The sequence below is a fragment of the Convolutriloba macropyga genome, chromosome 1 (genome assembly GCF_964194025.1).
Source record: "Convolutriloba macropyga chromosome 1, txConMacr16.3, whole genome shotgun sequence".
In the NCBI taxonomy this organism is placed as follows: domain Eukaryota; kingdom Metazoa; phylum Xenacoelomorpha; order Acoela; family Convolutidae; genus Convolutriloba; species Convolutriloba macropyga.
The window spans coordinates 52,584,571-52,651,059 of record NC_134468.1 but is presented as its reverse complement, the minus strand read 5'-3'; the positions used below and the strand labels follow the sequence as shown (position 1 = coordinate 52,651,059).

Sequence of the window (66,489 nt, the reverse complement as noted above, 5' to 3'; positions counted from 1 at the left end):
ATTTTGTATTGTTCTTGTTGCAGTTAAATTTTGATGCAAATATGTTTTTGCAAATGCTTCAAAGAGACAAGGCTGATGCGGGTATCTGCAATTTAGTGTTTGATGTAAACAACAAAGAGAGGCCTCCATGGCGTTGCTGTTCCAACTCATCGGTGCCACGGTCTGAAGTAATATTTTTAGTTCAAGTCAGTATCATAGTTCTAATGGTCATCCTTTGCTTCACTATGCTCTTTCTTTTGTCAGAAAGTTGCGAAGAAAAATCAATTTGGATTGCATTGTTGTCAAGCCTAGTTGGTTAAATTTTACCAAATCCAAAACTATGAACAAAGTGATTCTAACAAATGACAGGATATTCATATCAATTGTTGGACCCAGCGGTTCCAGTAAAACTGGGCTGATGTTTCACATGCTGCAGGGAAACTGTTTTTATCCGCGTTTTGAGAAAATTTATTACTTTTACAAGGAGTTTCAAACTTTGTTCAGAGAAAAGCAGGGTAGTATGGCACGCATTGAATTCATCAAACACTCAGGATTGGAGATAACGAAGAATCTTTCAAACTGTCTTCTTATATTTGACGACTCATGCAAGGAATTTTTATTGACAAAGAATTTGTAAAAATAGCTACGTCTGGACGCCATGGTAAACTTCATGTTATATATGTGAAGCATAAATTGTTTCATCAAAGCAAATGGTCAAGAAAAAATGACTTGAATACAACACACAATATTTTATTCAAGTCTATGCGCGACATTCAACAAATTGAATACCTTGGCAAGCAGTTGAACTGACTCCAATTACTCAAAGACACATAAAAATTAGCAACAGCTGAGCCATATGAAAAATTTGATTAATGATCTCGATCCCAAAACCAGTCAGGCTTTAGGATTTGCATCACAAATTATTGGACTTGATCCTTCAATTTTTTACATTCCTGCACAAGAAGCAGTCATTACACAAATTACGAATGAAAAAGAAAAAATTGCTTATGCTCAAGCAGTGGGTAAAAGCAACAAACAAGAAGTCCATCGTTGAATCCAAACTAGTTAGACACAGCGAATTCATTTGGTTTCTGAGTGTTTGTGTGATGAACGTACTCTCTGGGGTTGTACCTGTAAACAAAAAAGAACTACAGAAATTGAAAAAACTCTGCGTCAACTTTCGAACAGAAAAGGAGGGAAAACTGAACGGTTAAAACTGATTCAATCTCCCTCAGTTACCAGTCTCAACTCATAGCAATACCCTGCATTGAATATCTAGAAAGAAATGCATACTGAAGATTTTGTGTTAATACCTAAGCAGATGTATGCAAGAGAACAACATCATGTTTCTCAATTACTCAGCAACAAAGTTATTAAAAACCCAGCCAAGCAGATATCGCTTCTACAATTAAACAAGTTAACAACAGCTCTCCCTACCTCGCAAAAGGATACAGAGCAACAAACTGACGCTTCAATGGATGATACAAGTACAATAAACGAGTCTATGGAAAAATCAGTTACGACAGACAACACATCAACTATCAGACAAGGAGTGTTCAATGATATTAGAATCTTGAAAGGAATAAAGTTTGAAAGAGCGAAAAAAATACTGGAGATAATAGTAGACTCAGATTCTGTGTCCTTGGACTCATCGAAGAGATTGCTTAATAATGGTACAAATACAGAGTTCTTGCTGCTACATTTCTTTACAATCTATAGGAAACCACTTGCAATCTATTTCTCGAACAATTCATTGTGTTAACGCATCTCGACTTTGGTCCGAATTTGACTTGTAACACATAAGCCAAAAAGTTCCTAAATTTTTCATCTGAAGAGCAACTGCAATTTTTGGAATATGAGTCAGACAAACAAGTTGCTTCAAAATCCCGCAGAAAAAGAGCAAAAGCTTCAGACAATGACAAGGGAGGCTTTGAAGAGGCAGAAGAAGAAATCAAACCAACCAGCCTCTAGGAAAATTACTTCCTATCAGGTTAAACAGTCAGACAAATTTTACACTAAAGGCAGTGCTGCATTTGGTAACATTGCTAATTTAAAAAAAGCTAGCGGTTTCACCACAGGCGAAATTGTTCGTTATCTTTAGTCGAAAGACCCGTACACAAAATACAAATTTTTCTCGACTGAAAGCTCTTGCATATAGTAGAAATAGAATCTGGTTTGTCGATTTTGCGTATACGGAAAAAGTTGCCCAACACAACAACGGTGTAAAATATTTGTTAGTGGCTGTGGATGTTTTATCACGTTACTTACAAGTTTAACCAATGAAGGCTTTATATGCTAAAGATGCTGTTGAAGCGTTCAAAAAATGATCAAGAAGAAACAACCAGAGAAAGTATGGACAGACAAGGGATCAGAGTTCAAAGGAGATTTCAAATAATTTTGTGAAAAGAAAGGAAATCATTTATTTAAGACAGAAAGCGAAACCAAGTCAGTATTTGCAAAGAGGAACATTCAATCGCTTAAAAACATCATTTACAAATCTTTGGAAGAAAAGTGGACTTGGATGTATATTAAAGATTTACCCCAGTTTGTAAATACTATAAGCAGTCGTGTTAACCGCGTAACCCAATTAGCACCTAATAAAGTTTTCAAATAAACATGAACCATTTTTAATTTCATTAGCAATCAACACAACAAAGTACAAACCAAAATACGAAAAAGGAAACCTTGCTCGGATTGCAAAGCACGACGAAAAATTCAGAAAAGTATATAAACAAAATTATACAGACGAAGTTTTTACGATATTCAAAATTGCTACCGTGAGTCCACCAACGTACAATCTTTTAGATGCAGACAACGTTATTATTGAAGGTAAATTTTATGAACCTGAATTAATCCAAGTAGCCGTGTTAGTTACTGCAGACGAATAAAATGAATCCCGCCAAAGAATTCACAATCGACTTAATATCTAACGCATCAATGGAAATTTTTGGTGAAAACACAATGGGCAAAATTCCGTATCCAGTTATCTCAACCACTTATTTTAGATGGAGAATGGAAAAGAACTTCATCTTCAATATCCTTCCCATCAAACATCAACAACGTCAATTCAAATGTTAGTCGTTTATAAAAACTCAGGAGCCGAACTCGACGCCTCAAGTGATCACAGTGGACACCTTAGAAAAATTCTCAAAGGCATTTACAGTAGCTTGGATCAACTAATGGATGAACTCAGGCAGATTGCTCAGTTTAAACAATTTGATTTTACTTTTGACAAAATTACTCATAAACTGGTTTTACAATTTGGAGCGAATGAGGGTTTTTCATTTGCAAACGAAGAAGTTCCAAGTATTGTCGGCTTCAAGGGTATAAAAGATAACTCGCATGATGGATATATCCATATTGGATACAAATTACACAAAACACTCAATAGACACCAAAGCGATTTTCCAGTTGACATAACCTGTGGCTCACAATTGATATTTGTCTACATAGACGTCATAGAATATCAGAATATTGGAGACGTAAGAACTCCTGTATTTAAAATCATTGAGTCCGAAAGATGTTTAAGAATTGGCAGCATAAACACTGTTACACCCATTCATCGCAAGTCATTTAAAATTCTGCAAACCCATACTTTCTAACAATATTCAGAACATTAAAGTGGAGTTGAGGAACGAAGCCGGAAAACTTATTCCATTAATGGTACAGGAAAAGTGATAGTAAGCTTAAAGTTTCAAAAAATCAAGTGAAATGGAAGCTTACTACAGCAGCCAAGCATAACAGTCAAATCCACATTTCTCTGGTCATTATCGCCAAAGATGTCTTTAAAGCCCTTGCTGCAGGCATTGGAAGAGTTGCTTTATCATCGGCAAGAAAAGTTATATGGCCCGCTGCCAAAGGAATTGGTCGAGAGCTTTTAGTGCAGGGGCACCTGAGTTGGTTGAAGTAGCAACGAAAGTAAAGTCGGCAAAGCAGGCGTTGAAAAGCACGGTTGCAAAAACTGCCCGCAAACAAATTGGTGGTTCTTTCCATTCACGCATAACACGGGGCCCGCAAGCTATTAAACGTCGAAGACATCACTATGTTAAACCTCAAAACTACAAAAAAACTTTTCACTAAGAAAATCATAGCTAGAAAACTACAACCATGAAGGAGTCGACTGGATTTTTTCTGTCAAGTCAGAAATACAAACTAATAAAGTAATACCTTCCGAAGCCACTCACAGCTCCTTGGTTTTATTTGAAAAACCACCTTTGCTAGTTACCATTGATCAATCATTCGAGCAAAAAACTGGACCACTTTATTCTCCCTCTGGATCATCGCTCAAATGTGAAGTTGTAGGCGATCTCAACAAATTCATAGATTTGCAGAAAATTTATGTGGAAGTAAAATGTCAAACACAAAATGCTGATGGAACTGATTTGCGATATACCGCCGGCGATGCAACCGCAACCGATGCCGCTTATTTTATCAACAATGTTCTTCATTCATTGTTCGCCAACTGCACTGTTTCTGCAAATGGAACAAAAATTTCCTCAGCTAATGGACACTATGCTCATAAAAAATTTATTGAAACAGAATTTTTGCATGAAACCGATGCAAAGAAAACCTGGTTAAAGTGTCATGGTTACGAGTATGAACCAAACCCCGCTGGTCTTGCTGCAGCCTCAAGGGGTGCCAGGTAGGTAGCTGTGAGAGAATCGGAGCAAACTACTTTATATGGAAAACTCGCTGCTGATTTCTTTTCCTGTGAAAAACATCTAGTAAGTGGTGTTACCTTGAGACTTTCCATCCGAAGATCGCATGATGATTTTGTTACCATTAGTGAGACAGCGGCAAAAAATGGCAAAGTTAAAATTGATGAAGCCAACCTGCTTGTTAGAGAGATGACAGTGTCAGACAACGTTGTTGGAGCCATTGAAAAAACACTTTTGAAAACTCCGGCAAGGTATCGCTACAATGAAGTAATAACAAAAACATTACTCGCAACAGTAGATCAACGCAGTTGGAAAGATAAAGATATTTTCACAAAAGAACCAATAAGGCGACTGATTGTTGCATTGTGCAGGAGCAATGCATTCATTGGAACTAACAATATCAATCCCTACCACTACCAAAAGTTTGATTTGTGTGAAAATACGGTCTGTTGAAACGGGTTCGCAAGAGCCGGCACAATAATGTTAACAAATGATAACAAGCGCCCAAACGCCTGTATTAAAATTCAATGAGTGCCCTAGCTTATGTTCAAAACGGTCATGGAATACCCCTAAGTGATTTTGCGCACCACTTTATAATGGATTTTGACTTAACTAGCACGCAAGAGGCGACACACTATTTTATTCATCCCGAACTAATAAACTCATTATTATCGGTCGAACTGAAATTTGATACTGATTTGCCAAACAACATTCAATTTTTTCCTGGGAGAGAAATCGTCTACTGTTTACATTGACTCTGCAAGAAACGTTTCCAAAAATCTTCTACCCATGAATGCTTACTAATGGAAGAAGACCAAATTTATATTCATGTTCAAAAGTGCAAATATCTCAAATTTAAACTTCGAGTTGTTTATGCGGCTGACAATTATCCCTTAAACTTGCCAGTTAACAGTTTTATAATTGTGAATGCATCGCGAGCTGATTCTATTGAATCACCATGGGTGATCCTTGCGAAACGCTACGCATACCCTGTACTATACTTTGCAGATCCGTTAGCACTACCTCTGAATGTCTATAAAGACATTTTCTCCCGCTTACAGCAATGTACTGATTTACATATGGTGATGGATATTATGGAGCAAAGAAGAGATATTCAATCTCCCCTGCAGTCAGCAGACTCGCAACTGTGTGGTTTATTTTGCATCTATGTTGCTCATTATTTTTACCGCAGTAAGGTTCGATTTGTACCTGATGTAAATGAATTGCAATTGCTAGCATTTTTAAAACCGAACGATCAAAATTGAATTAATTGTTCTATCACAGCATTATTTCATGAGAATTTGACACAGAACCTTTACGGAACTGAAAGTTTATTAAACAGTCTGAAGTCTCACGTACAAAACTTCTTAAGAGTATATTCATAATCTGATAGAGAGAAGAAGAATGTTCACCAAGCATTAGTTGGCAAAATCGTTTTACAGTCACATCGGGGATAGTAGAAGCACGTTTGTTAGAAGTGGTAGTAGAAATGGTTGAGAGTCTTTTCACAGGTTTAGGCAGAGGAAGTTCTTTTTTAGTTTTGTTGGTTGAAACATGATTATAATTTGACAAGTACTCAACAGCAACATGTAAGCGAGAAACAATAGCACCATGAACAAAAATATTTTTCTCAGTAGGCAAAATAAGTATTTTAAAACAAGTCACAAGGCAAAGTATCGTCGCAGGAGCATACGGTGAAAAAACAGTATCATCTTCCGAAATAAGATGCCAATGACTGGAACCAAACAAACAACCATCGATAACAGTCGAAGACGAATGATAACCGTATGCATAATTTTCTATTCCAGAATCTTGAGGTTTTGGTTCTGTGTCGCAAATAGTGTATTTGAATCGTTTTTGAATTTTTTGAAGTATTCAAAACTGTTTTTGTACATAGTCTCAACCATTGGAAGAGACTAAACTGAGTGAGTAAATAGTGAAACATAAACCAACAAATGTCGGAAGAATTGCTCTTGAACGACAGGCGAGGCCATTTAATTCATCTTTGGTTGTAGCCCAGATCAATTTTTCTCTATAGGTGCAAAAAACTTTGACCCCTCCGGGATTCAAACCACTGAACTCTCCATCCATGGCCACCCTACTACCCTCTGCGCTACGAGTCAGTTAAGTCTGCTATGCTGCAACCGATTTTATATTAGCAATTTTGGAGCACTAAAGATCATTCAAAAATGATGAACGAGAGCGTGAAAAAGTCATTTGAGAAGTCAAAGAATGCTCTAAAAGAAAAGCGCAAAATTTTTAAGCGAAAGATTTGCAAAAAAAAGACACACACGTTTACAATAATTGCTCTGCGTTTAAGAGCAATTAATTAACTTGGTTTGAGTTGATAACACGGCGTAAACAAAATTTCAAGGTCGTTCTAAGACGAAAATTCTTTACGTCGTTGTTATTTTAGTCGTTGTATGCTAGTAAACAAATTCTGCCTTGACATTAAGTAAACAAACCAAGGCTCTATGGTTTTTTACGAAGCTCCGCAAACAAATCAGAGCTGTCGCATTTTCCCGAAGTTCCACAATCTTTAACGGGAGGAAATCTTTGGGTTGTTTTCATTGCTTTTGAATAAATTTTGTCTAGACGTTAAGTCAACAAATCGGGGCTGTCGTAATTTACAGAAGTTCTCTACACGAATAAAGGCTGTCGCAATTTTGCGAAATTCTGCAAACATTGCTGTGATTGGTTGACGACTCGAAATAAAATCTATTTTTACTAAGATAAAGAAATATTTCAAATTTTTTGCTCGCATGTAGTCATGAATACACCTTGAATTTCTGCAGAACTTGAAAGACTTTTGTTTAATCATATTCTTCGACTCAGTTGCCAATTCCATTTGACAAAAATAAAAGATCTATTTGTTCATTCCATAGTTAAACTTAGCCCAGTTATAACAAAATGCGTGCAAAAGATTTGAAACATATCCGCCAACTGTGAAAAATGTGGAAAATCTGTTGTAAAGACCAATATGGCTCGCCACAGGAAGGCATTTTTGATGGGCACTCTTTACTGTAAGAAAAAGAATTGTAATTTTGCGACAAAAAATGCTGCAGAATTGTCATACCATATTGCGAAGGCTCACGGAGCAAAAGTTCGTAATACACTGAACAAGTGTGTTGTCTGTCAGAAACAGTTCCCAAGTTTCTACTCACTTCAACTGCATCGCAAAACGGCACATCAAGCCAGCGCAAAAATTGGGTCCTCAAGCACAAACCGTGTTCGTGAGATTATGGAGAAAGTTGATAACGAGAGCGAATCATTGAAGGAAGAACTGGCAGCGGGTTAGCATTTCCGTGACCATAAGCATGCATAGCATGGCAGACAGGAAGTTTTCAACTTTAGTTTTTTGAATTTGGACACCAAAGAGATCAACGAAAAACTCAATGAAGTTTTCGCAAACCTCAACTGTGCTGCAAAAATTAACAAAGTTTTTAGGGTTTCTGTTGCAAAATATAGAGAAAAACGGTTACCGATATTTTTATCCGCATAAAAATAACTTACTGCTGGACCGAGCTTTTCTGCTAAGCAATAGAAACGATTTATTAAACATCCAGAACAAAATTGAGAAACTTGACTTGATTGAAACATGTACACAGGAACGCCAAAACTCAAAATGGCGAATCAGAGTAATTACAAATGTTTTCTTTGCAGGGCTTCTTACCAATACATCTATGAGTTGCACTGATTCTCCTCTTCCAGAGCCATTATTAAGAAAGCCTGAAGTAAATTGTCTCCTTTCAGATGGAAACCATGAACCGTATAACGATAATTTGTGTTTGTCCCGTGCAATTGCTATTTGTTTATTGGGATTGGTAGATGTTGAACTGCCGGTAATTAAAATTTTTCACAATTTTGTTACTGCAAGTGGTTGCGACCCTGACAACTTCGCAGGTGTTTCCTTTGATCAAATTCCATTATTTGTAGAACTGATCAAACAAAACGTTTTCATCTATGATTTTGACATTGGAGATGGTGAAATTATTGGTGAACTTGTTCGACGCAGTGTTGAACATTTCAGGTCACTTCAACCGGCACTTGAAAACTTGCAAAGAACGAGTGGAAAATATCTATCCACGATGTGCTTATTCTTTGCGGGAAACACTATTTGAGAAGCTTGACATCTTCTCAATCGCTTATCCAGAAGATTATACCCTCTTCAGAAATTTTTTCGTCTTTGACTTCGAAGCAATATGTGTTCAATCAGTGGAAACCAATAACACGGCGACAACATCATGGATAGGTACTCGTGTACTTGTATCGGTATCAATCTCTTTAAGTTTGTTGGGCGAACCAGTTTTCTTATGCAAAAAGGAACCTAATCGTCTCATCATATGTTTTGTAGCTCAACTGGAAATGCTAGCAGCAAAAAACAAAGCGGACTTGAGACCCAAGTTCTTGGCGGTGGAATCAGAGATCAAAATTAGTTTGAGTGATGTTTCCTCCAGACTGCAAATTATTTCCGAATCTCAACCAAACATCAGTAGTGAAACAGAAGATTGTAATGCAACTTAAATTTTTTTACGAATCCAGCAAAAGCAACTCCTTGATCTCCAGCGTCATTTCAACAATTATGTTGACACTCTACCAGTTTTCGGATTCAACAGTGGAAAATGTTACCTACATTTAATCAAAGCGTATCTCATTCCCAATCTCTTTAACGACAGAGCTTTTCAACCTACGGTAATTAAAAAGGCAAGTCAGTTTATTTCTTTCAAATTCGGTGATATTCATTTTCTCGGTATTTTGAACTTTCTTGGCTGAGCAGCACTTTTTTACTGGATTCTTTTTTAAAAGCATATCAATCCGAGGAGACAAAAGGATATTTCCCATATGAATGGTTCGATTCGTCGACGAAACTTGACTGCAATCATTTTCCACCTTATCATTCCTTCTTCGGCAAATTGAATAATCTAAATCCTTTGAAGAAGGACTTCTGTAACTTCAGGAAAATGATGGGATCTGGAAAAGAAGAACTGGATGTTCTCCGGGAACTGGGTTTGAAAGAGAAATCTTTATCCGGAAAAGAGAATTATGATCTCCATGAAAAGTTGTGAAAGATGGAGAAAATGAAAACTTTTCGCGATTTCTTTCGCTGGTATAACAACAAAGATGTTGTACCAACTTTGCAAGCAATGAAGAAAATGATGAAATTCTATCGCGATAAAAAAATTTGATATGTTAAAGCTTCGGTCTATACTACCCAATTTAGCAAATATCTGTCTTCATAAATCGACTGATAGAAAGTTTTACCCTTTCATTGAAGCGGACAAAGAATTGCATGAGAAATTATGGGGTGAAACGACTGGTGGTCCATCAATAGTGTTTACGAGGAAAGGTGTTGTAGACAAAAAGTTCATACGGAGGTCAAACAATATCTGTAAAGCAATAGTTGGAATAGATGCTAGCCAATTGTATCTTTTCTCCATGTGCCAAGCGATGCCAACTAGAATCTACACTAGATGGGAGTTTTATAGCAATCTTCAAAATTTCAAAGCTCGTCAAAACAAAATCAGAAAGTTTGAGAACATGGTAATGTCTTTCTATCAAGCAACCAGACCCAAATGTACTATTGAGAGCTTCTATAGGACTGGAAAACAAAAAAAATTGATTCTTTTATAGTGGATGGCTTTTGTGGTCATTGTCAAACAGTTTTTGAAACCCTTGGATGCTACTACTACTTATGTCACTGCCGGGAAACTCAAACGAATTTTAGTGAGGATGAATTTGAGTTTGGTATGCGGAAACGTGAATCTGATAACTTACGAAAGCTTTACATGTAAAAGAAAGGATATAAAGTTATAGAGATAAGAGAGTGTGAATGGTGGATAATGTTCAGGAGAAAGCCATGTTGAAGAACAACGTAAAAAAATATTTTCCCTATAAGTTACCCTTGAACAGTAAAAAACTGTTTGCGAGGATAGAGGAAGATAATTTATTCGGATATGTACAATGTGATTTAGAAGTTCCTGAAGAGCTTCGTGAACGACTTGCAAACTTTCCTCCAATTTTCAAAAACTTTGATACTGAAAGAGAGAATATAGGAAAATTCATGCTGGAATATGCTGAAAAAGAACGCGTTATTGTTAAAATCACAACGAATGTTAATTTTGAGTTACAAATTAAACAATGGAATAGTCATAACACCTTTATTAAATTTTTATCTGAAGCTGGGTCTATGTTGTATCAAAATCCACAGATTCATTAAGTGTACCCCACAAAAATGTTTCAACGGTTTCGTACAATCTGTCGTTGATGCAAGACGAGAAGGTGATGAAAATACGAACTCTATTGTTGTTGCTGAAACTATGAAATTACTTGGAAACAGCTCGTATGGTTATCAGATTATGGATCGAAGTCGACAAACAGAAACTCTTTATCTTAACGATGAAAATACACATAAAGCTATTAATAACCTCCTTTTTAGAAGATTGAACAACGTTTTGACAGATTTATAAGAAATTGAGCTTGTGATAAGCACTGTTGAGCATCGTGAACCAATAATTGTTGGATTCTTTATCTTACAGTATGCAAAACTAAGAATGCTGGAGCTCTACTACAACTTCTTCGACAAGTTCTGTGATGTTCAGAAATTCAAGGAGCTTGAGATGGACACTGATTCTTTTTATCTGGCACTCGCTCATGATAATCTCTATGAATGATTTAAACCAGAAATCAAGCGTATTTGGAATGATATGAGAAGTAATGATTGTACAGGTTTTTTTCATGCTAATAGTGCAGGTAAATTTTTCCTCAAAATTGTTGCGATAATTATATAACACATGACAAGCGTCAGCCTGGATTATTCAAGCAGGAATTACGATGTACTGAAATGCTATGTTTATGTAGCAAAACATATTGCTGCTATAATTCAGTAACGAACAAAACTAAGTTCAGCAGCAAAGGACTGAACAAGAGTGTTCTGGAAGAAAACAGTGATGGATCTTTACAGAATTACAGACGAGTCCTGTACGATGCAGTGAATATAGCCTCAACTAACAGAGGATTCAGAATTATAAATCACCAAATTCTAAACTATGAGCAAACTAAAAAAGGACTCTCGTTTTTCTATCCAAAACGAATAGCGGATGCAGATGGAATTCATACGACACCTTTGATGATCTAAATTTTCTGATTTTTTTTCGTACATTTTATCCATTGGTATCAATTATACGCTTGTGAATATGTGATGTGATTGTAATAAATTTTTTTCAAGTTGATTAATCGACTGTTTAAAGTAATCATCCTTGAAGGGAAACCTGAACAAGATGATTAGTTAACCTAAACCGGATAAAGTTCAAGTTGAGCATGTAAAGTTTTCTGACCCATTTCGCAAGGTGTTGACCAGATCTGAGACAACCCTGATGAAATAATCAACCAACGCTTACTGTTCTGATATATAGAAGCACATGGAAATTCTTAAAGTTCCTTTTGTTCTAGCACTTCTGGTTGAATAATTTTCATGCCATGGCTATCAAAAAAAAATTTTTTAGTGTATCAATGTAGACATCCATATAAGGAGGCCAATAGAATGTTATTAGTTCATCAGAGGTCTATTTTGATCCATTTTTATTCCAGTTAACCCTAACTTAAATTGATTTTTTCATTTTTATCAGTTCATTGAGATAATCTTTTTCACCTGTACAGTCTCTGAAAATCAAAATTAGCAATAGTTTTCTGTGACGTCATTCGTGATAAATACGTGATTTATAAACTATAAATTACAATAATCATGAGTTTGATCGAAAAACGTTTTATAAAAATTCATTATTTAGAATAAGGTTATTCTCAACACAGGTTCTGTTCAGAATATTCGAAAGTGTGTTACCAGTGTAGAATTTTGTGTCTTGTATTTAGTCTGATTGTGCAATGTTTGCTATCAAACCTTGAAAGGTCAGCATCAAATGGATGACTCATCGTCATGAACGACTTGCAAACTTTCCTCCAATTTTCAAAAACTTTGATACTGAAAGAGAGAATATAGGAAAATTCATGCTGGAATATGCTGAAAAAGAACGCGTTATTGTTAAAATCACAACGAATGTAAATTTTGAGTTACAAATTAAACAATGGAATAGTCATAACACCATTATTAAATTTTTATTTGAAGCTGGGTCTATGTTGTATCAAAATCCACAGATTCATTAAGTGTACCCCACAAAAATGTTTCAACGGTTTCGTACAATCTGTCGTTGATGCAAGACGAGAAGTTGATGAAAAAACGAACTCTAGCGTTGTTGCTGAAACTATGAAACTACTTGGAAATAGCTCGTATGGTTATCAGATTATGGATCGAAGTCGACAAACAGAAACTCTTTATCTTAACGATGAAAATACACATAAAGCTATTAATAACCTCCTTTTTAGAAGATTGAACAACGTTTTGACAGATATATAAGAAATTGAGCTTGTGATAAGCACTGTTGAGCATCGTGAACCAATAGTTGTTGGATTCTTTATCTTACAGTATGCAAAACTAAGAATGCTGGAGCTCTACTACAACTTCTTCGACAAGTTCTGTGATGTTCAGAAATTCGAGGAGCTTGAGATGGACACTGATTCTTTTTATCTGGCACTCGCTCATGATAATCTCTATGAATGATTTAAACCAGAAATCAAGCGTATTTGGAATGATATGAGAAGTAATGACTGTACAGGTTTTCTCAACACAGGTGCTGTTCAGAATATTCGAAAGTGTGTTACCAGTGTAGAATTTTGTGTCTTGTATTTAGTCTGATTGTGCAATGTTTGCTATCAAACCTTGAAAGGTCAGCATCAAATTGATGACTCATCGTGAAAGAAAAAATATAACACAGCTTCATTATCCAATTTGCTATCTGTAAGCTTTTATATTAAGTGATAAAAAATTTATTGAGAAATCTTATACATAAGACCTGTTACCTATCTTAAACCGCTGATGTCTTATTTCAAATCTTAATAAGTGTAAAATCTAAAGCCTATCTTTATACATTACTGCCGAAAATCAAATCTTAATACATGTAAAATTTATTACCTATCTTTATACGTTGCTACCATAACTCTAATGTTAATACATGTAAAATCAATTACCTATCTTTATACTTTGATGCGATAACTCAATGATGATCAAAATGATTTGAAACCGCTATAGCATGTGGGTCTTCAACCCTTGGGCACCTCGGTCCCTCTATATACTACTAACTTTCTATGTTTGTCATATTTTGGTTGTCAGCTAAACGCCCTGTCGGCCAAAACGGCGGCCGGTAAAAAAACAATGCAGTATTTCTGTTGATGCAGATCTTATTATTGAAGTAAACAGATGAAATTTTGTAACATTTGAAATTTGAAGTAAACAGATGAAATTTGGATGAAATTTGGTAACTGTAAGCAGTCCGTAGGAAGTGAGAGAGCTTCTCGCAAAAGGACGGAAGCTGGGCGGTTTTGATTTTCCAGTCTTTCTGTCAAGAGCTCTGAACCCAGAAGAAATTTAGGTTGAGAAATCAATGCTACTCAAAAGGCGTGCCCTAATAGCCTGTGGAGTTACGAAACTATACATCCGTATGAAAAACCAACAGCTATACTCTAAGGGTCAAAAAGTAAAAGACCTGGTTTTAACGAGCGAAGCATAAAATGCTTTGAAACTGCCGCGTAATCAAAATTGACTACAAAATTCTCTTAGCTGCTTAGTTTTCATTACAAGAAGCCTCCTAAATTTAGATCGTCGAAGAAGGTTTGCTGTCGCTGCTGAAACCTCTGCATATGACATCATCGCTTTAACTGAAACTTGGTTGACAGCTGACATCAGCTATAGTGAACTTTTCCTGCAAAATTATCAGCTTTACAGAAGCGAAAGAAATGCAAATCTGAAGAGCAAACATGGAGGTCTAATGATTGGTGTGCGGAACAACATTACTTCTTTCCCAATTGATGTTACGAATCTAAACGACAAACTAACGTCTGCGTTTGCAGGTTCGCCTCTAACTGTTAATGATAAAAAGGTACTTTTTTTGTGCTTGTATAACCCACGTAACAGCAAATACCGAGTCACAATTGACGAATTCAACTCTTTCTTCTGCTTTCTAGATATAGATGACTGGAGAGAGATAAAAGTCATAGTAGTAAGAGATTTTAATCTTCCTTCTGTCAATTGGAAAACACTAGAGTCGGCCGACTTATATGAGAAACAGTTGGTCAATCTATTTGATTGCCAAAATTTTATTCCCGTTGTTTTCTTTCCCACTTATGGTAAAAACATACTTGATCAAATTTTTGTTAATGATGAAAGCATAGTCATCGACGTCAAATGCGACGACTCTTTGCTCAAAATTTTTAGTTTATCTGATCACATACCTATATTATTAGATCTTGACTTGAGTCCTGCTAAGAACGAGAAAACCGGATTGCACAAAATTTTGAGCTTCTGTAAATTCGATTACGATGGACTGAAGGAAAGTCTGAGACTCAACACTTTTAATCCTATTTGTTATAGCAACTGCAATCGGATGCTCAGCGAGTGGTATCATTGGTTATTCGAGGCGATCACAAAATTCACATCAAGACGGAGTAAGCATAGAACTAACTTGCCCCACTGGATCACGCCTGCGACATCACATCTAATAAAAAAGCTTAACACGCTTCAGAGAAAACAAAATGCACTAGCCAACAATGATTCGATGAGACTCAAGATAGAAACGTCGAGAAACAGTCTAGCAGAAGCAGTAGACCTAGACCCGAAAAGTTACGAATCAAAGCTTTTCAACTCACAAAATTCTCAAGCCATGTACAAGTATTTTAAGAGCTTAAGAAAAGGACCGTCAGTTCTGCCAAAGGTTAAATGGAACAAAGATGTAGCAAACTGTGATGCTGAAAAAGCCTCTTTTTTTAATAAATATTTCTGTTCAGTATTCACCGTCTCATCGGTCTTTAAAAAAAGTTTGAATGAAATCAAAATTTTGAACAACTTTACTGTGACGGAAGAAGCAATAGTCGAAATTCTTGGGTCATTAGACGTATCAAAATCATGTGGGCCTGATAATTTGCCTGCAGTTGTTCTCAAGAACTGCGCAAAAGAACTTACGAAGTCCATCTTTGAGTTACTCAGAAATTTTAGGCGCCTCGGAACCCATCCTAGTGCATGGAAAATAGGAGCAGTTAGCCCAATTTTTTAAAAAAAAATGATCGAAAGGAGATGTGGTAAATTATTGTTCTGTAACACTATTATAAATTGTCTCGAAAGTTCTAGAAAATTTTTTGTATGGCTCAATTGTCAATTTTTTCAAAAAACTCATAACTGATTCACAGTACGGTTTTCGTGAAAGAAGATCAGTTATCCTTCAAATGATTACCTACTTAGATAAGATATACAGTTTCTATTCTGAGAACAATCGAGAAAATAGCTCCTTTCTCTTTGACTTTTCCAAAGCTTTCGAACAAATGGATCATGGAATACTCTTACGTAAGATCAATTGCATTAGAATAGGTGGCAAGCTGTTCAAGATCTTGAAGAGTTACCTGAGCGACAGACTGCAATACGTGAAAATTGGAAATCTAAAATCGTAGCAATCGCCGGTCACTTCGTTTGTACCTCAGGGCTCAATAATTTGGCCCCTACTTTTTCTTATTTTCATTAAAGACTTACCTGAAACTGTCTTCAACTCCAAAGTCTTTCTTTTTGCTGACGATCTCAAATTATCATATAATGAAAATCTTGGAAACGCGCACGGAATCAAACAAGATCTAGATTCAATATTGCGTTGGAGTTACGAAAACAACATCAGCTTCAATTTATCAAAATGTCAGTATACAAATTTCAATATCAAGGTTTTGGGTCAATGGTCTCTGGAACAATCAAGAACTGTGGAGGACCTTGGAATCACTATGAACGACAGTCTCACTTGGAAGGAACATGTAGAATTGCGGACTCGTAAAGCCAATAAGTTCTTCCACCAAATTAAAAGAAACACATTAAATCGCCTGACGGTTACTGCAAAACTAAATCTTTATAAGAGTACGCTTATTCCAATCTTAATCTATGGATCTAAAGGTTATATGCCTTCAGAATCTGACATGCGACTCCTTGTAGAATCTCAAGAAAAAGTTTCGAAATGGATCCTACCGAACCTTAATTATTGCGAACGACTAAGATCCCTGAACTTATTACCTCTCAACTATTACATTGTGCTAACAGATCTTCTCTTGCTATCGAAATTGGTGAACAATTATTATGCGTTCAACATCAGCCAGCATATTAATATTGTGCAAAGACGGTCAAGTTTTCGGTTTTTGTTGCCTGAAATCAAAAAAGAAATTCAGCGGTCAAATTTTTTCTATCGAACCACCTACAGAGCAAATATCATTGATTCAAATGTTAAATTCTTTCAACCAGTCGGAATCAAATATCGAATCTTAAACTTAAAGTGGAAGTACTTCAATATTTATTTCAGCATCGAAAATTCGTGTTCCATAACATTTATCTGTCTCTGCGAAAAATGTCGGTCCTCAAATGAAATAAACTTAACAAACTTAAACTAGTACGACTCATCCATTTAAATATATAAATCTTGCGGGAGCAGTCCCTCACGTATGTGGAAGCCATAATAATAATAATAATTTTAGGATCTTAATTAAATAGAGAAGGTTTCGTTGACAATGTAATGAATATGATATGTCTTGATGGATCATGGTTTGGCCTTTAAGAACTGGATAGCCTTCAAATAGAGGGATTTTAGAGACAGGCGAAGATTATCATTGCAGTCTCTGAATGTACTATTTCGTTGGAGCCAGTTCACTACACAAAACCCTATTTTCCTGGGACTACAGAGCAAAGGCACCATATATTCAAAAGTCTTTCACCTTGCCCGGATTGTCGTTCAACCCCAAAGCCAAGAATCACCTTAAGGTACTGCAAAATTTGCTTGTGCGTGGTTGTCTTGAGAAGAGACGGAAACTTATTATCTGGCACGACGTTATAAGCAATTCGTTGTCTGCCCACAAGAGCAATAATTACGAGCCCTGTTCAATCGAGTTCTTGTGTCAGATTCTAAAAATCTTTAAAGACAATATCGCAGCTGTCCTGTACTGTAAAAGATTTGGTCTTCGAAACGTATACAAGCAGTTGTCTGAGACGGGAATTACCATTATTGACGTTCGAAAAAGACTCATATCCAAACGAAAACAGAAAAATCCAAAATACGTACAAAAGCTAGGTTTAGTGCATCCTCCAACAAGCCTAGAATCTCGTCTGGTAAAAACCATTTTATCACGACTCAGAAAACTTCAAACACCAGAAAAAATTTCCAAAAAACAACGAGCGCCCTGCACTAAATTCTCGAAGAAACAGCGAGACAAAATCAAGAAAGCAAACTCTCAATCAACCTCAGTGATTGAGAAAACAGACAAAAGACCCATCTAAGAGACATTTTAGCTTCTTTTCTAGCCTTGACGGTGGGGCTTAATTATCACGCTGGCGAGGTTGGGCAGAGAAGCAGGTATGTCTTTTGCCGAGTCAAGTAAATGCAACTCCTGACAAAAAGGAATTGCGGCTGATGAACATGTGTTTCATTGCGTGTCTTGCAATAAAACTATGCATCTTAATTAAAAATGCACAGGTTTGTCTAAAACTGCAATAGCTGCAATAAAAGAAATAGGAGCAAATATGTTACTGTTCTGCAATCAATGTGTAGCCACAAGTAGGAAAGAACTCGTCCTGAGTTCAATTTTAAAAGAAACAGCTTCACTAGATCTACGCAATGAGTATGCCGACTTGAAAAACGCGATCCAGGATATCAGAGAATCTGTTGAGAAGGTTGCAGAAAAAGCGACGACTGATAGTGGAGGACGGCAAGAAGAATTAACAGGTCTCACGAATTGTGTAAAAGATTTGAAAAAAAACCTTCGCTCAAGTTGCCGCGATGCCGACGTCAACAGTATCTTCAAACACTACAGATACAGCTGGAATTAGACTTCGTGGTGTCCCTGAGTTGTCTTCAGGTGACGCATTGCAGAGAGAGTTAGACGATTTGGAAGAGGTCCGCAAGGTCTTATTTCACTTGAATGTTAATTGCACAGTTACTGGGCTAAAGCGCTTCGGAAGGAGAGGTACATCAAAACCTGGGAACTGTCGAACGCTGATTGTAAACGTTTCAAATCAAGAAGATAAACGTATAATTCTTCTCTCTGCGAGAAAAATGACAGAATACGACAAACGAATCTTCCTGGACCGTGAGCTTACAAAGGAGGAACTTGCTGTTGAGAAGGCTGCCCTGAAAAAGTGTCGAGAAATGATCGAAGAAGGAGCAGAACCAAGAAATCTGCGAATTCGAAATGTAAAGCTCCAAAAAAAATTGGCGAAGATTGGGCAACTATACCAAACGAAACCCACTGACTAGACGGCTATGTCCCGACAACAGATCTGAAACTTCTAAACTTCAATGTCAGAAGTATTTTCAAGATTGATAGAAGAATGAGTCTGTCTAATGCTTTATGTTCACTTGACAATAATATTATTTGTTTGACTGAAACTTGGCTGACACATATTGTACCGACTAAAGCTCTCTTTATTCCTGATTTCACTGTTTTTCGATGTGACAGAGACGCAAGACCTGGAAACACTCGACACGGTGGGGTACTTAAGGTGTGAGAGAATCTGAAAACCTTAAAACTGGACTTCTACATGTTGAAAATTTTTCTGTTGATTGCCTTGTCTTTGAACTACAGATTGTAAGCGATGCCGGATACAAGCATTTTATCATTCTTTGCTGCTTGTACAACCCACCAAAAGACAGTCCATATCGTTGGCACGAATCGAGCTTCTGTAACCTCCTGCAACATCTAGTCAGCCTTCAGTGTACAAAAGATGCAGCTGGTGTTATACTTGTTGGCGACATAAACTTGAAGTTTGTAAACTGGCTTTCGTATCATTCTCATGATTTGTACGAAAATACTATTCTGGACAGATTGATTGAACTTAACTTCCAGCAGTTTGTCATCACCAGTAATGGCAAAAGTCTTGATGTTGTTCTATGTAACAATCCTGCACTAATTAATGATGTCGGTTTTGACTTTGCAACAACTGGGAAATACGAAATTGATAGAAAATTGCTTCCCGATCATATTGCTGTTTACTCAAACTTAAATCTGCAAATTGCTACTTACAAAAGACCAGTTCCGCCCAGACGAAATCTTGACTTTTCAATTTTTTCTCTCTCCAAAGTCGACTGGAATTGTCTGAATAGCGCCATAATGCTCGAACCATTTCAACAATTCTGCTTCAGCAATGTTGAAGTCCTGATTGAAACCTGGTACAAATGGCTCTAGGATATCTTTGAACGAAATGTACCACGTAAGACAAAACATCGTCGAAGTCTTCCACCATGGGCTTCCCCGTCTTCATCCCATCTGATCAAGTGCTGCGAAACCATGAGACGAAATCTGCGGAAACGAAGGTCATTAGCCAAGACTATAAAACTCAAAAAATTAGAGAAAACCTTAAAGCAGCAGCTCTCTGAAGAACAACGGGCGTTTGAAACGAAAGTCTTTTCTGGTAGGAAGTTTTCTGAAATCAAAAAGTACCTGAAAGCAATTATGAGGAATGACGGTTGGCCATCAAACATGAAGCGGGGGAACAACCTTGCAGAATGTCCTGAGGAAATGGCTGAGCTGTTAAATAAATATTTTCAGAGCGTTTTCTCTCCTGGAACACCACAAAATAATGTTAACTACCTGCAACCGCTTCAAATTGATTGTATCAGCACCGTAAAAGTTACAGAAGAGAAGATAAAACTAATTTTGGAGAGCTTGTGCGTTAGTAAATCAGCAGGCCCTGATGGTATTTCCCCGCAGGTTCTTAAAAATCTCAGCCCTTCTCTAACCTCGTCCATCTTCCTTTTGATCAAAACTTGTTGCAACAAGCGACTGTTTCCTGCTGTTTGGAAATGTGCAGATGTAACCGCAATTCATAAAAGTGGCAGTAAGAATAACGTTGAAAATTACCGCCCTATCAGCTTGCTGTGCGTTATTTCGAAAGTTTTTGAAAAGCTCATCTACGACGCCATTGACTTGCGAATAAGGAAGAAATTTCAACCCGAACAATTCGGTTTACCCCCCAAACGATCTGCCATCTCGCAAATGATTTCCTTTCTGTCGCAAGTTTACGACAACTTCTCCGTGGAAGAAAATGAAATTCATAGTGTTCTGTATCTGGACTTTTCAAAAGCCTTTGATCGAGTAAATCATTCGATGTTACTTCTCAGGTTGAGCAGCTTTGGAATTGGCGGTGGACTACTTGAGCTCATACAAAGCTACCTAACTGACAGATATCAACGTGTTAAAATCAATAACGTGGTTTCCCAAAAATTGAAAGTTACAAGCGGAGTTCCACAGGGATCTCGTTTGGGGCCCCTGTTTTTCCTAGCCTATGTGGATGGACTACTAGAACAGACTACGTCTCCAGCGTTTGCATATGCCGACGACATCAAGCTTGTGTATACAAACTTGAGGGACACACATCGGGATATCTGCTGTATTGCAAACTGGTGTATTGAAAGTGACATGAAATTAAATTCTGACAAAGTAACAGAACTGGAGATTTTTAAAGGCGAACACCAACTAGTAGTAAACGATCAGATTGTCCAGAAAGTACGGTCTCAGAAGGACCTTGGAATCATTGTAACGGAAAATCTCTCCTGGAACGACCACGCAGAGGAGAGGTGTAAGAAAGCTACTGGTGCATTCTTCCAAATTAAGAAAAATCTAAGCTTGAAAACCAGTCAGTTCTTAAAATTAAGTGCCTACTGCGGGTATGTCATGCCCATTCTCTCATATGGAAGTGAAGTCCTTCTTCTAAACAATGCTGCTACGAAAATGATTGAATCTGTACAAAGAAGAGCAACAGCGTGGATACTTTCCGACTCTAAAAGTAGCTACAAAAAGCAATTAGAGACTCTAAAGATTCTACCGGTATCCTTATAATTCGAGATGCATGATCTACTACTCCTCTCTTCCATTGTTACGGGAAAAGTAGATATCGACTGGCAGAAGTACATATCGTTCTCAGATTCGCGAACCAGGTTAAAATTCTCAAAATTAATGCAAATAAAAATCTCGGCGAAAGGCGGACTTTTGGTATAGGGCATCAACCCTTGCAAACCTGCTTAGTACCAGTATTGACTTATTTCACGACACAGAAACTCTGAAAACCCGACTATCAGACATCTACTGGGAATATTTTCTGGAATACTACAACGAACTGACTTCTTGCACTTAGCATATCAGATGTGGATGTCCTATTGGTACTTGTTCTGTACAGAAACGACTTAAAACTACTCAAACTGTGACTGATTGAATTGATATGGGTCTAAAGAACCCCTGAGTTTACTCTAAAGTCTATATTATTATTATTATTATTATTATTATTATTGTTAATGAGAGAAGTTCGCGTTTTCATCTGAAGGTTGCAATTCTACAAAAAAGCATATTTGCTTATTGATGTTTGAGTTGTGCGAGTTGTATGTTTAGTTAACAGAACAGCAGACTTTCTAAATTTCGGGGTTTACTCAGCCTTTAATTCAGGCTATTAGGGTGTTAGATGAGCACCCATATGGTTGGGTAGAAGATGCGGAGATATCTGCACACTGACTTATAACCATTTATACGCTCACTGTTGAATACCCCCATTTTTGTATAGAAATGTTGTGTGCGCCTTTTCAGGGTAATCGATGTGATGTTCTGATTCGACAATGATGGGACAGAATCTCTGATCATGAGAGTGAGTGAATTCCGTTGTTGTGGAGTACAACCAGCCATGGCGTCAATTATGTTGTGAGTACGGATTTTATACTTAAACGTTCGAGCCTTTTGATAAATTGTTCTCAAATTAGATGGATGCTTTCCCTGGTGTATATTTTGTGAAATTTACAATTTAAATGAAGCTCTATGATACGCCCATCAATATTGCATGAACTCGTGAATGAGGGGGGACTTCATCAGAAGACAATTTTCCAACGGCATAAATAGCATCTCTTAGGCTGCCGTTTGCGCAACCCAGTGCTATCTTTGTTGAGAATGTTGGCTAGAATAAGTAGAATCTCAACGGGTACCTTTCCACACCTAGTGTACACTTCTTGCTTTTGTGGGCGTTGATAGCTAGCTTTGATAAATATGTTAAGGACTGTTCTAGTGGTGTGACGGGTTGATGAAAAAGGGTTGTTGTGATTGCTTGACTTGCCTTGGAAGCTCGCCTCCGTTAACAATTGATAAGGTAACTTGTGGTGTTTAATATCAACTTAAATACGGGGCTGATCTACGTTGTCTTCCCACAACGTTTTTAATTGCTCTCGAATAAGAAGCAATTGTTCAAGTTGTACAATTTTACGCTCATCTTAAGATGTAAAGTAAAAGAAAGCCCCTCCCCTAAAAGAGTAGACGGTTAACTCGGGGTCAGCGAGTCAACTCCTATGTATATTTGTAAATCCTGACATTAGTAAAAAAAATATAAGCATCAGAAGCGAAAGATGGAGAGAAAGTGACAAGCGTCAGAACTGTAATCAAAATAGATATGATAATTAGCAATCAAAATATGTAGTGATTTTGAATCAGAATTAGAAAAAAATTATAGAAACGGTAGTGGTAGAGATCTGCTATCTGACCACCCCATAAATTTTTTTTTCCAGAATTGTGGTTTTCAACCTTTTTTGAAAAAAAAAAACAAAGACGAAACAGCCTACTTGGCCGAGTTTTCGTCCTGGTTTTCCCCCAAAATTGGCTAAAAATAATATTTCCGAAACGTTTTGCGTGGGCCATTCACATAGCACATCTCTACCACTACTGTCTTACTATTAATAACAAAAAAAGTATCACAAAGACTGTATAATTTTAACTAAACAAATCACTTGTTGACATAAACAACCGATGAAAAAAACTTATACAGAATAAAATTCCCCCTGATAAAGCAAGCGCTTTAATAAATCAAAAAATTTGTTAGTGTAATAAAAAACTTAACATATCTTTGACCTAGATAATGTACACTCAAATCTACCTTATCTAGGTCAAAATATGCTACTTATTTTTATATTCGTTTTAGAACACGACATTATTAATCGAAATTTTAAGTCAGAAACCATAGGTTATGCTGTAATAAATTAGCCCAATACTTATCTAATTAACTATTTAAAATGAGTAAACTGCGATCACTAATAGAACTAAACAATCTAGAAAAAGGAAAGAGAAATAGATTAGAAGATAAATTAAAACAACAAGAATATGGTAACATAGAAGAGTTAATTGATCCCTTAGCATGAACATTAAATTCACAAACTAGTGCACTAATTGGAAACAATGGAATGTAATGTGAAGACTCACAGTCAAACACTGATGCAACATAGGCACTAGCTTTTAAAGAATCTTGACAGATAAGCGGATAACCTGATGGTAATCTAACTATGATACCTTTTGAAAAATTAGAAGCTTTATTAAAAGTAAACTCTCACATGGCAATAGTCAATTGTGGATAATACCAACAAGAGATAATGGTGAAGGCAAAGTTAAAATTAATAGTGATGATGCTTAACTATTACCAAATGGATTAATAATAAATGATATTGAATGTATTCACACGAAAATTTAATTGTTTTTTATCTAGTAATAGTGTGAAACTGGATGATACAGAAGAAGATAACATAGCAGACTGCCTTAGAGCTATAAATTTTTTTGGAATACAGGAGATAGAAATAGCAATAGTCATGAACTATTAAACCCGACGGTTTTAGCATCAGAATTTGCTAACCCGAACGATTTAGTAAAAAAGATTGATTTACAAGAAACAAGAGCAGGATGCGATGGATTATGAGATGTTAAAGATATTTAAACAACTGTTATCAACAAATGATATTACTCAAGAGCAACTGGATAATTTTTGTTTTAATTATGGTAAATAATATAGTTTTTAGTATAATAATAATTATTTTTTTATAAGAAATGAAGCAACAACAATGTGTAACTTGATAACTTGGCAAAGTCAACAACAACAGGACTTAGCTTAAGAAGTTTTTAGCCAACAAATAACAAAACTTGAAAGAAAGAATAATACCATTATATAAAGATGCAAAATTGTCAACTGATTTAATTTATTAGTAATCTTAATTAAATATAATTAAATTTATAAGTGTCATAGATATATTTACCCAATATGCTTAGGCTAAACTTTTACTGAATAAATATGGATTATCTATAACTAATGGTCTGAAACACTTTTACTAGAAGGTAGAATACCAGAAAAATTATGGGTTGATAGAGGTAGGGATTTTTGTAATAAAACTTTTAAATCTTTACTTAAAGAAAGACAGAATTATACTCAACATTCACTGATCTAAAAGCAGTATCTATAGAGATATTTAATAGAAGATTTTTACACATAATTACTAAATTGTTATAAATGGTGATGGTCATTAGACAAATCTATTAAATGATGTAATAGTAACATATAATAACGTTCATAGTACCATAAAAATGACACCTGTTGATGCATCAAATAATCCTGAAAAAGTTTACTACCACCTAAAGTCTTGTAAATATAAGCCTAATCTGTAAGTTGGTGGTTGTGTAAGAAATGCTGATAAACGTTATATCTTTTCAAAAGGATATACATAAAGGATATACATTGAAGTTTTAAATTTGCAGCCACCAAACTATGAAATAGAAGAATTTAATGGAGAAATAATAGAAGATAAATTTTATGAACAAGAGTTACTAAAGCCTTAATTTAACTTTCAATCTATCAACAAAGTTTAAGAATCTCTATATAAAGGACAAGAAACGGATTCATTCAAAGTAAAATATTAACTTCAACACCAAATTCATTGATAATTTCTATGGCACATCAGTTGTTTATAGAAGATAATGAAAATATTGATATGGATAATAAACATTTTGTAAAGAATTTGCATATTCCTTCTAATATTAAAGAGAATGTGAATAAATGATGGTGATAGTAACTTATCAATATCTAATATGAATGTAGATATTTCAAATAACAACATTGGGATAAAGTTTCTAGTGATCTCTAAATGTAATCAATTAAAACAAAAATTTGATATTAATAAGTTTACTCAAAAGAAACTAATTTTTCCATTTAGAGGCTGTGCCTACTTCGCGATTGAGAGAATTAATACAAAATAGTCTAACACTTAGAAAGACATTACTTCAATTCATAATTGCTAAATTACTTGAGAGTAAATTACTAGACAACAAAGAACAAACAAGGCTAGAGATGCATTATCCACTTAATCAAGAAATAATAAAAGAAACTGGAAGTTATTTTACTAATGAAAATAAATGACTATGCAACCAACAGCACCAAGTAAAACGTCATTTTATCCGAACATATCTACATTAACAGAAAGATTGATCGATAGAACCGCAACAAAGTTGATCCATTATTCAAAACGAACAGCATTTGCAACAACAACTGGAACAGGATTTGCAACAGCAACTGTTTGTGATCATTATAAAAAACACTTAATACTAAAAATAAGAAAAAAGATTATAAAGTCTTGTCAGCTCTACATTCTAACTAGAGAGTTTAGTAAACTATATAATCAGGCAAAAAGCGATAATGAAAAAGATAATTTTGATTATAATTATTTAGTTAAAATTTATGATCGCTATAGAATGCACAAGAAAAACAAACTTTTAAAGTAAGGGAGTTTTTTTTAAATAAGAAGAGATAATATGATTTAGTGATATCAATAAATTCAGTAATATTAACTTAGTTTTAATATTACAATATAGTATAATGTTAGTGTTAAAGTTAATGCTAATCTTATTAATAATGTTAATACTAGTGCTAATGTTAATGCCAATGTGAATGTTATTATATACTTAATGTTAATGCTAATTTTAGTGTTATTGTTAATAATACTAATGTTAATGTTATTATATCGATTAGGTTTTCTTTGTGCCTAAATATAACCCTCTACCTTTTTGTTCAGCTCTTATACATCCCCTCTTGTGGTAAGCTAAATTAAATCAGGCGTTGAGGATACGACTCTCCCGAGATCCCTACCAGCTATTGATGTGCCAATGTTACTAGCTATTTTTGAAGCTCCAACGGGGATATTAGCTACTTTGTTTCCAAAGCTAAATGCGTCCTTATTTGATGTTGGTAGAGATGCAATTAAAAATTATTTGGAAGATTAAAGTTAACGATTTAGGTTTACAACATAGTATGAATTGTAAACAAATTATAGTTACTAGTAGTAAATATGATGACCCTAAATTCCTTCAAGTATTAGAAGAATTACGTAGCACACATCCCTATATTAAATTTAATACAAGGGATATAGTAAATTATATCAAGCCCTCAGATCAAGAAGAAAAGGAGTTTACATTTTGGACATTAAGTAGAATATATAACATTTCAGAAGATTTAGATGAATTGAATAATAAAGCTGAAATAAAGATGCAAGAAAGAGAATTAAATCAATCTGGATGGGCTATTCAAAGTGTAAGAAACGTATAAGGTTTATACATAAATGCTATCCTGTTGGAGGATCAAATGTTGAGTTACCATTTAATTCATACTAAATATACATAACAAAGATAATAACTGTTTAGTAAGGTGCTTGACAGCTTACTACATCATACTATACATAGTCCTCAAAGCGTTAGTAATTATAATAAACCTGAATATTTTAAAGAGATTAAATCAGGGGATTTTGAACCTATGATAATAACCAATTTAAGAAATTATAAGAAATGAATAAACACCTAATAAATATCAACGTGTTTAAAATGATATTAGAGAAACAAACCTATTAGTTATTCATAGTGATCCTAACGGTTGTATTATTTTTACGTATAAAGAAGTCTTATGTAGTAATGTAGGTTTTGCTTTACGTAAATCACATCATAAATGTTACCCTTGTTTAAAATGTTGTACTTCATTTAGAACTAAAGGTGCATTAAAAAACACCTAAATCTATGTAATGATGTTGGTGGAAGTATATTCCATCATGATGATTTTTTAAAGTTTGATAAGGATCATTATAAGAATAGAGTACCATTCAGACTTTGAATGTTTGATTGTGGGGAACAAACATATTCCCGTAGCTTTTGGATAATATATCAAAGTGAATAGAAGTATACATTAGGAGATGTTTGAAAGATGTTGTGGCGGTAACAGTGTCGTATTTGATTGGTTCGTTGATCGAGTTCATTTTTATAAAAATCTATTTAAAGCTATATTTAATAATCTCTTACTATTAGATGAAGAAACTGTTAAGGAACAACAATGCAACCATTGAACCTGCTTCGCAGATGAATGTTTTTATTGTAATGAAGAATTGAAAACACTGCTGTTATAGATTATAATAAGTTTACTGGTTTGTTTAGAGGCCACTGTCATAATTAATGTATGCGTGATAATTTTGTAACAATGTACTTCTATCACTGTTCTAAATATGACAATCACCTATTTATCAATAAACTAGCTAAAAGGGTTAGAATGAAAGTATTAGTAAAGATTGATGAGAATTATATTGGCATAGCTCTAGGTTTTACAAAGGTATTAGATATATTTAGGTTCTTTGATCCACTTCAAGTAAGACTTTAAATGATGCTGAATGTATAACATTAAATAAATTTAAATTAAAAAGAAGAGATATATTCCCATATAAATGGTTTGACGATTTTAATTAATTGAATGTTACTTGTCCCTACCTAGTAAAGAATGTTCTTATTCTAAACTAAAACAATGTGGAATTAGTGATATTGATTATCAACAGGCTATTGATGATTGGAAAGATATGAAATGTAAAACCTTCAGAGATTATCTAATGAAGTACTTAACGATTGATGTGCTACTTATGGTTGATTCGCTTGCAAATTTTAGAAGTATGCGTTTAGAGTCCTATGAGATAGACCCTTGTTATGCTACTCCTGGATTAACTTTGTTATGTGGATTGAAATCTGGTACTAAGTTAAAGTATTATAAAGAAGATATTGTCAATACTTATGATAATGTTGAAAGTGGTATAAGGTTAGGGTTGGCGTCTGTATTAGGTGATTGTCTGTTTTATGTAATAATAAATAAACTCTAGAGGGATATGAGAAGGACTAGAGAATTACCTTATGTATTTTGATTTCAATTCATTATATGAAGAAGCGATGATACAAGCACTATCTAATGGTGAGATTACAGAATGTAATTTTCTAATCTTTTCTAATTTTCTAAATCTACTGAAGATATTGGTTAAATATAAGTTATGTTGTTAAATATACTATAGAGCTATATGAGATAACAAAGAAGTCTCCATTCTTCCCTGATAAAGTTAGAGCTGAAATGACTCAATTTACTCTATATCAATTTCTACAAATGCGTAAGTATGAAGCATTTGAGAAATCAGTATAACAACATAAAAGTTTAAAATTATCTTATTGGTTGAGAGATGTTAGATTGGTACTTGGAACATGGATTCAGATTAGAAAACTTAACAATCAAAGAGAAGTATCAATATGAAAAGAGTTAATGGGTAAAGGGATATATATAGAGTTCAGTAAAGCAAAAGGAAAAGAAGAAAAGGCTAGAGATAAGTTTGGCGATGTGTTTTTAATTTAATGAATAATGCGTTCGATGGTAAAACAGTAGAAAATGTATATATAGAGAGAGGATGTAGAGATAGTCACTGATGATAATAGATATTGTAAAGTTAAAATATATGATCGCTATAGAATGCACAAGAAAAACAAACTTTTAAAGTCAGGGAGGTTTTTTAAATAAGAGATAATATGATTTATTGATATTAATAAATTCAGTAATAATAACTTAGTACATAAATGCTATCCTGTTGAAGGATCAAATGTTGAGTTACCATTTAAATCATACTAAATATACATAATAAAGATATTAAATGTTTACTATGGTGCTTGACAGCTTACTACATCTTACTATAAATAGTCCTCAAAGCGTTAGTAATTATCATAAACCTGAATATTTTAAAGGGATTAAATTAGGCGATTTTGAACCTATGATAATAACCAATTTAAGAAATTAACAGAAATGAATGAACACCTAAATATCAATGTTTAAAATGATATTAGAGAAACAAACCTCCTAATAGTTATTCATAGTGATCCTAACGGTTGTATTATTTTTACGTATAAAGAACTCTTATGTAGTAATGTAGGTTTTGCTTTACGTAAATAACATCATAAATGTTACCCTTGTTTAAAATATTGTACTTCATTTAGAACTGAAGGTGCATTAAAAAACACCTAAATCTATGTAATGATGTTGCTGGAAATATATCCCATCATGATGATTATTTAAAGTTTGTTAAGGATCAATATAAGAATAGAGTACCATTCAGTATGTATGTAGACTTTGAATGTATGATTGTGGAGAACAAACATATTCCGGTAGCTTTTGGGTTATATATCAAAGTGAATATAAGTATACATTAGGAGATGTTTGAAAGATGTTGTGGCGGTAACAGTGTCGTATTTGATTGGTTCGTTGATCGAATTGATTATTATAAAAATCTATTTAAAACTATATTTAATAATCTTTTACTATTAGATGAAGAAACTGTCAAGGAACAACAATGCAACCATTGAACCTGCGTCGCAGATGAATGTTTCTATTGTAATGAAGAAGTGAAAATACTGCTGTTATAGATTATAATAAGTTTACTGGTTTGTTTAGAGGCCACTGTCATGGTAAATGTATGCATGATTATGGTTTTGTAACAATGTACTTCTATCACTGTTCTAAATATGACAATCACCTATTTATCTTTAAACTAGCTAAAAGGGTTAGAATGGAAGTATTAGTAAAGACTGATGAGAATTGTATCGGCATAGCTCTAGGTTTTACAAAGGTATTAGATATATTTAGGTTCTTTGATCCACTTCAAGTAAGACTTTAAATGATGCTGAATGTATAACATTAAATAAATTTAAATTAAAAAGAAGAGATATATTCCCATGTAAATGGTTTGACGATTTTAATTTATTGAATGTTACTTGTCCCTACCTAGTAAAGATTGTTCTTATTCTAAACTAAAACAATGTGGAATTAGTGATATTGATTATCAACAGGCTATTGATGATTGGAAATACATGAAATGTAAAACCTTCAGAGATTATCTAATGACATACTTAGCGATTGATGTACTACTTACGGTTGATTCGCTTGCGAAATTTAGAAGTATGCGTTTAGAGTACTATGAGATAGACACTGGTTATACTTTTTTTACTCCTGGATTAACTTTGTTATGCTTCTCCTGGATTAACTTTGTTATGTGGATTGAAATCTACTGGTATTAGGTTAAAGTATTATAAAGAAGATCTTGTCAATACTTATGATAATGTAGAAAGTGGTATAAGGTGAGGGTTGGCGTCTGTATTAGGTGGTTGTCTGTTGTATGTAATAATAAACAAACTCTAGAGGGATATGAGAAGGAATAGAGAATTACCTGATGTATTTTGAATAATTTCATTATATGAAGCAGCGATGGTGCAAGCACTATCTAATGGTGAGATTACAGAATGTGATTTTCTAAAATATACTAAATCTACTGAATATATTGGTTAAATATAAGTTATGTTGTTAAATATACTAAAGAGCTATATGAGATAACAAAGAAGTCTCCATTCTTCCCTGATAAAGTTAAAGCTGATATGACTCAATTTACTCTATATCATTTTCTACAAATGCGTAAGTATGAAGCCTTTGAGAAATCAGTATAACAACATAAAAGTTTATAAGATTATCCTATTGGTGGAGAGATGTTAGGTTGGTACTTGGAACATGGATTCAGATAAGAAAACTTTGCAATCAAAGAGAATTATCAATATGAAAAGAGTGAATGGTTAAAGGGATATATGGAGTTCAGTATAGCAAAAGGAAAAGAAGCAAAGGCTAGAGATAAGTTTGGCGATGTGTTTTTAAACTAATGAATAATTCGTTCGATGGTAAAACAGTAGAAAATGTATATATAGAGAGAGGATGTAGAGATAGTCACTGATGATGATAGATATTGTAAATTGGTTGAAGATATTGGTTTTAGATATAGTGTAACATTTAGTGATGACCTAGTAGCTGTATATAAAACAAAGAGGTAATGTAGATTTAGATAAATTTAATTATGTAGAATTTGCAAAATTAGAAAAAAGCTGTTATTTGTGTATAAAGCAAGTGAGAGATCCTTAGATTGTTATTATCATAATAGTGTAATTTTAAATAGAAGTTCCTGAAGGTGGTAGTATTGAACAAGAGATTGAAAAGGTTTCTAAAGGTGTATTGCTATACTACAGTTAAAGGTGGAGAGAAGACATTAAGGGAATTACTATGAGTACAATTAAAAATCAAATAGATATAGAAGATTATAAAAATGCTATATATAATAGTAAAATTAAATATGTAACTAATTATACTATTGAAAGTAATAAACATAATATAATAACAAAAGAACAATATAGGATAGCTTTAAATTCTTTTGAGGATAAAGGTAGAAGGGATTACAATGGTGAATTTAGTTTTAATAAAGTGTAGTTATTTTATAAAAAGTTGTGTTTGTTCTTCAAAGGGGTCAGTTACAATTATTATATATATATATATGTATATGTATAATATGTGTATGTATTGTAATTATCATTTATATATATATATACACTCACACACACACACACACACATATATATATATATATATATATATATATATATATATATATATTTGTATGTAGATATAAAATCATCTGACACATTATTTCTTTTGCAATGTTTGATTTTTTCTTATATATTTCATATTTTTATTTCTAATGTTTTTAAGTGATTTATATGATTTACTACTATTTTAGGATCTTTATAATATTCATAATAATAGAGTAAAATCATATTATTTTTTCATCATGACCTTCATCAAATGTGTGATTATAAAATTAAGAAATGGTAATAAATCTTTTATCACAAACTAGACATTTATCCAATATTTCCATGATTTAAAATATGATAAAATTTCATAAAATATGATGAAATGTGTGCTTTTAATATGGCCTAAAATGCGTGAAATGAAAATGGTAGTCGCATTTCGCATTGTTCAGGGGTCACCCATATACACATTACTTGCGCATGAAATGGCAGAAAGGGGGTTTGTAAAGCCCGAAAGCTGTTCATCTGTCATTAGCTTGTGAAAACCTCCATGCAATGTGCGTTTGTCTGAGTTCTATGGGTACACTACTAGGTCTGTCAAACTGTTTTAACAAAAAATCGTAAACTTTTTCTCGAGGCTTTCGTTGAAAATGTAAGAATTTAAGATTCATGATTTCTTATTTAAGCAATCCTGGCTTAAACCTCAATGATAAGTTTCATTACTGAATGACAATTTGCTGCACTGACAGATATTTTTTGAACAGTATTGACCCTAATGGTCATTGTTTTTCACGTTTGATTTTCGGTCGTTTGAAATGAACTAATGCTCAATTTTGAGTCTTTAGATTTGTACTAAAACGTTGTCAGTATTCCCTAGTTTGGTAGTTGGTTCTGCTCGAGTGGATTGTTTTCTAGGTGACTGATTTTAGTTGTTTTTATGTGCCTTTTAAGAATATAAACAGTGTGAATTTCAGTCTGCAGGTTTTCCGTAATGACAAATTTTGAGATCATTTTGACTGTTAGCGCGTTTTTTTTAACTCACATCGCACACTTTTATTACATGCTACTGCCATTCATCAACCTTTCAAATTGCCTTTTTACCCTCCCTCTTGTTTCTTTTTTAAACTTCGTAATTAGACTTAACTGAAGACGCCAGTAGCTTTGTTCCCTTCATTTTCTCGGTTCCTTTTCACTGACAGTATCAGCCTTAATTTGGCCAAGTTTGTGTTCAAACTGTTTCTCTACAGCATGACAGGAAGCAAAGTTCGACAAATCTTAAGCTTAGAAAAATGGTAGTTAGGCTGAATGGAGTTCGTAGCGGCGGTGTGCTATTTTTTCTTCGCTTTCGATTGTTTGTTCTGTTTCGAGCCAATGGAATTTGTGTGAATTTCATATAGCCCTAATGCTGTGTTAGGTGAGGTGTGAAACTCCCCGATTGTTTGTTTTTCGATAGCTGATATCTGAGTTGGTGGTTAATATTGACGCATTTGCACCTTTCCTTCTACGTTTTGTACCGCACAACTTTAATCCCAACACGTGCCATGATTGGCTGAAAAGAGTTGGTATTTCATAATTTCCCGTTTTTTCCAACTTAGCAATTTGCGATTGTTGTTTATAATGAAAAGGTAATATGAATAACAGAACAGCGCTGTGAGATCTGCGCCTTCTTTTGTCAACATTTATATTGCCACAAACATATCCGATTTTAAATTAGCTCCATCTGATTCTTCAAATACCTCCTCAACTTAGCCATATCAGAGAGTTGAGAAATTATTTGAATTGTTTCCCACTCTAAGTAATGCCTCCTCCTCGAGTAGTCTGCACCAAAAACAACTCAAATAATGCGGTGTCTCCTCAATCTTTGCTCACCACTCTTCAAGGCAAAAGTTACGACAGATTGAAAAAAAATAGCCATTGACAAAATAACACATTCTACTGCACCAGCATTTATTGCGCCTAAAAATGCTTTCTTATTTGCGTTTTATTCCTATTTTCACTTGACAATTGTTGCCCGAACCAGGCATCAGCCAGTCCTGTTTATCCTTACTACGAAAATACTTTGGACCCAATTGAGACCAGAAGTTTCCAGTTCAATCGCGCACTCATCGTCAATAATCAACTTGCATATGGTGCGTTTCCCGCTCTTTAGTTATTCTTTCTATCTGTGCACGGTTAATTGTCAGATAGGGGTCATTGAACTTGATATATGCATAAAACCTTATGAGCCTTAACATCCACTGCTGCTCAGCTAACCGATCGTAAAACTAAACCGAAGATTCTGAGATGCTAAGGTAACGAGTGCTCAAGGGAAGGGATCCAAATTACAACCAAGGATAATTTTTGATAATGATCAGGTTGACAAAATTATGAATAAATAGTACTACGACTTCAACAAAAGTTTGTCCAGACGAAAGAAGCTTTGAGGAACATCAGTCAATAAGAACTGAAGACTGGTTGACTTTGTCTCCTATAGTTGCTGTAATGAAAGAAAACTTTACGTCTCAAACTTCTTTGCGTCTCGAAAGAAAATGAAAATTTTGATCCAATAGTTTTTCGGTGACAGGATTTTTTTTTCATTTTTCAACGGTGGGATCCAAAGGGAAGGGATCCAAATTAAAACCAAGGATATTTTTTGATAATGATCAGGTTGACAAAATTATGAATAAATAGTACTACGACTTAAACAAAAGTTTGTGCAGACGAAAGAAGCTTTGAGGAACATCAGTCAATAAGAACTGAAGACTGGTTGACTTTGTCTCCTATATTTGCTGTAATGAAAGAAAACTTTACGTCTCAAACTTCTTTGCGTCTCGAAAGAAATTGAAAATTTTGATCCAATAGTTTTTCGGGGACAGGATTTTTTTTTATTTTTCAACGGTGAATTGTAAATATCTTGTTGGACAATTGAATCTTGGGTAATCAAGTACACAGTCAGTCAAAGTCATTGAGCAGCATATTACTCCTTTGGACATTTCCCGTTCTTCATCAATTGGTATCTATCGTATTTTGCAGAGTTTTGTAACATAAATCTAATTGGTTTATACAAGTCTTTCCGCTCACATAACCACACAATCGGTTATCGTCACCTCTCATTTAGTGACAGAGGAAACGCAGATACTTGGGTATAATGATTGATTCTAAATTAAACTTTCATGTACAACTCAACAAAGTCCTATCAATTATGGCCACAGCGATTAGATCCATATACCTTATACGTTAGCAGTTAACTCTGAAAGCACGATTGATGCTATTCCCTAGTACTTCCACATTTAACTTTTAGTGCTCTATTTTGTCTGCTTGAAGTTCTTTACAATGCAGCGAATTAATCGACAAATCAACTAGGGAAATAAGGTTTCAGAGATCTCTTGGAAAAATCTGACATTTTGCCTGCAGAACTTAGAATAAGTCAGATGAATGTTTCAAAACTTAGGATTGATTTCATTACTGAAATCAGACGGCACTGAGAGTTTTTTCTAAGTGGTAATGTCTTAGTAAAAAAAACAACTGAACAGCTAATTCTCCTAAGCTCGAGCAGTCGATCATTAAAAAAAGAAGTATCCAAAAATGGAATAAACTTCGCGTGAAGTCCGAATTATCAAATCACGCTCGCAGTTTAAACGCATGTTAAAACAGCATCTGCTTCTACAAATGCCCAAGTATCGCCTAATTATAGTAGAAGTAAGAAACCAGTATACCTGAGCTCACTTTTTGGCTGATTTTCCCCAAACATGTTCGACCATGCGCGCGGATGAAAATTTCATGGCAATTATTCCCTTTCTGTGAGGATTGTCGCCTGAATATGTAATAGACTTACCTTAACTTACCTTATGTAATAGACTTACCTTACCAGCTAGGTTCTCTCGAAAAATGGTGAACTTCTCAAAGTTGTATTTGTTGCAGTAGAATTTTGCTTCCTCCTCGCTCTCCACAAACACCATCCTGTATCGACATCGCAAGTTTTTCATTGTCTTTCCGAAGCATGAATTATTTAACAATTTGAAGAAGTCGCAACTTTGTATTCTCTTAAATTTAGCATTTCATTAATTCACTCTGGTTTGTGTAGTTTTGTTAATTGGAGTCCCTGTTGCCAATAAAATTTTAGAACCGAATAATGACAAAAATGTATTTGCTTTGACTGAAGAGTTAGGTTATTGTAATGAAGAATTGAAAATACTGCTGTTATAGATTATAATAAGTTTACTGGTTTGTTTAGAGGCCACTGTCATGGTAAATGTATGCATGATAATGGTTTTGTAACAATGTACTTCTATCACTGTTCTAAATATGACAATCACCTATTTATCAATAAACTAGCTAAAAGGGTTAGAATGAAAGTATTAGTAAAGATTGATGAGAATTATATCGGCATAGCTCTAGGTTTTACCAAGGTATTAGATATATTTAGGTTCTTTGATCCACTTCAAGTAAGACTTTAAATGATGCTGAATGTATAACATTAAATAAATTTAAATTAAAAAGAAGAGATATATTCCCATGTAAATGGTTTGACGATTTTAATTAATTGAATGTTACTTGTCCCTACCTAGTAAAGAATGTTCTTATTCTAAACTAAAACAATGTGGAATTAGTGATATTGATTATAAACAGGCTATGATGATTGGAAAGACATGAAATGTAAAACCGTCAGAGATTATCTAATGACATACTTAACGATTGATGTACTACTCACGGTTGATTCGCTTGCGAAATTTAGAAGTATGCGTTTAGAGTACTATGAGATAGACCCTTGTTATACTTTTTCTACTCCTGGATTAACTTTGTTATGCTACTCCTGGATTAGCTTTGTTATGTGGATTGAAATCTACTGGTATTAGGTTAAAGTATTATAAAGAAGATCTTGTCAATACTGATGATAATGTTGAAAGTGGTATTAGGTGAGGGTTGGCGTCTGTATTAAGTGATTGTCTGTTGTATGTAATAATAAACAAACTCTAGAGGGATATGAGAAGGAATAGAGAATTACCTGATGTTTTTTGAATTATTTCATTATATGAAGCAGCGATGATACAAGCACTATCTAATGGTGAGATTACAGAATGTGATTTTCTAAAATATACTAAATCTACTGAAGATATGGGTTAAATATAAGTTATGTTGTTAAGTATACTAAAGAGCTATATGAGATAACAAAGAAGTCTCCATTCTTCCCTGATAAAGTTAAAGCTGATATGACTCAATTTACTCTATATCATTTTCTACAAATGCGTAAGTATGAAGCCTTTGAGAAATCAGTATAACAACATAAAAGTTTATAAGATTATCCTATTGGTGGAGAGATGTTAGGTTGGTACTTGGAACATGGATTCAGATAAGAAAACTTTGCAATCAAAGAGAAGTATCAATATGAAAAGAGTGAATGGGTAAAGGGATATATGGAGTTCAGTATAGCAAAAGGAAAAGAAGCAAAGGCTAGAGATAAGTTTGGCGATGTGTTTTTAAACTAATGAATAATTCGTTCGATGGTAAAACAGTAGAAAATGTACATATAGAGAGAGGATGTAGAGATAGTCACTGATGATGATAGATATTGTAAATTGGTTGAAGATATTGGTTTTAGATATAGTGTAACATTTAGTGATGACCTAGTAGCTGTATATAAAACAAAGAGGTAATGTAGATTTAGATAAATTTAATTATGTAGAATTTGCAAAATTAGAAAAAAGCTGTTATTTGTGTATAAAGCAAGTGAGAGATACTTAGATTGTTATTATCATAATAGTGTAATTTTAAATATAGAAGTTCCTGAAGGTGGTAGTATTGAACAAGAGATTGAAAAGGTTTCTAAAGGTGTATTGCTATACTACAGTTAAAGGTGGAGAGAAGACATTAAGGGAATTACTATGAGTACAATTAAAAATCAAATAGATATAGAAGATTATAAAAATGCTATATATAATAGTAAAATTAAATATGTAACTAATTATACTATTGAAAGTAATAAACATAATATAATAACAAAAGAACAATATAGGATAGCTTTAAATTCTTTTGAGGATAAAGGTAGAAGGGATTACAATGGTGAATTTAGTTTTAATAAAGTGTAGTTATTTTATAAAAAGTTGTGTTTGTTCTTCAAAGGGGTCAGTTACAATTATTATATATATATATATATATATATATATATATATATATATATATGTATATGTATAATATGTGTATGTATTGTAATTATCATTTATATATATATATATATATATATATATATATATATATATATATACACTCACACACACACACACACACATATATATATATATATATATATATATATATTTGTATGTAGATATAAAATCATCTGACACATTATTTCTTTTGCAATGTTTGATTTTTTCTTATATATTTCATATTTTTATTTCTAATGTTTTTAAGTGATTTATATGATTTACTACTATTTTAGGTTCTTTATAATATTCATAATAATAGAGTAAAATCATATTATTTTTTCATCATGACCTTCATCAAATGTGTGATTATAAAATTAAGAAATGGTAATAAATCTTTTATCACAAACTAGACATTTATCCAATATTTCCATGATTTAAAATATGATAAAATTTCATAAAATATGATGAAATGTGTGCTTTTAATATGGCCTAAAATGCGTGAAATGAAAATGGTAGTCGCATTTCGCATTGTTCAGGGGTCACCCATATACACATTACTTGCGCATGAAATGGCAGAAAGGGGGTTTGTAAAGCCCGAAAGCTGTTCATCTGTCATTAGCTTGTGAAAACCTCCATGCAATGTGCGTTTGTCTGAGTTCTATGGGTACACTACTAGGTCTGTCAAACTGTTTTAACAAAAAATCGTAAACTTTTTCTCGAGGCTTTCGTTGAAAATGTAAGAATTTAAGATTCATGATTTCTTATTTAAGCAATCCTGGCTTAAACCTCAATGATAAGTTTCATTACTGAATGACAATTTGCTGCACTGACAGATATTTTTTGAACAGTATTGACCCTAATGGTCATTGTTTTTCACGTTTGATTTTCGGTCGTTTGAAATGAACTAATGCTCAATTTTGAGTCATTAGATTTGTACTAAAACGTTGTCAGTATTCCCTAATTTGGTAGTTGGTTCTGCTCGAGTGGATTGTTTTCTAGGTGACTGATTTTAGTTGTTTTTATGTGCCTTTTAAGAATATAAACAGTGTGAATTTCAGTCTGCAGATTTTCCGTAATGACAAATTTTGAGATCATTTTGACTGTTAGCGCGTTTGTTTTTAACTCACATCGCACACTTTTATTACATGCTACTGCCATTCATCAACCTTTCAAATTGCCTTTTTACCCTCCCTCTTGTTTCTTTTTTAAACTTCGTAATTAGACTTAACTGAAGACGCCAGTAGCTTTGTTCCCTTCATTTTCTCGGTTCCTTTTCACTGACAGTATCAGCCTTAATTTGGCCAAGTTTGTGTTCAAACTGTTTCTCTACAGTATGACAGGAAGCAAAGTTCGACAAATCTTAAGCTTAGAAAAATGGTAGTTAGGCTGAATGGAGTTTGTAGCGGCTGTGTGCTATTTTTTCCTCGCTTTCGATTGTTTGTTCTGTTTCGAGCCAATGGAATTTGTGTGAATTTCATATAGCCCTAATGCTGTGTTAGGTGAGGTGTGAAACTCCCCGATTGTTTGTTTTTCGATAGCTGATATCTGAGTTGGCGGTTAATATTGACGCATTTGCACCTTTCCTCCTACGTTTTGTACCGCACAACTTTAATCCCAACACGTGCCATGATTGGCTGAAAAGAGTTGGTATTTCATAATTTCCCATTTTTCCAACTTAGCAATTTGCGATTGTTGTTTATAATGAAAAGGTAATAGGAATAACAGAACAGCGCTGTGAGACCTGCGCCTTCTTTTGTCAACATTTATATTGCCACAAACATATCCGATTTTAAATTAGCTCCATCTGATTCTTCAAATACCTCCTCAACTTAGCCATATCAGAGAGTTGAGAAATTATTTGAATTGATTCCCACTCAAAGTAATGCCTCCTCCTCGAGTAATCTGCACCAAAAACAACTCAAATAATGCGGTGTCTCCTCAATCTTTGCTCACCACTCTTCAAGGCGAAAGTTACGACAGATTGAAAAAAAAAATAGCCATTGACAAAACACATTCTACTGCACCAGCATTTATTGCGCCTAAAAAATGCTTTCTTCTTATTTGCGTTTTATTCCTATTTTCACTTGACAATTGTTGCCTGAACCAGGCATCAGCCAGTCCTGTTTATCCTTACTACGAAAATACTTTGGACCCAATTGAGACCAGAAGTTTCCAGTTCAATCGCGCACTCATCGTCAATAATCAACTTGCATATGGTGCGTTTCCCGCTCTTTAGTTATTCTTTCTATCTGTGCATGGTTAGTTGTCAGATAGGGGTCATTGAACTTGATATATGCATCGGATCTTTTCAACAATTGCCCCCCCCTTTGGTACCTAGTAGAGAATTGCCTCCCCTTTTGTGCTATACTTTACCACGATATTACTTGGCCTACACTTTAGAGAGCCGAATATTAGTTTAAGCGCGATTGCGGACCGCTGTTCATGGCCATGCCTCTCATGCGCTGTGGGATGTAATCCGGAAATCGCGGGTCGGTTATCGCGGCGAAGCGCGCCCACCGACCCGCCAGTCGGAAATTCTTTTGGCTTTGTATTCCGGTTCGGCTAATTGCTATACCACGGTGTATTTTATTCTATTCAATTTAATAGTATGTGCATGCGTGGAAAGTTATTAGTCGTCTCTGATTGGTTAATAAATAGCGCGCTTAAATTCTATTCAAGAATAGCTCCCCCTTTTGCAAAAGGGGGGGCAATTGTTGAAAAGATCCTATGCATCAAAACCTTATGAGCCTTAACATCCACTGCTGCTCAGCTAACCGATCGTAAAACTAAACCGAAGATTCTGAGATGCTAAGGTAACGAGTGCTCAAGGGAAGGGATCCAAATTACAACCAAGGATAATTTTTGATAATGATCAGGTTGACAAAATTATGAATAAATAGTACTCCGACTTTAACAAAAGTTTGTCCAGACGAAAGAAGCTTTGAGGAACATCAGTCAATAAGAACTGAAGACTGGTTGACTTTGTCTCCTATAGTTGCTGTAATGAAAGAAAACTTTACGTCTCAAACTTCTTTGCGTCTCGAAAGAAAATGAAAATTTTGATCCAATAGTTTTTCGGGGACAGGATTTTTTTTTATTTTTCAACGGTGAATTGTAAATATCTTAGTTGGACAATTGAATCTTGGGTAATCAAGTACACAGTCAGTCAAAGTCCTTGAGCAGCATATTACTCCTTTGGACATTTCCCGTTCTTCATCAATTGGTATCTATCGTATTTTGCAGAGTTTTGTAACATAAATCTAATTGGTTTATACAAGTCTTTCCGCTCACATAACCACACAATCGGTTATCGTCACCTCTCAGTTAGTGACAGAGGAAACGCAGATACTTGGGTATAATGATTGATTCTAAATAAAACTTTCATGTACAACTCAACAAAGTCCTATCAATAATGGCCACAGCGATTAGATCCATATACCTTATACGTTAGCAGTTAACTCTGAAAGCACGATTGATGCTATTCCCTAGTACTTCCACATTTAACTTTTAGTGCTCTATTTTGTCTGCTTGAAGTTCTCTGCAATGCAGCGAATTAATCGACAAATCAACTAGGGAAATAAGGTTTCAGAGATCTCTTGGAAAAATCTGACATTTTGCCTGCAGAACTTAGAATAAGTCAGATGAACGTTTCAAAACTTAGGATTGATATTTCATTACTGAAATCAGACGGCACTGAGAGTTTTTTCTAAGTGGTAATGTCTTAGTAAAAAAAACAACTGAACAGCTAATTCTCCTAAGCTCAAGCAGTCGATCATTAAAAAAAGAAGTATCCAAAAATGGAATAAACTTCGCGTGAAGTCCGAATTATCAAATCACGCTCGCAGTTTAAACGCATGTTAAAACAGCATCTGCTCCTACAAATGCCCAAGTATCGCCTAATTATAGTAGAAGTAAGAAACCAGTATACCTGAGCTCACTTTTTGGCTGATTTTCCCCAAACATGTTCGACCATGCGCGCGGATGAAAATTTCATGGCAAGTATTCCCTGTCTGTGAGGATTGTCGCCTGAATATGTAATAGACTTACCTTAACTTACCTTATGTAATAGACTTACCTTACCAACTAGGTTCTCTCGAAAAATGGTGAACTTCTCAAAGTTGTATTTGTTGCAGTAGAATTTTGCTTCCTCCTCGCTCTCCACAAACACCATCCTGTATCGACATCGCAAGTTTTTCATTGTCTTTCCGAAGCATGAATTATTTAACAATTTGAAGAAGTCGCAACTTTGTATTCTCTTTTTTAAATTTAGCATTTCATTAATTCACTCTGGTTTGTGTAGTTTTGTTAACTGGAGTCCCTGTTGCCAATAAAATTTTAGAACCGAATAATGACAAAAATGTATTTGCTTTGACTGAAGAGTTTAGGGAAGCTTTGGCATTTGACTGGTCTTGTTTCCCAATTCTAATTGATACTGAGAAAGCATCTCATCATCGAGTTTTAACTTTTCAGTAGCCAGTGGAAAATCATTGTGGCTGTCGTGTAAGTTGCTAGGATAACTCTGATCCACCATCGCAAAGTATCCAGGTTTCGTCAGGTGTTTCCATGATGTTGTCCAATTTGATGTCTGACCATTGAAATCCTCAGGTGGGCAGTTTTTTCATCATTGTTCCACCGTCTAAGTTGACCACATCCAGAAAAAGTCTTTTCAGTGACTTTCTCAAAGCTATCGAAAAACGAGTACGGGAAAACCTTTTCATTCTGGAGAACATTTGCATGTAGTTCTTCGTTTCTAGTGTTGTAGCCAGTGTTTCAAGACTCCCAGATAAAAAACGAAAGCGGTCCAGGAAACGAAATTCTTTGTACAGCAGCCTGTCATCTTTTGTTCTACCGACAGGAACAAAAAACGAGAATGAGATGTATGGCTCACTGTTGCAAGGAAATACTGTCAAATTTTCTTCCGCACGGATTTCAATGTAATTTAGTAGATGATGTGCGTCATATTTAATCAGGTTGTGGAAAATAATTGTGTAAAGCACTGGGTACGAATGCAACTTTTGGATAACTTTTGATGGATAACATTTCGTTCATTTCTGACAATTCACGCATCTCGTACTCTGATCATTCATTTGAATGCGCTCTTCAAGGCTTATAATGAGACGTCAACGCTTATGTTTTCTCTCAGAAATCGATTTGGCGTTCTCTCTGAGCCACCGAAAGAACTCTCGGATGCATTTCTCACCTCCAAAGCTATAATAATCACTTCCACCAGCTTTATCCACAGCACAAAAACCTATTGCGCAAGGTTTTTGAGTTTTTTCTCAATGTATAGATAATGTCAGGATTTTTGCGACAAGTGTCATGCTTTAGGCTGACAGCCTCATTGTCGGCGTAAATAACTGAAGGAACTGAAAAAGTTTTGTGCCCATTTTTTTATTCAGTAGTTGAGTTTTCATTTGGCATAGTATTATGAACAGCTTTGTGCTCTCCACACAACTTCAAATATTTTCCAGTGATATGGTGTTTTGAAAGCCATGAAGGCAAAGTTCGCAAAATTTGTTTCCTGGTGTTCTTTACAACTGAATTGGCGGGCCATGAAAGCGTGAAAGTTCGTTGTCAAGCAGTAATGACTTAGTGCTGCATCAGTAAGCAGAAGCAAAGGAACAATTTTTGTGCATTCACTTGGGACAGATAAAGCGGCAAGATTTTGTATTTGTCAAAAATCAAAAACGTTAATACCAATACTGTTTTGCTTTTCTAATTTTGGAACATCCGTCAAAGACATGGGAAACTCAATATTATCCAATTTAAGTTTTTGCAAATTTTACTTGTATTTGCTCGGCCTTTCTCTGTTCTCTTTTACAGGATACAAAGCGGTAAGTACTGAGTATGCAAAACATTTGTTGTCAGTATTTAGAATATTCAAAAGAAAATGGTTTCCAACTAAAGCGGATGATGTAGCAATGTAACTGTTTTCTCTGAGGGTCTTGAACTTGTTAAGATGATCAATTTTCTGAACAACAAATCCACTTCCGACGGTTGAAAGAATATGGATTGAACTGTTGATTTGGTCAATAAAATCAAAAACTTCATCTGATAGTTCTGTTGTTGAAGTTTTTGACTTTGTGTTTACATGACAATGACTAATGTGTTATCTGTTGGCTTGAACATATGCGCAGAAACCGATAATTGTATCTTCAAAAGTCCAAGCTCTGATATTTTGTTTATCACAAACAATTTAAGGTCTTCCAAATGCTCCGTAACAAACCTAAAAACAGCAGTTTGATTTTCCGCGTGTATCCTGAACGATTGAAAAAGTTTCCGATCGCATGTTTAGGCTTCTCTTGCTCAATCTTGCTTTTATTGTTCACTGGAACCTCTGTGTGAGTACCATGATTATTTTTCTCGTGCTTATCACACGATGAAGTGGCGCCATGAATTTGAGTACAATGCTTTTACTTACGGTCTGGTGCGCGTACGTCTTGCACACATGAACCGTTTTAAAATGCTGAATTACGTGCCTGCTTTGAGTGAACTTCTTATTACATTGTCCGCATTCATAGCTTGCTGTTTTTTCATATCTTGTGTTGTGCTCCTTTATCATGCGTTGCAATAACTTTTCTTTCCTGTTGTACTTTTTTGAGCACTCGTCGCAGTTGAAAGTCTTCATCTAAAACAGAAAAAGGTATATAAATATTTGATTACTGATGAACATTTAGAAAAACATTCTAAAAAGACCGTCCATGGATCAAATATATTAACTTAAATTATACAAGCTTTTTGTTTTAAGTTGAATATAATAATTGTATGACTTGTTTTTCGATCTATTCACTTACAACTCCTCAGAGATACTATCTATGAAATCAGTGGTTTAATTGATCTTGACAATGTTTAAGTTTGTCTGGTTTTTGTATTTTTGCGAGCTGAGGAATGACTTGATTGAAATTCACTCGAACACAATTTATCATGGGAAAAATAAGTGCATAATTCACAACCACAGTTCCGGAACTGAAAAATGGCCAGCATCTTTCAGACAAAAAGCAGTAATTTAAAGAAAAGCTAATCGTTTTTCGGACGCTTTGCTTTCAATTGTTATCCTTAAACTACTGTTGAAAAAATTGAAGAATTCGTTTTACGTTAGTTTCCCCCTATAAAGTCAAGTTCTACTAAATAAAGATGTTTTCTGGGTTCCTCTTTTAGCACCTGCGCAAGTGCTTTTTCAGAGAAAAATATGGATTTACACTTCTAATTTTCTTGAAAAATTGTGCCTGCAAAAATATTGGTTTGAAGTGAAATTTGCTGGAATACAATCCAAGCGACTGGTTCGCTGTTGTTGAATGGCTTGAAATGGTTTATTAACTAAAAAAACTGGCTTTTATAATTTGTGTTTTCTCTAAAAACTAAGATTTCATCAAATATTTACATGTATCAAGTTGTTTTCCGTTTGGTTACGCGTAATTGTCTTAAAAGAGGCCGATAACTAACCGTCTGAAAAACTTAATTTTTCATTTTTTGGAGGTGATCCCAAAGTCAACTTTCTAGGAATTATTGGGTTGAAATGCAGTTCTTAGTTGCAGAATACTGGGAGCTTTTGGGACAATAAGATGATTTAACCACAAAAACATGGGTAGTCTTCCATTTTATTTTCGAAATTTAGATGCGTTTTAGTATAGGGAGCAAAGAAACTCGCTATATTGCAAGAACTAAATTCAAGTATATAAGATAAAACTGACTTCCATTTTACTCGTGTGTAGTCGGCTTTAAAATAAATTTTCATTTATCAAAATTAATTTATCTGGAAAGCAAACAAGCAACTTATCTGTAGTTAATGAAAGCTTCAAAATGAATACTTTTTGAAGGATTTTTTTTTAAAGTACTCTTTGTGTTGTTTATCTGAAAATTGTTGTTGTGAAACAATGTCTGTTTTCAAGATAATGTATGCATTGAAATGATATTTATTTTTATGCGTAACCATATGGCGATTAAATTCTTTAGCTGACTGGAAATTCGGTGTACTTAAATGATTTAAGTTTCCAACTGACTTTTTTTCTGAATATTTCTTTTTATGCGCTCGAATTTCATAAAAAAGATGTTAGGCAAATCAGTTACTTTTAGTCAAATAACTTAGCAAACAAATGTGCCAGAAAATTGTTGACAATTTAGGTTGCTGTAATTTTCTTTAATGCTTACAAGAAGTTCAATAAAAAATTTGACAAAAGAAATTACTAGATGCAATATGACAAAAATATCGAATAAACTTGTTACTTGTTGTAAAATTGATAAATGTGACCTAGGTCTTCAAATCAAATTTTCTGATCAATCAACTAAGAACGTTTTCGTGGTTGTGGAACACAATTAATTCAACAGTCAATCAAAAGTTGACAGATTGTCTCAAGAGCACATAATGTTTTTCATTGACCTATTTCAGATAGAACTCTAATCTATTTCTGTGCAATGCAAAACAAAAAGTAAATGAAATTTGCTTTTCTTCAATTTTAGCTTAGGTCGAGACACATTGAACACATTTTTAAATAGATAATGTGGAAATCTATGTAGTTCTATCGATTTTTTTTTTCAGAAAACAATTGTTTTTAAGGTTTGCTTCATCAGTTAAATTCATCACTGTTTTCAATTAAGTTATAACGGAGCTGTTAAGTTTTCGTAAAAGAACAAAACCTATCCAACTGACTTCTTTCTTTTTTTCTGATTGTTAAAACAGGATATCTTCCAGCCCTGAAATTTATCAAATAGCTCCTTTGGCGAAGCATAGCATATTTTGTCTTGCAGATCTTTATCAAACTTAGCAAAACGAACTCAAGTGTGTCCGAAATCACAGCAAGTTTGAGCACAATCCAACATAATTCTGAACAGCATTTAATATAGACTTATGTGAAAAAGCTTTACGGGGGAGGGCTCAGTATTGTTTCAATTAGTATAATCAGCTGAATTGTAACGTTTGTTGCCATGGCTAAGGGAAAATTTCAAAATCTACCTAAGGCTGACCCTAAGAGGGCTCCTTTTACAGCCTTAAGGTATGAAGAGATAAGGCTACTTATTTCTGCGCGCGAAGTGGACTTACCTGTTTCTCTCAGAATAACCGACTCAGTAAAACATTAAGGGAATACTTCAATGTTAACGGCGTATAATATGGTGGTTAGCACCGGAGTCAAGAATTTGAGTATACATACAGCGTGCTCAACTATAACCACAATAGTGACTGAAGTCAGCAGTACAAGCGCTATATACAAGAGAATAGAGTCTTCTCTGTCTCTGATTAGTTGGAGGCGTACATTCAATATTCCATCTGCTACATCCATCCGGGCTTGAGTTTTTCGTCCGAATCTGTAGAATGTAGCTGAAATACGTTGATTATGTAATCCTCGTAGAGTGTTGGAGTCGTTGACTTGTGTCGTTGTCTAAGGTCCATGTCTAGTGAAGTCTCGGACTAGAGTCGTCAGTGAGTGATCCACATCTTTTCAGTTGTGAAGTGAGTGAGGGTGGAGTTTCAGTTCACCTGCATCTGGTACAGGTCTCGTTCCGAACTCATTTACCAGCTTACTTTCTCGTTTGAATCCATCATTAGCTACTGTGAGCTACTTACCCCTTTAAACTTTATAAATTTAATTCCTGCTGAGTAAGTTCCGACCAGAGAATTGAAAAAGAAAAAGTTGCTTATCTTCTTTTTGTATGAAAAATAAATGAAAGGTGAAACAGCTGTCCTTTTCCAAAAGTTTTATTGATCTCAGCTCTCATTTGTCTGATCACTAATAGGGCTGAGCAATCAATCAATAGGTCACCTCATATATGTACCTGTTCCTTAATAAGTATGTTGAACAATCTAACAGAAATGTCTCACAAAACGTCAAATACACAGCCAGTTTTTTTTACCGTTGTTCCTTTTCGGTAAGAAAACATAATCGCTCGAAAATCTTGAATTGATCAAAAACTCACTGGGAAATTTGGCTGATAAATATCTAGATAATATGTCACATTAAACTGAAAGTTTTTTTTTGGATTTTTAAATAACTGAGCTAATATTTATTTGTTGGCCATTTAACAATAGAAAACAACCATATTAGCCAATCTATTTATACAATTCAATTTATTCAATCTTGATTAAGAGGTCGAAAATACATTATGTTGATATAAAAATTCTGCAATATGACCAAAATGAAAGTTTGGCCAACATCGACCCAAAAGTTGTCTCATTTTCGTGAAAAAAGAAATCTTATATTTTAGCTAGATATGAATAGCAAGTGCAGAAAGCTTTAAAACAGTAACACATCTTAGTTCGAAGGTATTAGTCAGATTCGCCTTAATTATGTTAAAAATGGTACATTTTGTTTTCATATCAATCATAGTTGGCACAAAAATTGTTGAAAAATCGGAATTAGTTCACAAATTTTGTTCAAATTAATTCAAATCAAATTTTTTCTAGGCGCTTAAGTATTGTTGAGATGATATACCACTTTTTTTCGGCCTGGGACGCCCTTAAATGTGAAAATTTTTCTGAGGAAATCTCCAACATTTTTCTAAATGCGGGAAAGTTTTTCTATGCCTGTACATATAAAAATTGCATTTAAATGGTATTATCTACACACAAATGAGATTTAAATGGTATTATCTACACACAAATATATTTATCATTTTAACTGAAATGGATGGAATCAAACGGAATGTTTGCGGCAAGTTAGCTCTTCTTGAGATTTTCAACTCGTTTAGGAAGAAAAGTAGCATATTTTGTTTGCTCTTTTCAGCTCAATTTAATTATATATCACATCGTGACAGCTAGTAGTGTACCTTTTTTATCGCTCAAATAATCGTTTTTATCGTTTGTTTAATGCTATTCAATGTACCTTGACTATCGCATTTTATATTTTGAACAAATGGTATTGATTAGAGGGAACGTGATTGATTTATTGACTTCGCTTTATTTTTAATTTACCAATTGATTTATCCCAGGTTATCTAACTGCATTTAGTGTATTGAGTTATGTTACTAAGTGATAAATTTGGAATGTTATTCCCTCATTCATTCCTACCCAAGATATTTGAAAATTGCCTTTGAGGCTTTCGTTAATGAGATAAAAGATAGCCTTTCAAGTTTCGGTGGAGTTTATAATTTTGCCGGCCGCTCAATGTTTAATTTCTTCAGACGGTTTTAATTGTCTGTTTTAAATGTCGGTTTTAAATGTGTTTTGCTGGCAAAATAGTATAACAGTTTGTCAAAATAAGATGATGCTTACTTTTTATCCTATGGTTGTTGTTGTTGCTTCCTTATTATCGGCAAAATATCTGGTTTTACTACCGATGTTAATTAACGGGTCAAAACCTTAACTGATGTTATGCATGTAATTCAGCTCCACGATAGTTGCTTTAAGTTCGAATGTGATTGGACTGTTTTTCTCCGAAGTATTGTTTGCGGACAAACTTTATCTCAAGCTGTTAGTAGGAATCTTCTTTTTCCGACCTTATATTGTGACTTTCTGAGCAACGATTTTCATGCAGGATATCTTTTATGTAATGTTTAATAGCCGCCCTCATCTTCTCAGCCGGCTATTATAGCGCTCCTATTTTTTTAAAATTCAAAGAATTTGAATTGTAATGGGGCGCTGTCTTTTTCTACGACTCGAAGAGGTGTATTGGTTTTCTTAAGGTTTTTTTTTACCGGAAGTACTATTCGTTCGGACGCTGTTTTGACCTAAAAGCGAAAGAGAAAAATTGCCGTGTGAACTATTTTCTTTCTGAGCGAGAGAAGTTTTTTGATCATTCGCTGCGTTTATTTAGTGAATGACTTTTTGACTTTGAAAAGTAGTTTTTGACTGAATGGCACATATAGATAAGTTTTTAACCGTTTTTTCGTATAAGTGGCCCATTTTTTTGCTTGTAATTGCTCTTTAACGCAGTTAAAGAGCTGGTTAAAAATATCTGGTTTTACTACCGATGTTAAATGACGGGTCAAAACCTTATCTAATGTTATGCATGTAATTCAGCTCCACGATAGTTGCTTTAAATTCGAATGTGATTGGACTGTTTTTCTCCGAAGTATTGTTTGCGGACAAACTTTCTCCCAAGCTGTGTGTAGGAATCTTTTTCCGACCTTATATTGTGACTTTTTCTGAGCAACGATTTTCATGCAGGATATCTTTCATGTTATGTTTAATAGCCGCCCTCATCTTCTCAGCCGGCTATTATAGCGCTCCTATTTTTTTAAAATTCAAAGAATTTGATTTGTATTGGGGTGCTGTCTTTTTTTACGACTCGAAGAGGAGTATTGGTTTTCTTAAGGTTTTTTTACCGGAAGTACTATTCGTTCAGTCGCTGTTGTGACCTAAAAGCGAAAGAGAAAAATTGCCGTGTAAACTATTTTTTTTCTGAGAGAGAGAAGTTTTTTGATCATGCGCTGCGTTTATTTAGTGGATGACTTTTTGACTTTGAAAAGTAGTTTTTGAGTGAATGCACATATAGATAAGTTTTTAGCCGTTTTTTCATTTAAGTGGCCCATTTTTTTGCTTGTAATTGCTCTTTAACGCAGTTCATAGCAATTATTGTAAACGTGAGTGTCTTTTTATGCAAATTTTTTGCTCGACAATTTCGCGTTTTTCTTCTAGAACATTCTTTGACTTCTCAAGTGACTTTTTGACGCTTTCGTTCATCATTTTTGAGTGATTTCTAGTGCTCCAGAGTAAAGCTTGTTGCTAATATAAAATCGGTCGCAGCATAGCAAAATTAAGTTGCTCGTAGTGCAGTGGTTAGTGCGGGTGCCCTTGGATCGGGAGTTCAGTGGTTCGAATCACGGTGGGGTCGAGGTCTTTTGCACCCATAAAGACAAATTGATCTATACTAAAGAGCATTAATTAAATTGCCTCGCCTGTCGTTGAAGAGCAATTTTTCTGACATTTGTTTTGAAATGATTTTTATTCAATGCTATATTGAATTGTAATCCTTGGAAATTAATACCACAAGGTCAAATTCAAAATTGGCACATATTTCTTGATTTTATTTTTTGGCCTTTTTCCTATTAATTTCTTCACTTTTGGATATTTCTGCCGCCTTTTTGTCAAAACTCAGGTAATATGGCAACTTTCCGTTAAAAATTCGTATACTCAACGCCTCTTTTTACCTTGATGTAATTTTGTTTTTATAAAATTGTACTTTTGCTAACCCAATTTCGGTAATTTTCCAGTTTTTCTGTCTTTATTTTGGTTTTAATTACTAGAAAGTCTTCTTGTGCAACATGGGGGACTTTAATACAGTTTCAATAAAATCTTTAATCATTTTTTAGCGTAAAATTTTTGAAAAACAAAATTTTTTTTACAAATGCAGTCTTTAAAGATTTTTTGACCATTTTTTTGCAAAATGTTTCAATATTTCGTAGGTTTGCTTTCTGCTTTTTTTTGTTCTGTTCAGGGGGATGGATTTTTGTCTCGGATGACTCATTATCTTTTCTACGTCTCGAGTGCTGAAAAATGAAATTTGTTCGTTTTTCTTGTTTTTTTAATTTGTTTTTTAACTTTCAAAAATCAAGAATTAGTCTTTCAAAAACTTTCAAAAATCAAGAATTAGTCTTTGTTCCTTACATTGTGTCCTTATTGTTCACATTCTAGCTTGTATCATTGTAGCCGTCTCCTGGCACATACCCTTATATTGGTTTTATTGATTTTTTCATTTATTAAAAACTTAAATGATTCAGGATTTTTTATAGATGTTTGTCATTTTTTTGTTTGCAATTGATTTCATTCAACATAAGGCAGGACTGAGATTTTGCCAGAGTGTCTTTTCCAGAATTTCCATTTTTTATTTCTTATTGTAATTTTTTCCGGCATAGTAGTGTACCTTTTTTATCGCTCAAATAATCGTTTTTATCGTTTGTTTAATGCTATTCAATGTACCTTGACTATCGCATTTTATATTTTGAACAAATGGTATTGATTAGAGGGAACGTGATTGATTTATTGACTTCGCTTTATTTTTAATTTACCAATTGATTTATCCCAGGTTATCTAACTGCATTTAGTGTATTGAGTTATGTTACTAAGTGATAAATTTGGAATGTTATTCCCTCATTCATTCCTACCCAAGATATTTGAAAATTGCCTTTGAGGCTTTCGTTAATGAGATAAAAGCTAGCCTTTCAAGTTTCGGTGGAGTTTATAATTTTGCCGGCCGCTCAATGTTTAATTTCTTCAGACGGTTTTAATTGTCTGTTTTAAATGTCGGTTTTAAATGTGTTTTGCTGGCAAAATAGTATAACAGTTTGTCAAAATAAGATGATGCTTACTTTTTATCCTATGGTTGTTGTTGTTGCTTCCTTATTATCGGCAAAATATCTGGTTTTACTACCCATGTTAATTAACGGGTCAAAACCTTAACTGATGTTATGCATGTAATTCAGCTCCACGATAGTTGCTTTAAATTCGAATGTGATTGGACTGTTTTTCTCCGAAGTATTGTTTGCGGACAAACTTTCTCTCAAGCTGTTAGTAGGAATCTTTTCTTTTTCCGACCTTATATTTTGACTTTTTTTGAGCAACGATTTTCATGCAGGATATCTTTTATGTTATGTTTAATAGCCGCCCTCATCTTCTCAGCCGGCTATTATAGCGCTCCTATTTTTTTTAAAATTCAAAGAATTTGAATTGTATTGGGGCGCTGTCTTTTTTTTACGACTCGAAGAGGAGTATTGGTTTTGTTAAGGTTTTTTACCGGAAATACTGTTCATTCAGATGCTGTTTTGACCTAAAAGCGAAAGAGAAAAATTGCCGTGTGAACTATTATTTTTCTGAGCGAAAGAAGTTTTTTGATCATGCGCTGCGTTTATTTAGTGAATGACTTCTTGACTTTGAAAAGTAATTTTTGACTGAATGGCACAATAGATAAGTTTTTAGCCGTTTTTTTCGTATAAGTGGCCCATTTTTTGCTTTTAATTGCTCTTTAACGCAGTTCATAGCAATTATTGTAAACGTTAGTGTCTTTTTATGCAAATTTTTCGCTCGACAATTTCGCGCTTTTCTTCTAGAACATTCTTTGACTTCTCAAGTGACTTTTTGACGCTTTCGTTCATCATTTTTGAGTGATTTCTAGTGCTCCGGAGTAAAGCTTGTTGCTAATATAAAATCGGTCGCAGCATAGCAAAATTAAGTTGCTCGTAGTGCAGTGGTTAGTGCGGGTGCCCTTGGATCGGGAGTTCAGTGGTTCGAATCCCGGTGGGGTCGAGGTCTTTTGCACCCATAAAGACAAATTGATCTATACTAAAGAGCATTAATTAAATTGCCTCGCCTGTCGTTCAAGAGCAATTCTTCTGACATTTGTTTTGAAGAAATGATTTTTATTCGATGCTATATTGAAATGTAATCCTTGGAAATTAATACCAGTGTTTTGCACAGAGCCTGAAAACGCGTTTTAAGTTCAAAATTGGCACATATTTCTGATTTTTTTTATTTTTGGCCTTTTTCCTATTAATTTCTTCACTTTTGGATATTTTAGCCGCTTTTTTTGTCAAAACTAAATATGACAACCATAGGTAATATGGCAACTTTCCGTTGAAAACTCGTATACTCAACGCCTCTTTTTACCTTGACGTAATTTTGTTTTTATAAAATTGTACTTTTGCTAACCCGATTCCGGTAATTTTCTTTCCAGTTTTTCTGTCTTTTTTTTGGTTTTAATTACTAGAAAGTCTTCTTGTGCAACATGAGGGACTTTAGTTTAGTTTCAATAAAAACTTCAATCATTTTTTAGCGTAAAATTTTTGAAAAACAGTTAAAATTTTTTTTTACAAGTGTAGTCTTTAAAAATTTTTTGACCGTTTTTTGCAAAATGTTTCAATATTTCGTATGTTTGCTTTCTGCTTTTTCTTTTTTTTGTTCTGTTCAGGAGGATGGAAATTTGTCTCGGATGACTCATTATCTTTTCTACGTCTCGAATGCTGAAAAATGAAATGTGTTCGTTTTTCTTGTTTTTTTTATTTGTTTTTTAACTTTCAAAAATCAATAATTAGTCTTTGTTACGGTGTTCCTTACATTGTGTCCTTATTGTTCACATTCTAGCTTGTATCATTGTAGCCGTCTCCTGGCACATACCCTTATACTGGTTTTATTGATTTTTTCATTTATTAAAAACTTGAATGATTCAGGATTTTTCTTAGATTTTTGTCATTTTTTTTGTTTGCAATTGATTTCATTCAACATAAGGCAGGACTGAAATTTTGCCAGAATGTCTTTTCCAGAATTTCCATTTTTTACTTCTTCTTGTAATTTTTTCCGGCCTTGGTATTGTTCTTGAACGATTTTTTGCCTTTGAATATTATTCTGTTGCTTTTCTGTGATTTTTTGATTTTTGAATTAGTTTGAAATCATGTTGTCTAGCATATATACAACAAGAAAGAGTTTTATGTTGTTTTTGTCCTTATTGCAGTGATTACAAATCTAACTGTAGTAGTTTTCTGATTCTTAACTTTAAGCATTTTTTTGAAATTTTAACTTAGTCTCTAAGTTATTATTATTATTATCTCCCGTTTGCTTTCGCGATCTTTTTGAGATTAGAATTGTGAATTATTTGAGGGCAATTGATAACCCTGTCAATTTTTCCAGGCTATCAGTGTTTTGTCTATCCTAATTATTTTGCACTTAACGTTACCAAAAGTGTTCAATAATATATATTTTTGCTGCATTTTGTTTCTCTTGGTGACAGTGGTTTAAATTTCACCATGAGTTTGTGCTTTAAAAAAAGGTAATAGCTTCAGCTTCAATTACGTTTTTTTGTTAAGTTTTTACGCTTCGAGTCGCTTCCGGAAGTCTTCCGGCTATGATTCTAAGATCTGTTCAATTTTTTTCATGATTTTTGAAGTCAAATTGGAGTAGTGATTTTGGTCACGCCGAAACAGGAAATGGAGCGAAAAAATAGCGGGTTCTCGTTCAAAAATTCTCGTACAAAAATTCGGTTTCTCGTTAAAGGTTTTTTTTGTTCACATTCGGCAATTTCACTCTGTTTTCTGTCATTTCTGCAATTTCACTCTGTTTTCATTTTACTGTTTTCTCGATTTTTTGAATCGGATTTTTTTCTAAATGGTTTTCCCAATCCATTCACAGCTCATTCTAGACCTAGTTTTCTCTTTGAATTAAATTTTCATTTCTCGCTAATGGTTTTTTTTGGTTCACATGCGGCATTTTTCTTATTTTTTATCTGATTTTTTTAAAATGGTTTTCTCAATTCACTCATAGTCCATTCTGGGTCTAGTTTTTCTGTTTAGTTAATGAAAATTCTTTGAATTGTACGTCAGGACTTGTCCTGCTATGTTTTTTTACTTCGTCGAACAAAAAAATGTTTCGCTTTTCCTCATTTTGGCGCTCTTTCAACTTTTTGCGTGAAATCTTTTTGACTTCTCTAGGCTAGTTTCTCTCTTCTCTCATTCTACTAAAAGTGATTTTGAACATCAGTTGCTCAGCAAAGCAATTCAAAATGAACCGATTCACTATAAAAAAATTGAAGTCAGAAATAGAAACGGGATAAACCCATAAAGCCCATTTTTAGATGCCCGCTATTTGAACGTCTTTCCTATAAGTATTAGTTACCATCTCTAATGCTTATTGGTATTGATAGTAGCCCCTGTAGCATCTCTCTAAGAAACAGAAGTATGTTCAGCTACGGAATGCCATCAAAATAAATCGGACTTAAAAAATGTTTTTGTACAAAAATCTTTTTTTTTCTTCAATATCCTCTATTTTTCAATCCCAATCATGCTTATTGGAATCAACGGCGGCTATTTTCCGGCAATCTTCCGGGTATGTTTTTTATTGCAGTTCAATGTTTTTGGATTAAAGTGATGTGCTGTCTTTTTACATTCCAAAAAAAATGTTTTTGTACAAAAATCTTTTTTTTCTTCAATATCTTCTATTCTATCAATCCCAATCATGCTTATTGGAATCAACGGCGGCTATTTTCCGGCAATCTGCCGGGTATGTTTTTTATTGCAATCCAATTTTTTTGGATTAAAGTGATGTGCTGTCTTTTTACATTCCACAAAATTTGATTGTATGGGTGTGCTCTCTTTTTACGACCCAAAGAGTATTGGTTGAGCGTCCTAATTTTTGAAACAGGATGTAAAAGTCAATGCTTCACGTGAAAACTAAGCGTTTAGGTCAAACGGCTGAAGGAACTGAAGAGACGAGAGAATTATTTTCTGTTCTTGTCGCGTTTTTGAGAGAGAGCGAGAAAATTAGGTATGAAAAATTTTTCTCTAAGCGAGGGAATTTTTTTTGATAACGTGCGGTTTTTTAGTATACTTTTTTGGGTGAGGCAGTTTTTCTTAACTCTGTTGACAAGTAACCGTAGGTTGAAGTGCCTTTTTGGCCATCACAACCATATAGAGTTTTTATGCAATCTTTGGCTGTTTTTGTGGTTTTGCCGTTTTAGACGCCTTTCTACCGATTTTATTTTTTAGTGACTGGGGTTATTTTTTTAAATTGGTTTTTTATGGGTTCTAAGATCTGTTCACTTATTTTCATGATTTTTGAAGTCAAATTGGAGTAGTGATTTTGGTCACGCCGAAACAGGAAATGGAGCGAAAACGCGAGTGGTTTTTCGGCGTCAATTTTTTTCGCTCTAATTTTAAAGTAGAGTGAGAAAACGGTGTTTGAACTAAAATTCGGTTTCTCGTTAAATGTTGTTTTTGTTCACATGCGGCAATTTTACTCTGTTTTCGGTCATTTCTGCAATTTCACTCTGTTTTCATTTTACTGTTTTCTTTATTTTTTGAATCGGATTTTTTTCTAAATGGTTTTCCCAATCCATTCACAGCTCATTCTAGACCTAGTTATCTCTTTGAATTAAATTTTCATTTCTCGCTAATGGTTTTTTTGGTTCACATGCGGCATTTTGACATGCGGCATTTTTCTTATTTTTTTATCTGATTTTTTAAAATGGTTTTCTCAATTCACTCATAGTCCATTCTGGGTCTTGTTTTTCTGTTTAGTCAATGAAAATTCTTTTACTTGTACGTCAGGACTTGTCCTGCTATGTTTTTTTACTTCGTCAAACAAAAAATGTTTCGCTTTACCTCATTTTGGCGCTCTTTCAACATTTTGCGTGAAATCTTTTTGACTTCTCTAGGCTAGTTTCTCTCTTCTCTCATTCTACTAAAAGTGATTTTGAACATCAGTTGCTCAGCAAAGCAATTCAAAATGAACCGAGTCAGTATAAAAAAATTGAAGTCAGAAATAGAAACGGGATAAACCCATAAAGCCCATTTTTAGATGCCCGCTATTTGAACGTCGTTCCTATAAGTATTAGTTACCATCTCTAATGCTTATTGGTATTGATAGTAGCCCCTGTAGCATCTCTCTAAGAAACAGAAGTATGTTCAGCTACGGAATGCCATCAAAATAAATCGTACTTAAAAAATGTTTTTGTACAAAAATCTTTTTTTTCTTCAATATATTCTATTTTTCAATCCCAATCATGCTTATTGGAATCAACGGCGGCTATTTTCCGGCAATCTTCCGGGTATGTTTTTTATTGCAGTCCAATGTTTTTGGATTAAAGTGATGTGCTGTCTTTTTACATTCCAAAAAAATGTTTTTGTACAAATATCTTTTTTTTCTTTAATATCTTCTATTCTATCAATCCCAATCATGCTTATTGGAATCAACGGCGGCTATTTTCCGGCAATCTGCCGGGTATGTTTTTTATTGCAATCCAATTTTTTTGGATTAAAGTGATGTGCTGTCTTTTTACATTCCACAAAATTTGATTGTATGGGTTTGCTCTCTTTTTACGACCCAAAGAGTATTGGTTGAGCGTCCTAATTTTTGAAACAGGATGTAAAAGTCAATGCTTCACTTGACAACTAAGCGTTTAGGTCAAACGGCTGAAGGAACTGAAGAGACGAGAGAATTATTTTCTGTTCTTGTCGCGTTTTTGAGAGAGAGCGAGGAAATTAGGTGTGAAAAATTTTTATCTAAGCGAGGGAATTTTTTTTGATAACGTGCGGTTTTTTAGTATACTTTTTTGGGTGAGGCAGTTTTTCTTAACTCTGTTGACAAGTAACCGTAGGTTGAAGTGCCTTTTTGGCCATCACAACCATATAGTTTTTATGCAATCTTTGGCTGTTTTTGTGGTTTTGCCGTTTTAGACGCCTTTTTACCGATTTTATTTTTTAGTGATTGGGGTTATTTTTTTTAAAATTGGTTTTTTTGGGGTTTTGATTTTATCATTATTTGATGAGTGTTCTATTTAAAGAAAATAGGCTGTACTTGAAATCAATGTTTTGCTTAATTTTTCTGTTGTAATTTGTTTATATTTTTGTATTGTTCAAATGTGGGGCCTTGGTGGGGTTATTGTTACTTAGTGAAATGAATTAAAGGTTCGATCAATTAAAGGTGGAAGAATTAGGATTTTGTCTGAATAATCGTTTGAACAAATGGACGGTTTTTATAATGAAGTCACTCTTTTTGTGACGGAAAGCTAACGCTACACTCTCCGGTCTCAACATTCCATTAACCTGAAGTTTGCGTTTAAATATTTTTACAAAGACAAAAGTGAACCAGTCAGGTGACCAACATACGCGTTTGCATTTTGACAATGTAAAACGTATGAGTAACGAGGTCCTTTGTCACTATGTTGATGAATGAATCCGGAGGCGTTGTGAGGTATTGCATGTAATCCAAGTACTTTATATGACTTCAAAGAGCGTCCAAGGACGAATTGTCTTTTCCGATAAGACCTCCATAAGGTCTCAACTTTAGGATTAATATCAGTTTCCTGGTAAAGACATGTCGCTAAGAAATATATAATCTTTTGGCTATATTCCTTATACTATTCTTTGATTCGAGTATATATGTCATGAATTTTCTTCTTATCATTCGGTGCAACAGTTGTTGTCATGCTGGTTTTGAAGTACTTTTATTGGCAAGTGAATAATAGTTGCATCTCAACAACTATTGAGTATTTCCTTAATGATTGCGATTCGAGGAACATCAGGCGTTTACGATTCCGATTCGAGGAACATCAGGCGTTTTTCTGCAGTGAAGGAATCAGTATTCAGAGAATTTCAGATCAAATTTTTTCCCTGTAATTTTATCTTTTTTCAAGTTTTGCACAATGTATTGAACCTCCCTACTACATTAGTGAAAAGCAACGAGGTCAACAAAAAATGAGTCTTGGATGCTCTTTTGTAGCGCAAAATCCATTTCAGACATTTTTAGGACCTGAGTTTTTCCTAAGAAAAAAGTTTTAAAAAATTTTGAATTTTTCAGTTTCGTTTTTTACGCTTACGGCCTTATAGGAAAATTTTTCAACTCTATAGAATATGAGTTTTGCCGTTGAGCAAATAAGCAGCTTCTCTGGGTTGCCTTAACGCCAGCACACCAGCGACCGGTAGCCGCTATATGACTGTAGGCAGGGGGTCCGGAGATCCACCCTGTAAAGATTTCTACCACCGAAAAACTGATTTCTCTTAGTGAAAGCAAGTGTTTTGTTTAAGTTTCACTAGTCAACGTAGCTCAAACAACGTCTCTCAAACTGGTGAAACTTAAACAAAAAACTTGATTTCACTAAGAGAAAATTAGTTTTTCGGTAGTAAAATTCTTGGCAGGGGGTCCGGACCCCCCCCCCCCCCCCCTCCTCCCTCCAGTCATATAACTTATAAGCAAACAGTTCGTTTCAGAACAGTTCGTCCAAACAGTTAGTTGGTAATTTTTATATATTGTTTTTTTTTAGTTTTTAGTTCCATTCGAAGGTTTTTGATATAATCAAAGCCAAGAAAACCATAAGCACGTGGGAAAAAAAAATTTAAATGATGATAAATTTTAAAATTTTAACTTTTATAGAAATGTAAAGAAAAGAAAGTCATTACTATTTTCGCTGAACTCTTAGTGTAATTCTTCAAACAAATAGTACCTTGCATTTGGTCTGCTTTTATTTGCACAAAAGGGGTGTAAATGAGAACTGATGCTCCATGTATGAAAACACGAGACAACAATTTTTCTACAGAACAGAGGCAAAAAACTGAAATGCATTGTGCATCTTCCCGCTGGTTTCTTTGATTCCTGAAAAACTCTTTGTGTGCTATTTTGTGCTTCTGTATTTTAAACCGTTTGATTCGACTGTTTAAGAAAGGGGAACATCAGAGGCATTTTAAAAAAATTTTGGTTTGCCAATTTCTGTGTGCAGTTGATCTCATCTTGAAACCAACGTGCCATATTTCGTTTGAAGATATACTTCATCGGAAATTCACAGAGTTGATCAATTATTCTGTATTTGAGATCAGAACAACAAAAAATATATATTTTTTTTGACACAAAAGCTTTTTTCTTATTTTTGTTGACTGTTCCTTATGCTTCAACTGATTTGCTATTCTGAGCTCACCAATGGATTGCAGTTGAATGGCTATTTTAGTCAACAGAAAATGTGAGGCAGTCACCAATTTATTCAAGCTTTATAAGAAATAAAAACCTGCAATCGTGATTTTTTGGGAAAAGTAGAAAATCACACTTTTCTTGTAAATATCTGCTCATATTATTAATATACCTTGTAACAGTGGCTCATAGTTTATTGAGTTTTTTTGAGTTTTTTTTAAGTGTCATTCGAAAGCATAGCAACTTAGAGAAAATTAACTACTTGAGGAACGAACAAAAAATGTCTTTTTCAATTTTTGTGAATTTTCATTGCTTCTTCAAGCTCCGCTTCATTACGACTGAGCCAAATTATTTCATCTTAACAAATTATATCAAAATAAGTGTTGTTTATTTTTCATTTGCTATCATAAAGTTTGCTACCAAATAGCTTTTGGACTCAAAACAAAGAGAAGCTTTTGATAAACTTGAGACGAATGCTGGAACATTTTATGCTACGCACAGTCTCGCACGAGCCGTCGTGTTGAACCACTCGGCCGAGCTATGATTTAGCTAGAGCCCAATTGCTTGAACAGATGGTCTAACTTAGTCGGTTGTTTAATAGCCGCACAGCGATAGCTAACGCTATTATTGGCCTTCTCTTGGTTTTTTACAAGTCATAGAATTTGAATTGTATTGGGCCGCTTTTTTTAAGATCTGTTCACACATTTTCACGATTTTTGAAGTCAAATTGGTGTAGTGATTATGGTCACGCCGGAACAGGAAGTGGAGCAAAAAAGCGAGTGGTTTTGCGGCGTAAAATTTTTTTGCTCTAATTTTGAAGTAGAGTGAGAAAACGGAGTTTCAACAAAATTCGCTTTCTCGCTAGTGGTTTTTTGTTCACATGCGGCAATTTCACTTTGATTTTTACTGTTTTTTCGATTTTTTGGATCGAATTTTTTTTCTAAATGGTTTTCCCAATCCATTCACAGCTCATTCTAGGCCTACTTTTTTGTTTGAACCAAATTTTCATTTCTCGCTAGTGGTTTTTTTTGTTCACATGCGGCATTTTGACATCGATTTTCTGTTTTTTGTTTCGTATTTTCTATCTGATTTTTTTAAATGATTTTCTCAATACACTCTTAGTCCATTCTAGGTCTAGTTTCTCTGTTTTGTCAATGAAAATTCTTTGAATTGTACGTCAGGACTTGTCCTGCTATGTTTTTTATTTCGTCGTCGCGATTTTTGTTACGACCATATGACGTCACAACCACTTTAAATCTGCTTTTTGCTCATTCCTTCTTGCAATTTCAACTGAATAACGTGCGTGACGTTATTTTTCGCTCTTATTGGAGCGAGTTTTTTGTTCATTCGGGTGATTACATATTTGGTCACACTTGACTTACCTCACTCTCAAAAATTACTTCCTCACTTTGAAATTGAGTTTTATTTACTTTAATTCAAAGAGATAAGGTCAAATGGGTGTGTGTCACTCTAAATGAAGGTTATTTGAGAGCAGCTAATAGCAAAAACTTATACAGATTTTTAATCAAAATACAACATATCAGCATTCAATGAAAAGACGATTTTTTTTGGTCTGTCTTTTTTACTGTGTTTTTGAGACCGCAGATCTACGAAGCTATTGCGGCTATTTTCTGGCAATCTACCAGCTATATTTTATGCTTTTTGGTCTCAAAATTTACCGTATTATGAACAGAAGTGGACCTCTTCTGTGACTTCAGTTGTTACTAAAATAATTTTCATTCAGGAGATGATGACCAACAGACGTGGGATGGCTCGTCGCTCAGTGAAGGCCCTCGTCGGTTTTCAGAAGCCAACAGCCCCCAGCGTGACCTTTATTATGATCAGCCAATAAGTTGGAACCAAATGTTATTGGAACAAGTCAGTGATAGAGCGGGCGACAGTCTGGAGCAGCCAGTTGACCCGACAAAAAAGCTAAACAAGGTGGAGAAAATGAAGGAGTACGTCCAGCTTCTAACAGCTTTGCAGACTTACCGAGGCCTGAGCTTTATGAAAAGAACCCTGCCAATGTTTCACGGAGACCCACCAATCAAACCCGGCGCCTACGACTTATCAAGCGCGTACTCAATGGATCCGTATGGAATACCATTAGATCCAGTGTCGTACTGGCAACGGAAAGCGGACACTGAATCTGGGGCAGCCACGAAACGAGCGAATTCTTACGGGTACCGAGAGAGACTTGCGCGGGTAACTAGATGATCTAACAGAACTAACTGACTTGGGTCATTGCTCCTTTAGGTGTTAAATTTAGCAATTGCACTTCATTATTTGTGTGTGAAATGCCAGTAATTATTAATCATTACAGTCTTTTGAGTTATTTACCAATCCTCCATTGAATGAAGTTGTTAATAACAAATTTGATATATCAGTCAAATGCTAATTTATCTGTTAATTGTTAAAAGGAACGGAAAAGATGAAAAAGTGTGGCATTAATTTGTTGATGTGAAAAGAGCGCTGATAGAAGTGTGTTATCTTAATTCATCATTTCCTATAAACACCGTAAATGGAGAGTGAATAAAAGATGAAACTTCTCGCTTTGTTGTTCCTGGTTTGCTCTTTGAGGTAGAGTAGAATGCAGGTTGTGGGCAATTCGATCCCCTTTACTCAGTTCTTCAACTTTTTTCTCTTGACTGATATAGATAGTTACGTTCCTTAGCAGGCATTTTTTAAAGGGACGCAATTATGCGCTAATTATTCCACGCCACCTCCTTGAGTGTCAAAGCCAACAATCAGTGGGTATTAATGTGATCTCTTGGGCTTTGTTGGGAGGCCACCAAACTATATTGACAGTATTGCTTCGATTATAAGCACAGAACAATTGGGATTATTTGAGCCATGTGTTGTGCTTCTTTTGTCATTTATCGCCCAGGTTAAAACAGAAGTAGTGTTTTCAGATTATATTCGTCCACTTCAATTTTCGTAAAGAATTCGTCTAATATTAAAAAGAGTTCAGTTGAATATCAATGAAAAGTTCTCAACTAAATCCTCAAAATTGTGGTATAAGAGGCCAGAAGTTAATTGGACATGAGAGACTGTTAAACAGAGAGCCCCCCTCCCTGTGAAATAGATCGTTGTATCTTATCGACGTGATCAGGGAATAATTTAGATGCTCATAATGAGTATTTAGATGCTTACAGTAACCCCTCCGCAGTCCAAAGTTGTTGCGATAGCAGTCTCCTAAATTTCAGCAGTCTCCTAAAATTATTCACAATTTTAGGCAGTTGAAATCTGTTGGCGATAGTTTTCTGCAAAAAGTGAAATGAAAAGTGCCGCAACTGTTTTCTTTTTCACTTCGAATTTTATAGTAGTCTCTAATGAGCTATAATAACGTCGGTTGAATTCCTTATTTCAACTTATTAACCATCAACAACTCACGCACCTTTCCTTTTACTGTAGCAGACGACAATAATAGGATCATCGCCTTCAATTGTTCGGGAGCAATTGGTCCGACGTCAGTGGATTACATTTGCATTGTATTTCACTTCAAATGCTATGAAAGTATTAATTACAAACCTCCGATGTGTCTTTTTTTGAAAGTTCATGTACGTACAGATTCGTAGAAGTTGAAATGCAGATTGAAACAAGGTTGATGACATTTTCAGCGCTCGTGAGAATTATTTTCTAACCAAATATAAAAACTTTTTTCTGATTGTAAATACTTCATTCAATTACATTACGAACAATCGATTTGCACCAAGGTAGCCAAAAATAATTTTGGGAAGTTGCCTGTGGTCGGTCAATAAAAACAAAAACGGAACAGTTAGTCTAGTAACGAGATTTTTACAATGGAGTTGGACTTGATACCAAATTTGTCCCCCTCCCTATTGTTTTAGATTTCATACAACTGATACATACACTTCATACCAAAAATAGAAAATTTTGGTTTAGAGTCCCCCTACAAAAATGTGGCGGTAAGATCAGAGAAAAATAGTGGAAAGATTAAGCATTCAATATTCTGGGAACAAGAGAGAGGGTTTCAGGGGGCCGTGGAACCTTGTTTTTTAAACGTTTTTGGCTAAAAAAAATTTTGGTCAATATCTGCAAATCTTTGTCTGGCTCGTGTTCTAGTACAAAACCTTCCATTTAATTCTGATAAACTTATTAGAACTCATTAGCAAGTTTATTCTTGTTTTTATTCTTGCTGATGGAAGACAATCTCGTGTGGGTGAAAATTTACTGAATTGGCAATTTGTAAATCAAAAGTTAGAATCAATGCAATAAAACATGGCTCTCTAAAATTTAAACAACTCACTGGACTCTTATTTATTTTGATCTGCTATAGAGAGTAGCTTTGATTAATAGCGAGGATTAGCTTAATTTTGTTTAAAGCGGGACAGATTTCCCCAACTTTAAAACGAGTTTTTTTAAAATGATAAAATGAACTGCCAATTATCTGAATGTGGTGCAACTTCTATGGGTGCACAGATCCAGATTGTCAGGAAGATTCATTAGACGGTATTCGTGATTCTTTTAAAAAGGCAACGGTTTCTGCTTCCTCAAAGTAAGGTTACACTTGTTCTTTCGAGAGACTTCTCCCTTCTATTGAAGCAATGTCTTAGAGTTAGATCTATTTTAATTTTCAAGTTGGTATTTGTTGCGTTCACTGGTGCTTATCCAAACTCAAAATTTTGTTTTTAAGCTCTAATTTCAAAAAGTACGGGCGAGAGACCTTAATTACCCTCCTGAATTTTCAGTAGAAAAATAAGTTTGTGCGTCGTCAGATTATAGTTGTCGTTTAATATAAAAATAGGTCTTATTTTCCATATATAAGAGATACAATCATTCTGTGAGAGTTTCTTTTGAGGTCTGCTCGATAGAAAACTTTCTGGTGCTTCCTTTTTCCTAGGCTTTTTAAAGAATTAGAGAAAAGTTCCATTAGTCAGATACCCCTGGAAAGACGAAATTGACAATTGTTTCCCAATGGTCGAAGAGGTTTCCCAATGTTCATGAAAACTATTGATTATCTAAAAAGCGACAAAAACCGACATAATTCTTGTTTTGGTTGGGTCTGTGATCACCAAATATCGAAACGTTTCTTTGGGTTTTTTCAAATTTACTTGTCGGAATTGGTGCATACCAGAAACCATTCTGAGACTGTAGTTTTTGTGTTAGTGAGACATCTGAGTTCTTATCATAAGGAAAATATGATTTAGTCATTGACTGAAATTGTTTTTAGCTTGAATCAAAGACCTACGCCGGGTGGTATTCTGTCTCAACGAAATCAGTTTTCTGGATTTGATTATCTGTTATTGCGGAAAGTGCAAAAATCCTGAGAGGTTTGAATTTCAAGAACGGGTCGTTGACGATAGTGGAAACAGACAGCTGACCATCACCCTACGCGACAACTGGGATAAGAAAAAAACTTACTTATGGGACCGGATCATTGCGTAGGAACTAGTTTTTCAAAAAAAAGGTCCTATACGACGTTTCTTGAATGTATAGTGGCAGCAAAACTGTCTCCAATTTATCTGCGGGTCAAAATATGTTGCTGAAACGAAATTTGATACAGTCTGATAAGAGCAGGAAGAACTGTGCTCTGTCACACGCTGTAGCAGATCAACCCCTCCTGCTGCGTTGGACTACACCTCTCGCGTCTCTCACACTTTACGCGTGCACCATCACAAACTCTTACTCCACACAAGAAATTCCTAGCCCAAATAGGGGGGCCGTACAAGTTTCATTTATAGCAATGCCAATTGGGATATATAAAGCTGGCTGCCATTTTTTTGACCATGCTGGTACAAATACAGGATGAGACAAAAGT

General features: G+C 34.5%; 1 protein-coding gene across 1 annotated transcript; it reads left to right on the top strand.

Moving 5' to 3' along the window:
* Positions 1 to 39,345: 39,345 nt before the first annotated feature.
* On the top strand, positions 39,346 to 63,257 carry LOC142349739 (uncharacterized). Its single transcript, XM_075401486.1, has 2 exons — positions 39,346 to 40,611; positions 62,452 to 63,257. Exons 1-2 carry the CDS (start codon positions 40,278 to 40,280, stop codon positions 62,922 to 62,924), a joined length of 807 nt encoding a protein of 268 aa, XP_075257601.1. The 5' UTR covers positions 39,346 to 40,277; the 3' UTR covers positions 62,925 to 63,257.
* The last annotated feature ends 3,232 nt before the right edge of the window (positions 63,258 to 66,489 follow it).

Excerpts from the sequence above, each read along its gene's own strand:
- LOC142349739 (XM_075401486.1), top strand. The coding sequence starts at position 40,278 with ATGCCTCCTCCTCGAGTAATCTGCACCAAAAACAACTCAAATAATGCG. Across the intron at positions 40,612-62,451 it reads CAATAATCAACTTGCATATG|GAGATGATGACCAACAGACG; the intron begins GTGCGTTTCCCG and ends ATTTTCATTCAG.